The sequence below is a fragment of the Chiloscyllium plagiosum genome, unplaced genomic scaffold, assembly GCF_037043375.1.
Source record: "Chiloscyllium plagiosum isolate Xiang-an unplaced genomic scaffold, Cpla_swu_hap1 HiC_scaffold_35, whole genome shotgun sequence".
Lineage (NCBI taxonomy): Eukaryota > Metazoa > Chordata > Chondrichthyes > Orectolobiformes > Hemiscylliidae > Chiloscyllium > Chiloscyllium plagiosum.
The window spans coordinates 7,372,661-7,444,749 of record NW_028270173.1 but is presented as its reverse complement, the minus strand read 5'-3'; the positions used below and the strand labels follow the sequence as shown (position 1 = coordinate 7,444,749).

Below are 72,089 nucleotides of genomic sequence, written 5' to 3'. Positions count from 1 at the left end.
CTCAGGTTTTGCTAGCCCTGAGCCAACCTGTGCTGGACCCATCAACGTTGGAGTCACTACTCTTCAAGTGTCATCTCTTCGATGCAGAATGGTGCCTTTAATGCAGGGTTGCATTCTCGCACCTGCTGAATTTAATGTGGAAGTCCTGCCTTCTCAATTATACCTCTCGCCTGAGGTGTCATGACCCTCAGCTTAAATTCACCATTAGCTTTGCCTGGTCCAGCCCAACACTCCTCTGACAATATGGAGATTTCACTGTCTTTGCACTATTATTTATTTCTGCCATGAAGGACTGTTGCACTGTCCCAGAGTCCGTGCTGAGAGAGTGCTGCACTGTTGAAGTGTGAGTGCTGTGGTAGTGCTGTGTCTTCAGTGGGTCAGTACAGAGGGACTGCTGCTGCACTGTTGGAGGGTCAGTCTTAAGGAAATGCTGCACCTTCAGAGGGTCAGTACATGGGGACTGCTGCGCTGACAGAGATGTAGGTTTTCAAATGGGATATTAATCTAAGGCGCCATGTTCCTGCTGTGCTGGATGTAATAGATTCCTTGTCACACTTTTGAAGAAGAGCAGGGAACTAATCTCAATGTTCTGGCCTGTATTTATCCCACAGTCAACATCACAATCACAAACATACTCTCTAGTCAGACTGCTGTTTATCGGGGCTTCCTCTGCACAATTGGCTCTATGTTTCCCACATTCAAACTATGGCAACCTTTCAAGTTGGCTGTAAAGTGCTTTGAGATATTTGGTGATGGTGAAAGGCAGCAAATAAAATGCACATCTTTCTTTCCAATCACTTGACTCAATCCAATGACAGCCCCACAGACCCTATGTGATCAGACATCAATCCTCAACACTTTCAATCTCATCCATTGCCTGCCGCATGAGATCTCCATTTTTACCCTCCTGAGCCCAGTTATTTCATTTTCCAGCAGTCAAAACATTCCTTGAGGGCCCAGACATCCTCACACCCCTGGCCTCTGACCATGGATCCCCTGAAATATCAGAATCGTCTGGCCTCTGAAATTATTTACCGACCTCCAATGCCTTCAACTTCTACCTGTCACCAACCTTCTACCCCGTGGTTACTCTGATCCCTCCGGCTTTTCATTGCACACAAATCTACTCGAATTCCAGTCCCCAATTCTCAGCACTCACCCATCCCCAACAGTGAGTCTCTAACCCATTCACTCCTTCCAGTCTCCTCTTCCCCTCCCCCTCAATCCCAGCTTCTGATCCCTTAGGCTTCTGATCTGTCACTCCTTTGATCTAATTTCTGATCTCTCCCACCCTGCTATCCCCTGCCCAGCTATAAGCTGCTGCTGAAACTCTCTCTGCCCCACAGCCTCCCAGTGTGACTGGCAGTGCCCAGAAACAGAGAAATAAACTGATGAAGGAGCTGATGAAGGAGCGTCACTCCGAAAGCTAGTGTGCTTCCAATTAAACCTGTTGGACTATAACCTGGTGTTGTGTGAGTTTTAGCTTTGTACACCCCAGTCCAACACCGGCATCTCCAAATCTTGTCTGTCACTGGGATTGATAGGAATATCCAGGATCTGACAAATGATCAGATATTTCAGTCTTTCCAGATGATCCCATCCAGTCAGTCTGGAATTATTCTTGCACAATAAAGCACTGTATCTTTCTAGATATGTGTGACAATAAATAACATATTACCAACGACTCATTAGTGTTGCACTATCTGCAGTCTTTATTTTAGTAACAATATCTGTCTCCCTGTGTATTGGTGGCAGGGAGAATGGGGCATTCTCAGCAGCTTGCAACAGTTTGTATTATTGTTGCTGTTTGAATATAGACAGTCTCTCAACTCGGATTTGTGTCTGATTTATTACAGGAGGAAGCATCTAGGAAGAGGAGGTAGGACGAGCTTTTTACTGAAACTCTGCACAGTGAATTAAAGTAAATTAGAGATGCCTTCAAGTCAATTTATAATCCAATGTTTGATATTCACAGGATTAGTGATGAAAGTCATAAACTGTCATTAGCAGATGGTACTCTGATGATCGGAAAGTTCACTGGCCCTTTACAGTACACAGCATGGAGAGAAATGATTGATGTCATTAAACCTGGTAAACCACAAATTTGTCCTGATTTATGATTTATTATTCATGTATTTGATGAGTGAATTAGATTATATCTGAAATAGTATCTTGTTGGGCTTAGTAGTTTCCCAGGATCCCAGTTAAAAGTTACTGAATGGATTTATTAAACCCGGTAAATCTCAGTTTTATTTTCCTGATTTATAATTAGGGTATTTGATGACTGAATCATGTTATATCTGGCAGAGTATCTTGTTGGACTGAACTATTACCGAGGAGCCCAGCTAAAAGTGACCCTGACTGGAATTAAAGTGTTGCTCAGACACCAGATCCCCTTCTAAAAAGCATCACCAAAAAAACCTTCACCTCATAAGCTCCCTGGACCTGAGCTGCACACAGAGCCCTGAGTGAAGCTCTGCCTCTGAAAACCTGCAATACTTTGCAGCATTCAGCAAGAGACATTCTGTCCCCTTCCCGTCCCCCCACATCAACCCATCACCTTTCCTTCCCAATGGGACCTTTCCTCTTCCACAATACAGCATTCCCCTGATGGAGCTCCGCCTTGTGTGTCCCACTCATGACCATGAATAAGGTGGGGACAGGAGGCCTGGGAATGAAGCTTTGTCTGTCCCTGCTGAGGGAGGGGAGGTGCTGGGGAATATGGAGTCAGCTGGTGCTCACTGTGGACATGAGGAGAAAGCTCTGGATTGTAACTCAATTTCTGAAAGTGTCCCCAAGGATTATTCTCAATCGTCCTGAGGAAATATTCCACTCTCCAAGACAAGTGTTTTTTTTTTGCCTAAGTGACAAGGATGTTCAATGAGGATAGAGCAATAGATGTTACTTTCATAGATTTTAGTAAAGTTTTCCACAACTTCCCTCATGGTAAGTTCATTGAGAAGATTAAGATGCATGGAATCCATGGTGCCTTGGCCTTTTGGATTCAGAATTACATTGCCCATAGAAGACAGTTTAATGGTGGAAGAGTGCTTTTTGGGCTGGAGGTCTCTGCCTTGCGCTGGGACCTCTGCTGTTTATGATTTATATAAATGGCTTGAATAAAAACATAAATCGGTGCTTTAGAAAGTTTGCAGATGACACAAAGGTCAGTGGAATTGTGAATAGTATAGAAGGTTTTTAAAGGATAAAGCAGGATGTAGATCAGTTGCAGATATGGGTGGATAACTATCAGATGGAGTTTAAACGGAGGTATTGCACATTGGGAGATCAAATGTAAAGGAAAGTGTGATGTGGAGGTGCTAGTGTTGGACTGGGGTGGGCAATGTCAGAAGTCACACGGCACTTGTTATTGTCCAACAGGTTTATTTGAAAGCACAAGCTTTCAGAGCGTAGCCTCTTCATCAGGTGAAGTGAGATAGATGCACACAGACACAGAATTTATAGGCAGAGAGATCAAAGGCAGAGAGAGGAAATGATCATATAAATGGTGTGCGTGGAGTGTCAAATAATAGGTCTCTGCAGATGATCAAAAGTGTCAGATGATGGGAGTAAAGTGTCAACAGCTGAATAACAAGTGAAGGGATGACCTATAATCCAGCGAAATGAGGTAGAGAGATAATTACAAATAATTCAAAACAAGCTAGTGCTGGAGACAAACCAAATGATTGGAATAACATGATAGAAATGAGTTGCATGCTGAAGGTCTAACCAAAGTAATAAGTAATCCAAAACTGTACAAACTAATTAAGGTAGATAGATCATAACAATTTATCAAAGTGGTGGTATCAACGCAGGACAGTAAGGAATAATTGGCAGATACCGAACGGTATGGTGGGGTTAGATGTAGTGCGACATACACCCAAGATCATGGTTGAGGCTCTCTTTATGGGTATGGAACTTGGCTATCAGTTTCTACTCAGTGACTCTACATTGCTGTGTATCTCATGGTTGCAGTGGAAAGTATGCAGAGTAAGTATACAGTTAATGGTAGGACCCTTAACAATGTTGAAGTACAGAGGGATCTTGGGTTTTGTCCATAGCTCCCTGATAGTATTCAAACAAGTAGTATATGGTCTGGAGCTCACTCTACAATCATTGAGAAGCCCAAGGCTCTGAGGGACACAGGATTCCTTGTATTGGGTCAGGATTGAAGCAGGAGACAGGGGACTGAGGAAAGGTAAAAATAAAACATAGTGTGTTCCCAATCCCTGCTCAGCTCTGACCGGGTTGAACAGGCAGAGTGATCCCAGGATGGTAAACCCTGATTCCAATAACACAACCTGGAGTCATTTAATACACCAGAATTTCTGGGAATCCCTCGAGTTACCTCATTAGAAAGGAAAGAGTTAGAATAAAACTTAGTAAGATGCTCAGTTACTGACTGTTGTTTGTATCTCCCAGTTCCAGCCTCTCTGACCCTGGATCCAAACACAGCCCATCCTGATTTTGTCATGAATGAGGAGCGGACCAGTGTGAGACTCAGAGACAATGACAGCTTTCTCGTTCGAACCCTATACAAATTGAAGAGGTTTGATCCCTCCCTCAGTGTCAGGGGCTCAGACGGATTCACCGCAGGAAAACATTACTGGGAGGTCCAGGTGGGAGATGGAATTTGTTGGGCTGTGGGAGTGACCGAAGAGTCTACGCAGAGACAACAGAGATACATCCCGGACTCTGAGGCTGGATTCTGGTACCTGTGGGGTGATCGCTTCGGTCGTTATTTTGTCGTTAGCTCCCCGTCACAGACCCCACTCCCCCTGACAGTAAGACCCTGGAAGATTGGCGTGTTCCTGGACTGTGAGGGTGGACAGGTGTCATTTTACAATGCGGACAACATGTCCCTTCTGCACATTTTCACCCAGACTTTCACTAAGAGAATCTTTCCCTTCTACCGACCAGGGCTTGACAAAAAACCTCTGAGAATCTGTGGGATGAAAAGTCACTGATAGATCCATCCCATAATGTCACACTGGGTCTGAGCTTCCAGTCTTCAGAGTCAGAGACAGGACTTACCCAGAAAGTTATACGTGACCCATGATCCCTGACCCTCTAACCCTTGAACCCCTGACTACATCCCTGACCCAACTTCAATTCCTGACATTGGCTTCACCCTCAACCCTGGCTTCACCCTCTGACCACTGATGAGGAGATGAAGTGTTAGTGAGCTTTCCTGCTCCACCTTCAATCTGAAGGCGGCGACTGCCTGATAAGGACTGCCCCCTGTCTCCAAGCTCCCGTTAATGGGCTTTATTTCCAGGGTCTGGGAGGTCACCCTATGTCAGCATCACATGATGGCACCTTCTCCCCAGTGAATACAGGACAGCTACCTCAGATGTCAGGGTGGTCACCTCTCCCCTTGCCATCATTTCAGCTTGAGCTCACCTCTTAGCTTACCTAAAGCTGAGGGTCATTTGTTAGTCCCTACCAGATGCTCGTATTGATGAGAGGGGACAAGGTACTGTGCTACTAGTTTAGGGATGGAAATCTGAATCAGGGAACCTGGACATTTCTAGGTAGGGTGAGTTTTCTAGAGAGAGAAAGGAAATAGTTTTTCTGCCGAGGTGGCCTCAAGCTATGTCCCATAATTCCATAAGGATTGTATATTCATTCTGGAAATGTATTATTTATTAAAGGATCCATTTCTTACACAGGGACTAGCTTCACGTAAATGCTTATTAATATACAAATATTCTTGTCAATGTCTCAGAGACAAAATCAGGGATATGATGTATTTTCTCTGTTTTTATCTTATCAGAAAAAGAAGTATAACTATCACTTTGCACAGAGTAATGTCATTGAATAATGTCAGGAAGATGATTTCTGCCAATTATTATGTCATCTCAGTTATATGAATATACATACCATTCATAATTTTAGTATTGCTAAGCAGAATCTTAGACACTACGTTAGCAATAACGTAGTGTTATGAGAAAATTATGTTTTCTTCTGCTTTCAAGGAGCATATTTTTAGTTTTGAAAAAGTGAATCCCACTCACTGTAGCAAGGTTACATTTTTAAAGTTGTTTGGGATCTTGAACAGCCAGGTTTAAATATTCAGTGAGAAGTCAGAACATGTGACATGTAGCTAGAGTGTGGTTCTGGATAAGCACAGCAGGTCAGGCAGCATCTGAGGAGCAGGAGAGTCAACAATTTGGGCAGGACCCTTCATCAGGTTTGGGGAGGGGGAAGGGGGCTGAAAAATACATTGGGGGTTGGGGCTAGGGGATAGGTAGATGGGATAGTGATGGCGGTGTAGGTAGGAGGTAATTGTGATAGGTCAGTGGGTGATAGGTCAGTGGGAAGGGTGGAGTGGTTAGGTAGAAAGGAAAACGAACAGGTAGGTCAGGTCAAGACAGAGGTGTTGAGTCGGATGGTTGGATATGCAATGAGTGGGGGGTGGGGTGGGGGGGGAGATTTGGAAATGGTGAATTCAATGTTGAGACCACGTGGTTCTAGGCTCCCAAGGTGGAAGATGAGGTGTTCCTCCTCCAGTTTGCAGGTGGCCTTGTTTAGACAGTGGAAAAGGCCCAGAATGCCATGCCATGGGGGCAGTGGACGGAGGGAGGTGAAATGGATGGCCACCAGAAGGTGGGGTTGGTTGGTGCTTACGGACCAGAAGCGTTCCGTGAATCATTCCGCAAGTTTACGCTCGGTCTCTCCGATGTAGAGAGCAACAGATTTCATAAGCGAGGTTCGAGGATGTGCAAGTAAATCTCTGCCAGATTTGGAATGATCCTTTGGGGCCTTAGATGGAGGTGAGGGGGAAGGTGTGGCACAGGCTTTGCACATCTTGCAATGGCAGGGTAAGGTGCCAGGTGTGGAGTGGGGTTTGATGGGGAGTGTGGACCTAACAAGGCAGTGACAGAGAGAATAGTCCTTACGGAACGCAGATAGGAGTGAGGAGGGAATGTAAGTGGTGAAAATGGCAGAAGATGATGCACTGGATTTGGAGATTGGTGGGGTGCAATATGAGGATCGGGGGATTCTATCTTCCTTTGGGATGGGAGGGAAGGGTTCAAGGGCCGAAATGCAGAAAATGGAGCAGATGCGATTGAGGGCGTCATTGAGGGGAGGGGAATTTACAGTTCATGAAGTAGGAGGAGGTGTGCTGTCCTAGACTGGAATTATTACTGCTGAGATCAGATACAGCAGAGTTGAAGGAAGTGGGAGTAAGGGATCACATTTTTACTGGGGGAAGGAGGGGGGTAGCTGGGAGGAAGTTTAGCCAAGGTAGCAATGAGAGTCAGTGGGTTTGAAGTAGATGTCAGTTTTGAGTTGGTCGTTGGAGACGGAGAGGTCTAGGAAGGGGAGGTAGGATCAAAGATTGTTCAGGTAAATTTGAGATCAGAGTGGAAGGTGTCAGTCTATTTGATGAATTGTTCGACCTCCTTGTGGGAGCATGAGGCAGCGCCGATACATCATCGATGTAACAGAAGAAAATGTGGCAGATGCTGCAGGTGTTGCTGTGGAAGAGAGACTATTCTGTGTATCCTACTAAGAGGCAGGCATTGCTAAGACTCATGAGGGTACCCACAGCCAACCCTCTGGTCTGTAGGAAGTGGGAGGATTCAAAGGAGATTTTTAGTGACAGATAAATTAACCTTCTGGAAGAGGTGTGCAACTGTATGTTGTAGAACATAGAAAATAGAACATAGAAATGTATAGCACACAACAGGGCCTTTGGCCCACAATGTTGTGCCAAGGATTAATCCTAATCTAAAATAAAATAACCTAACCTATGCACCCCTCAATTCACTGCTGTCCATGTTCATGTCCAGCAGGCGTTTAAATGACCCTAATGACTCTGCTTCCACCACCACCACCACTGGCAATGCATTCCATGCGTTCACAACTCTCTGCATAAAGAACCTACCTCTGACATCTCCCCTATACCTTTCTCCAAACATCTTAAAACCATGACCCCTCATGGCAGTCAATCCTCCTGGGGAAAAGTCTCTGGCTATCGACTGTATCCATGCCTCCCATTACCTTGTACACCTTGATCAGGTCACCTCTCTTCCTCCTTCTCTCCAGAGAGAAAAGTCTGACCTCAGTCAACCTCTTTTCATAACGCAAGCCCTCCAGTTCAGGCAGCATACTGGTAAACCTTCTTTGCACCCTCTCCAAAGTCTCTGTAACTTTCCTATAATAGTGCGACCAGAACTGGACACAATGTTCCAAGTGTGGTCTCACCAGGATTTTGTGGAGCTGCAGCAAAACCTTGCAGCTCTTAAACTCAACCCCCCTGCTACTGAAAGCCAAAGCATCATATGTTTTCTTAACAACGCTATCCACTTGGGTGGCAACTTTGAGGGATCTATGGATATGAATGTTGTCCCTCCACACTGCCAAGAATCCTATCTTTAACACTATATTCAGCGTTCAAGTTCGACCTTCCAAAATGAATCACTTTGCATTTATCCCGTTTGATCTCCATCTGCTATTTCTCAGCCCTGAATCTTGTCAATGTTGCGCTGCAACCTGCAACAGCCCTCCATACCATCAACAGCATGTACAACCTTTGTGTCACCGGCAAATCTACTAATGTACCCCTTTGTGTGACTGTACATTGTATATAAAAGCCATGATTACTTGTAATTCAGTGGAGGGCTATTGAGCTGCTCCCTACATTCATATGAATAAACCATTTATATCTTGGACTCGAATTGCTTGGTGTCATTTAACACTGTCCACTTGGCCTTTCGCATGTCGTCCTGAATAGGATCTAAAGGACACAGAGACAGAAGTTGGACAAGTCACTGTTTGTGTACTGTTTTCTTGACATGGAATTTGACTCTGTCTCATCCCAGGCTCTTGGGAATCAAAGGACCAAAGTCCGCACAAGAGTGTCAGGGGTGACAGGTATGGGTTAGGGTGAAACAGTGGTATTGATGTGATTGGTGTAATAATATAATTGGTATCAGTCACAAGTAATGGGTTCAGTCTTGGGAGAGACCAAAGTAAGAAATACACCATGGACAACAAATAATCTGAACAGACCTGTGCAGGTCGCTGAGAAAAGAGAATTCAAGTGGGGATCAGATGGTGACTAATTCCATATCAAGGGACCATCAATTCCACAAGTGCTACGTGAATCAAGGGCAGGACTCCTTAAGATCCCCAACTTCCCTGGGATAGTTCCAAAGATAAAATAAAAGAAAGAACTGCAGATGCTGGAGATCTGAATCAAAAAATTGAAACTGCTGAGGAAGAAAACAATCTCAGCAGGTCAGGCAGCAACTGGAGAGAGAAGCAGAGATAACCTTTTAAGTCCAGTCACCCTTCTTCAGAATTGATAGCAGCCGGGAAATGGTGGTACTTATACTGATAACAAAGGGTGGGGGAGTGAGCGGATAGGTACAGACAGAGCCCAGAAATAGAGAGAGTGTTACAACACAGCAGTGAAACCCTCTGTTAATTAGACCAAACACACAGAAAAGCTCAGCTCGTTTCATAGTCTGTTAACATATGAGTGACAAAGAACTCCAAAATTCCACTATTTAAAGAAAATAACATCAATTTATTTTTTAGCTCTAAAAGTGAACATTAAATATAACTATTCACAACTCTAAGCCCCCCTTTCTCTTAACTGTTTATTATCTGCCTCCAACTCTATAACAATATGCTGTTCCAATAAGACACTTATTAAAATTAGGAGAAGGTGAGGACTACGGATGCTGGAGATCAGACTCAAAAAGAGTGGTGCTGGAAAAGCACAACAGGTCAGGCAGCATCCAAGGAGCAGGAGAGTCGACGTTTTGGGCATTATGCCTGAAACACCATCTCTCCTGCTGCTTGGATGCTGCCTGACCTGCTGTGCTTTTCCAGCACCACATGTTTTAATACTGATGAAAATTACATCAACTCAATTTCAAAATCACACAACTGCTGTTGTCTTCGGTGTCTGTCTTCTTCCAGCTGAATTTCTCCTTGTGTTGACTTCTTTTTACTGCAAATATGTTTCATATGAAAAGGGTACCTTTGATAAAGAGTGTTTCCTAATTTCTTGGGTTTCTCTCTTGATGGCAGTTGCTTTCTCTCCAATATTCAAACTGTCTACACTTTTATATCTCCAATGAATCGTCTTATTGGTTCGATGTTGGCAAACAATAAATTCAAACTCTATTGGGCTTTAGTATCCTGTGGCATAATTTAAACTGATTGGTTTATTTTGAATTGTTGTCAAAACAGCAATAAAAACTCAGGTATCCATTTCATAGCCAAATGTCACATATTTTCAATTTTCCACTCTGAGACTGCTAGTTAGTTATATACACAGGTGCTTGCAATCTCTCAGTTCAGAACAGCATTTACTCTCACATAAAGGTACAGTACACTCCTTCAACTTTCTAACGAGAGAGAGAAAAAAAGTTTAGCAGACAAAAGGATGTTTGACAGCAAGCTAGGGAAGAAGAAAAGCTGATAATGGGACAGTGAGTGGGTGAAAGTGGACTGGCTGACATAGTAGAGCCTGGGCTCTGGAAGTTGGTAAAGGACATGGAAGGAAGGGTTCAGGCTCTAAAAAATTATTGAACTCAATAGGGGCCTGAGGCTGTAATGTCCCCAAGCGGAAGGTGACATGCTGTTTCTTCAGTTTACACTGAGCTTTGCTGAAGCACTGCAGCAGGTATGAGATAGAAATGTTGCACAGGGAATGTGGGTGAAATAGCTCTACTGAGGTGTGTATTCTGTCCCCTAGTCACATGGGAAGACCTTGACATTGACCAGCTCTCTCAGAGCCAGCTCTCAGAGTGAACAGGATGTGTGACACTCTTGTTATAGAATAGAATTCCGACAGCGTGGGAACAGGCCCTTCAGAACAAAGAGACCTTGGAGTGTAGGTTCATAACTTCTTGAAAGTAGGAGTCACAGGTAGATAGGATAGTGAAGAAGGCGTTTGGTATGCTTTCCTTTATTGGTCAGAGTATTAAGTACAGGAGTTAGGAGGTTATGTTGCGGCTGTATGGGGCGTTGGTTAGGCCACTTTTGGACTATTTCATGCAATTCTGGTCTCCTTCCTATCAGAAGGATGTTGTGAAACTTGAAATGGTTCAGAAAAGATTTACAGGGATGTTGCCAGGGTTGGAGGATTTGAGCTGTAGGGAGAAGTTGAATAGTCTGAGGCTATTTTCTCTGAAGCATCAGAAGCTGAGGGTTGGCCTTTCAGAAGTTTATAAAATCATGAGGGGCATGGATAGGATAAATAGACAAAGTCTTTTCCCTGGGGTGAGGGAGTCCAGAACTAGAAGGCATAGGTTTAGGGTGAGAGGGTACAGGTATAAAAGAGACCTAAGGGCAACCTTTTCAAGCAGAGGGTGGTACATGTTTGGAATGAGTTATGAGAGGAAGTGGGTGGAGGCTAGTACAGTTGCAACATTTAAAAGGCATCTGGATGTGTATATGAATAGGAAGGGTTTGGACGTATATGGGCTTGGTGCTGACAGGTGGGACTAAATTGGGTTGCGATATCTGATCAGCATGAACAAGTTGGACCAAAGGGTCTGTTTCGGTGCTGTACATCTCCATGACTCTTTGACTTTAAGTCCACACGGACCCTCTGAAGAGTAACCCATCTCTTCCCTTCTCCTACCCTATATTTACCCCTGACTATCGCATTTAACCTATCATCCCCAAACACTATGGGCAATTTAGCAAGGCCAGTTCAACTTACCTGCACATCTTTGGACTGTGGGAGGAAACTGGAGCATTGAGCCACTGTGCTATCTGTCTTTTTATTCTAAGTTACACAAAATACAATACATATCAACATTTACAATACACCGGAGAGTAGGGACGCAAAAACAAAATGCCCCAAATCTCATCGAAATCAACAACAATACACAAAGCCATACAAAGTCTTCACACAGGCCACTGTCCCCTCAAAAAAGTATCAAAATGACCTAAGCACGTAACAGTCTGTTATAGCACTGTCGTGCAAATTAAATCGACTCAACTCAAATGCTAGCAAGAGCAAAGAAAAAGTTTATTTTAACCTCTGCAGAGGACCCAATACATTTGCAAAATGCCTCATGTAAGGGGCCCTGAATAGCTTTCACATATTCTCTTTATACGATCCTTCGCTTAGCTTTATCACACCATTCAAGAACAAGAGCTGGGAACATTCAAGCTCCTTTCCACATATGGAGTTGTTTTTCTCATTCCTTTGCTGTTGATATAATTGCTTACTGCCCTTGTGTTTTCCCTGACTCTGCTGAATCGAGTGCTTGCAAGACTTTGCAAGGCCAGGCTGTCTGCCTGCAAAATTCAGCAAAGTTAGGCTGTCTACCTACAAGATTTAGCAAAGTATTAGATTTAGCAAAGTATTCTTTTTCAGATTTCACAATAAGTGTTAATTTTGTTAATTTTCCATTACATTTCCCCCTTTTTGTCATTTTATGACAACAATGACAAAAACAACAAAAAAAAGTCCAGAGCTAGATAGCTATACATCAAATTGCTTAGGGAGCACCAGGCCTTTCCTCAGACACCATGTACTATAGCACAGCTTTGTGGTGGTATCGTCACTTCCTCTGGTGTGCCCTGTACACAGCCCATTTTCACACATCACATTTGTCAACATCATGGTAGGTTGGAGTCCACGCAATCGGAATTTCCTGCTGTGGAGTCACTGATCGTTTTACCATTTGGTATCCCACTGCACTCATAAGCAAACGGCATAGATAGGCACACAAGCAGGATCCTATACAAAGCACTATGAGTAAGACCAATCCTACAACTAGTAGAATGTGTCGGATCCAATACTCCCATCCTCCCCAAAGGGAGGTGTGCCATCGGAACCAGGAGTCATCTGCTGGGGGAGGCAGTTGTATCGCTGCCTTCATATGATTTATTACACTCGTGATATTTTGGGACTCATCAAGAATATTGAAACAGCATGAGGTACCTAACATTTTGCAGACACCCCCTCTCTCAGCTGTCTGTATGTCTGGTACTAGTCAATTTTATATCACTGCTTCCCTTACTGCCGTTAATTCAGTGTTATTGAGTGGTAGACCCTCCTCCGTCTCATTTGCTAACTAATATGTGAGGCCATTAATCTTGTTTATTGCCAGCATTGTCCCTGCTCCCAAGAGAATAGACCACCCAATGTTCGCTTGTGGTGTAGTCCAGGGATCTGCAAGTGTGTACCCATTCCAATGCCGTGGGATGTCCCTTCGGGTTTGCGTTACTGGCCTTTGGTACAAACACTGTTGTGCAAGTGGACAGTATCATGGGGTAGCAGCACCCCTTCCATCCCAGGGGGAGTTGGTGGTACTCTCTCTCTGCACAGGCCCATATTATACTCGCCATCATGGTCTGATTATTGATAAAGGAACACAAAATGTTGATGATCGTACCATTCACGTAGGTTGCTAAGCCAGAGTCATTGTTCAAGTACAGCGTCATAGTACACTGGGAGATCCCCAAATGGAGTCTCCCCTGATTTGTGCAAATACACATTTCTCCCTGCCTTCCACTATATGGAAGGCTGTGATTGGAAGTGTGTCAGCCTTGGGACAGCAGTTAGCCTTGAGTTCGGGTGGTGGCGTGAGATTTTCCCGAATTGCTCCCCTTATCAGGGTCAGAGTAGTCGCCACCCACGGAAGCAGGCAGCTAGCATTTCTCACCAGGCTCTCTGTGATTGGTTCGGCAGTCCACCGTTGGGCTGTGTGCAAACATATCCAACAAGGGTAATCTAATCTCCGGTGTTGTATTCGGGCCAAAGCACATGCTCTGTTCCGTTCACATCTAGAGATGGCCCTTCGCACCTCCCAACCTACTGGCATCGCATTTACACCATTTATCTCCTGCAGGGCCAATTCCACTACTGAGTTAGACTCGCTCTCGAGACCCAGCCGACTCCCTTCAGGTTTGGGCATGACATTAATGCCCTCTGCCCTGCTTGGGGTTAGGTCCATGATCTGGTTTAGTTGGTTGCCGTGCCTGAGTGCTACTATCTTCTGTAGGACCTTCTGCACTGCATCTCAAGGGGGCGACTGTACCACTATATTCACCTGCCTATAGATGCTGGAGAAGGATCTATCTATTCCACCAGCAGACTCCGTCAGTGCTCTTCTGAGTCCTGGATATTATCACCCGTGCCCTGGCACCTCCTACCTTGATCATAGAATATCTATTTCCCATGTCAGGTGTCCCTGTAGCCGGAGTGCTACTACTAAGTGCCAGTCACTGGGACCACAAGGATCTCTGCATAAATATTTATTATCCCATTTACAGTTGTTCTTGTTACTAAATGGCCATGGGTCACATGTAAAGGTCCCCTTTGCACTCTCAGTTAAGATTACCATCTGTTGTTGTATCCCAGACACCCCTGCCCTTACGAATAGTCCTGCCAGGGTGTTTGCTAATAGTGTGAACTGGGGCAGCTAGATATTTATATGAGGCATCTGGCAACTTTACAATTCCTCTGTATATAAATCCAATCTGGTTTTCAGAGTTTCACTACTTGCATTTATTTGGTTCCAGTGTCATCCGATGTCTCATCAAGTCCAGCTACACATTTGCATGTATCCATGTGGCTCTTTCGGTGATCTTAACAGCTGTCTGTGTTGTAAGGACCACTTGAAATGGCCCCAACCACCTTTTCACCTTCCAGCTTTTCCTCCTGAGGTCTTTCACCACTATCCAGTCTCCAGGTTTTGGATCGTGCAGCCTCACTTCTGCTGCTTGGGGTAGTGCTGCCTTCACTTGATTCTGTATTTGAGACAAAAGTGTAGAGAGTTTTATACAGTAGCACAACATCTCATCCTCACAGTGGTCTGTTATCTGTCTTACCTTGGATCTTGGGCCAATTCCTATGCTGGGCAGCCTACCAAACAAAATCCCAAATGGGCTAAGATTGCCCCTTCCTCTCCTTCTGGATCTCATATACATTAGCACAATTGGATGTGGGGTCAAGATTAGAGTGGTGCTGGAAAAGCACAGCAGGTCAGGCAGCATCCGAGGAGCAGGAAAATCGACATTTCGGGCAAAAGCCCTTCATCAGGAATGGCAGGAATTCCTGATGAAGGGCTTTTGCCCGAAACGTCGATTTTCCTGCTCCTCGGATGCAGCCTGACCTGCTGTGCTTTTCCAGCACCACTCAAATCTAGACTCTGGTTTCCAGCATCTGCAGTCCTTGTTTTTACACAATTGGAAGTGCCTTTGTCCCTGACACCCCTAATTCCTCACAACATTTTGTCAATTTATTTTTTAGGATAACATTCCCTCTTTTCACTGCCCCACCGCTCACTGGGTGGTAGGCACAGTGTTGTCTCATGTTTATTCCCAAATAATCACTGATCTGCTGGAGGGCATTATTGACAAATGGTGTCCCATTGTCGCTACTAAGCCTTTCAGGCATGCCCCATCTCGGAATTATTTCAGGTAGCAGAGCCTTGGCTACTGCACAGGCATCCTGTTTAGATGTGGGGAACGCTTCAACCCATTTGGAAAACATATCAACTATTACCAGACAATACCTTTTCCCTTTGCCGGGTGTTAGTTCAATAAAATCCATCTGTAAATGTTCAAAACGTCTTTGGGGTTGGGGGTGTGCTACCTGACTCATCTGTATTCCCCTTCCCACATTATTAGTGCCACAGATCACACATCGTTCACTATATTTCTGGGAGTAATGAGTGAATCCCTTAGTGTAGCAGTGTGCCGAAATACTGTCGTACATTCCCCCCTTTTGACACATGGTTTTACCTTGTGTCAGTTTGGCATAGAGTGGGAATAACGATCGCGGTAGACAGCGTTTACCATTGGGGCCACACCACACCCCTTCCCTCATCCTGCACTCTGCCCTTGTCCACTCATGCTTCTCCTCTGGCGTGGCCTGTGACTGTAACTCCCATATGTCTGCTGTTGGGGTACAAATTTTTGTCATACACATGTCAAATTGATCACTTTGTGGCTGCTGGGCTGCCGTCCTTGCCGCTGCGTCCGCCTTTGCATTGCCTTGAGAAACGGAATCGTTATTTTACACACAGCGATTGATTTAGGCAATAGGACCACTTCCAGGAGGTCAGACATCAGGCCACGGTGTGTGGTGGGCTTTCCGGTGGAGGTCAAGAAGCCCCTGTGTTTCCACAGGGTTCCAAAATCATGTACAACCCCAAATGCGTATCTGCTATTGGTGTAAATATTCAGTGTCCTTCCCTTAGCCAATTTACATGCCTCAGTTAAGGCAATCAGCTCTGCTGCTTGTGCTGACAGATGAGAAGGGAGTGATCCCGTTTTGAGTACTTCGTGGGTAGTTACTACATAATACCAACATACTTCTGGCCTGCCTCCTTGCTCCTGAATGCTGACCCAACCACAAAAAACTCCATATCTGGATTCTGAAGTGGTAAATCCTACAAGTCCGGTCTGGGGCTGCAAATTCCAGGATACTGCATGTGGGACCAGTAGAGTTAATTCACCATGGATGCTACAACAGCCTTTTCAGCTGCAGCAACAGCTCACAGGCATTTAGGCAATCCTGCCGCTGCAGGGTCTAGTTTTGCCGAAGCATAAGCTACCAGCCTCAATTTTCTCCCATGATCTTGCAACAGCACAGATGTCATGCAGCCGCAATTCTCATCTACCATTTGTACAAAAGGCTTGTTTGGATTCGGAATCCCCAGTGTTGGTGTAGTTGTGCTGCTATTAAGCAATCATCTACATACTTCAGAAGCACTGACCCCGAGGTTAAAACAAGAGTCTCCAGACTCCTGCATAGATCTTCATTATATATGGTGGGGAACTCACAGTAACCTTGACAAAGTTAAGGTATACGATTCCCCTTTGAATAAAAAAGTGAACCAGAATTGACTATCTGGGTGTACCGGTACACTAAAGAAGGCGTTTGCTAAATCCACATCAGAGAACCATTCTGGTGGAATTTGAACCAATATAGGAGAGGGATTGGGAACATTTGGGACGCGTGGGACAACAGTGTTATCGACTGCCTGCAAGTCTTGAATAAACTTCCTGTTCACCGGGAATGTTTGCCTTTTTGACTGGAAAAATGGGGGTTCTCACCGGCGAGTTTTCACAGGGGATTATCACGTCAGCCTTGAGGAGGGATTCAAAAACTGGAGTAATTCCTTCTATAGCCTTGGGTTTTAATGGGTATTGTGTTCTGCAAGGATGATACTTAGACTTCAGGATTATTCTTGTGGGTTCACAGCCTCGTATGAGCCCCACATCATGTTTGCCTTTTGCCCACAACTCAGTAGGGGCCGTTTTTAATCTTTAATCCGAGACCTCTATCTTAGGAAAACACCAGTCTATTCTCCTAGGCTCTTCAGGGCTAGCAGGGGTTATCTGGACTGTCCTATCTGCCTGAGTTAGCCAATTTAGTTTCTTCTTATATGTCCGCATATCTGCATTGAACCAGATACCCACATCGTCCCTGAAGATCCAATCTTTTGTTTTTTGTGTCTTTAGTACCCCTGGTCCCAAATCCTGCCACCTGACACTGGACGCCTTCACCAGTGACACGTGAGTAAAAGAGCCTTGCACATCAAAAAGATAGGATCTACTTCCCGTCACAGAGACTTTAGATAAGTTCACACTGACTGCACATCTGTGATTATTCCAATAAAATTCGCACAATAACAACTGATCTGGTTTAACCAATCTCCTGAACCAATCCTTCTCATATGATTCATCAGGGCCATCGTGGTGTATGTGTGCTGAGCAGTGCAGCATGACTCCAGCAACAAAATTGGTGTTAATAGGATTAACATGGTTACTCGCTTCCAGGGCGAGTGAATCGCTCACTGAACTTATCGCTCTCTGGCTTAATCGCCACTCATAGACATACATCAGGGGTTGTGGGTCGTATTTTACAGCCTGCACGGATAAATCTTCTTTTTGTATTAACTGCAAGCCAATCGGTATACTGAGCAAATCCAACCCCAGTCTCACTATGAGATCCCGAGCCATCAGATTTAAAGGACAGAATTCCGATAACAAAAATCAGAATTGGAATATTTCCCCATTGCTGGTTTCGCACAATAGGGGCGCAGTAAATTTCTCTCGTATCACAACTCCTGATGCACCCATTGAGTGCAGGAACCTTCCACTCATCTTTATTTGTGTCGACTCTCTAAACTGGTTTGATTAAGGACTGAATATGTTGCCCCTGTATCTACCAAAAAGATAACTGGTTTACCTTCCACGTATAACATAGAGGTAGGCATTGACTTATACACATCATTGTTATACTGAACATATAGTCCACACTTCTCAATCTCAGCACTCAATTTGGGGGTGGGACAGGTTTCAGTGCCGTTAAGGTTAGTAGCAGAGGTTAGCATAAGCAAGTCTTCATTGCCAAGCATAAAGGAAAGAGGCTTACCTATACCTTGTGGGCTGCCCACCTCAACCTCAGCTTTTCCCCACCAATGATCCTGCTGTCCAGCCTCCAGGGCTGATTGAAGCTGTCTGTGTGGGCACTGTCTCGCCCAGTGGTCCATTGCTCCGCAAACAAAGCACCTGCCAGATCTACCTCTGCCAGCCCCTCTTCCTCTTCCTTTTTCTGCTGCACCTCCCTCCAACGGCTGGGCGACCATCTGCATCAGAGTAAGCTGAGCTCTATGTGCTTGCTGTTCCATCTTCAGTTTCCGCTTATCCTTCTCTTGGGCCAGTGATTTTTCAGCACGTATCGCGTGTTGTTCTATCAAATTCAGCTTTCCCGTGTCCCAGGTAACACATGTGTCTTTTACCATTCTTGCTGTTTCGTCCTTCGTTCCATTGATGAACCTGTTCCTCAGTTATGCCTCATACGGTGGAATCTCTGCCGTCGTTATGTCCTTGGATGGTATTAGTTCAGGCATTATGGACTTCAGTGAGGTGCGTAAGGTACTGGGACAATGTCTCACCTTCTTGTAGTTTACACATTGCAATTTTGGTCATGTCCATTCACACTGGGAATGCCTCCCTACAGGTGGTACGGTTCCATTCTGCTCCACTTGCTGGTTGGCTACTCTGGCATGGATGCTTGCGGCTGGCCATATATACTTGATTTTGGTGACATTGGCACCCACTTTTTGTCTCAGGAGACGTCTCATCTCATGTGACGTGGGATGGAACTCTCTACAGAACTTTGTTACTTCTTTGGCGAACGTATTACCTCCAACCTCGTGAGGGACAGGCAACTGCCAATAGGCACTTTCCAAATCTTTCATGGTCCATGGCCAGTGGACCAACACTGGGTACTCTTCTGGACCTGCAACTTGAACCATTGGTGCTTGCAGAACCACCTGGTTAGGTGATTGTATGCCAGTATCCTCACTGTCTGACTCATCGTCCGTCATGGGGCGATCGCGAACAGGCCCTGGATGCCTTTCTGTCTTGGAGTGGCTGTCCTCCTTTTGGGCTTCTTGCTTCAATTGGTTGCGGGTACGATATGTTATCGGTGATTCAGCAGACCCTGGGATGGTGGCCACTGACGTGGGGTCTTCACCAGGCGGATCTCGTTGGGGAGCTTTAGGTCTTGGAGGGCAGTCATCAAGATCAGGATCTGAAACAGACTTATGACACTGTACAGCTTCATTGGGTTGTTTTCCGTGCACCTCTGCTTGTGCTCTGGTGTTTTTGATCTATCTTAAACTTGAGATTTCCTTTCTCTAATATCAGGATAATAATTTCAAGAAGAAATATGTTTCTTTTCTTACACATAACATTGTCTTTTGGTCTCGACAGCCTTTTATGGCAGAGGTTCAATACCCTTTGAGCAAATAAAATATTCTCCCACTCTGTTTGAAATGGTGTGCCCTGTACCCTGAGACCATGACCCCTTGTTCTCAACACCCAGCAAGGGGATGCATCATTGTCCCCATCCTAACTGTTCAGCACTGCCACAATTTTATGTTTCAATGAGATCCCCTCTCATTCTTCTTAACCCCAGTGAATGCAGGTCCAGGTTAACCAATCTATCTTTGTATGACATTCCAGGAACCAGTCCAGTGAGACTTTGCTGCTGTACAGGGGGTTCAAGTACATCTTTTCTTTGATAAAGAAACCAAAATTGCACACAGTACTCCTGGTGTCATTTCACCTGCACAGATGTTATTTTACAAAGTGGATAACATGTCCCATCTTTACACTTATATCCAGACTTTCACTGGGAGAATCTTTCCCGTCGCTTTTACAAGATTTGGTGAAAATCTGCTGACAATCACAGGTTGCAAGGGATCCTTTCATTTTAAGAGGTATCCATTTGGATAGCATTATTTTATTGGGTTCAGTCATAGATAGTAAAGCTGGCTGCTGTTTTGGGATTTTTGGTTGCAAACAGCTGAATTGACTGCATATAGAGTCTAACATCAAATCCTGTTTACTGTGGTTTCAAGGATATCTGATGATCAAATGTTGAAAAATTATATATGGACGGAAGACAAATACTTCCTCAAAACCTGTGAAATCAGCAGTATCTTCTGACCTTATGGAGTCGCCGGGTAAAGGGGTTGAAAGTGGAGCCTCTCCACATGGCTCCCAACAGTAAAGTGCGTTGACTGCTGGGGAAGCTTTGTCCAAGTTTCTGTGCTGTGAACTCGACTCTGCAAGTCTTTGTTTGGGGGGAAGGGAGTGGCTTGGACTGTGGCACCATGTGGTTCACTGCAAGGGCTTTCTCCTTTTCTAAGTGCAATTTCAGCGAGCGGATGTGAAAAAATAAACAAGAAACACTGAATTTAAGGTTGTCCTCACACTTGGGTTGGAAAAAGAAGTTTCTATGTAAATTGTGCCATGCTGAGAGTGTTAGATATTTAAATAGTTTGATTTGTTAAAATACTGGTTCCGAAAATTCTTAAGTAACTGTTCTGCCTTGTTTGAATCAGGATCTCAGTTCAATGTGTTTTGTGGATTATGTAATGGAGCAGCTTTTGTTTTTACAATGAAATTGTTCAACATTATGTCCTCTTTAAAACTGGTCAAACTTGTAACTGTAAAACAAATTGATTGAGTGCCTTCAGCCCCTGAGTTGTTTGAAATTCTACAGTGCCTGTTTAAAAAAAATGATTGGGTCAGAGGTCATGCTTTAGCCAGATGACAGTCTTGTACTAAAGTATCTTTGCTGCTGTGTTTTTAATGCAGAGTGTTCACAAACAGAAGAGTGCATTTTGAGTTAGATGCTTTGTTCAGATTTAAGAGAATATTAGAACTTGAGGCTGAGTTGTTTCACATCTGTTAATTATTGTTAAGATGTCATTGGTTCCCTTCATATTACAAATTCAAAAAATGTTGATCTCTGCCAAAGTCGCCACTGTAATTCCAACTGTTTTATTTGGGAAGTTTCATTTGGAGAACGTATTTTCAAATATTCTGCATTTGTTTCCCACAAATATTTGAGATTTAAATCTGAACTGATACTGTCTCTTCAATTGTTAAAGCACAGGAAGCATTATGTGGTTTTCTTACTGTCCCAGACTTTTGAAATACTTTTCCTGACAGCTTTCACATTAGCCTAGTCTCAATTTGTCCAAGGAAAATAATTTTTGAATAACCTGAATGGGGTTTGATTTTTGGGCCATTGATTGTTGTTTATAATTGAATGAATTGTTGAGGTTGTACAATTTAAAAGTTGATGGATAGTATAAAACTTGACAATGTCATAAGTAGTGAACAGAGTAACAGACTTCAAGAATTCAAAGAACGTGGAAATATGCAGACACAATTTAGTGTGGTTAAGTGTGTGACTGTCTTCATACTGAAAACCACCTTGGCAAGGAAGGAATGAGAGAGGAAATACAGAGATACTTTCAGCAGCTAACATCATTTCTCAGGTTTCTCCATTCACAGGTAAAGCATGTCTTCGACCACCACCAGTCCCTCCACAGCCTGCTCCAACAGATTCAATCAGCTCCCCAGTCATGAAGATGAAAAGTGAACATGTTGCAGTTGTATAAGACTCTGGTGCAGCCGCATCTGGAGTATTGTGTGCAGTTTTGGTCGCCATACTATAGGAAGGATGTGGAGGCACTGGAACGGGTGCAGAGGAGGTTTACCAGGATGTTGCCTGGTATGGTAGGAAGATCGTATGAGGAAAGGCTGAGGCACTTGGGGTTGTTTTCATTGGAGAAAAGAAGGTTTAGGGGTGACTTGATAGAGGTGTACAAGATGATTAGGGGTTTAGATAGGGTTGACCATGAGAATATTTTTCCACATATGGAGTCAGCTATTATGAGGGGGCATAGCTTTAAATTAAGGGGTGGTAGGTATAGGACAGATGTTAGGGGTAGATTCTTTACTCAGCGAGTCGTGAGTTCATGGAATGCCCTGCCAGTAGCAGTGGTGGACTCTCCCTCTTTATGGGCATTTGAACGGGCATTGGATAGGCATATGAAGGATAGTGGGCTAGTGTAGGTTAGGTGGGCTTGGATCGGCACAACATCGAGGGCCAAACGGCCTGTACTGCGCTGTATTCTTCTATGTTCTATGTTTTATGAAGAAGCTGACAAGAGTGAAGAGGAGGTCGGTACGCATTTTGTCAGTGGCCTTCCTATGGACACTAAACCACGTGAGCTTTACCTTGCCCTTTGATCATTTAAGGGATATGAAGGTTCACTGATTAAGCTAACAACACAATAGCCAGTTGGCTTTGTTCCATTTAACAGCAGAGCTGGAGCAGAAGCAGCACAGAATGCTATGCTCACTGAGCCTGCTGCTGCAGCTGCAGCTGCTGCACGCTCGAATGCTGCTGGTATCCTCCGTCTGAAGCATCTCCAGAAGGATGGAAGTCACGTCAGTTTTGTTAAGTATTTAACTGCCCTTAGCCAAGAATTCAGATTTCTCCATGGAGAGGATCCTAAAAATTTTATTTACTGCTCGGACTAGTAATTTTTGTGTCATCCAAGTGGTTATCATGGAATGATAAAAGGGAGGAATGTAATGTTAAAAAGATTAAATTGTACTATCTCTCTGGACATTCATGTCATATTAAAGGGTTAAACTGCACTGTCTTTGGATGGGGATGACAACGATGAAAGAATGTGGATGACTATCCATTGTAATTTGTACTTTATTCAGACAGTCATTTGCTATTACTCCCCTGCTATTGTCAAATTAAATTATCAATTCAATCTCTTCCATTCAGGAATGCTTTCTGGTCAGAGGTATGTCGCACCTGCTTGTAATGTAGTGTGCTTAATAAATTTGGTTGTTTTTTTACAGAAGTTGGTGTGTTGTAGTTGTAGCAAGTGTGTAAGAACCTCAGGGAAAAGAATCTAACAATAGATTTAAGGTAAAACGGGGTAAATTGAAAGGAAATCTGACAGGCAAAGTTTTTACACAGAGGGTGATAAGTGCCTGGAATGCACTGCCAGGGAAGGTGGTGGAGGTGGATACAATTATAATATTGAAGAGGCATTAACAGATGTATGAATTGACTGGGAATAGATGGTTATGGATCGAGTAGAGCTCACCCACCTTGCACTCCAGCATTAATTGCCCATCCCGAATTCTCCTTGAAAAGGTGGGGGTGAGCCGCCTTCTTGAACTGCTGCAGTCCATGTGCTATGGGTAGACCCACAATGTCCCTTAGGGAGGGAATTCCAGGATTTTGACCCAACGATACTAAAGGAGGGGCTGATATATTTCCAAGTCAGGATGGCAAGTGGCTTGGAGGGGAACGTGCAGGGGAGATGGTTTTTCCAATGTATCTGCTGCCCTTGTCCTTCCCGTTGGAAGTGGTCGTGTGTTTGGAAAGTGCTGTCTCAGTAGCGTTGGTGAATTTCTGCAGTCCATCTTGTAGTTAGAACACACTGCTGCTACTGAGCATTGGTGGTTGAAGGAGTGAATGTGGTGCCATTCAAGTGGGCTGCTTTGGCCTGAAATGTGTCAAAAGCTTCTTGAGTGATTTTGGAACTGCAACCATCCAGGCAAGTGGGGACTATTCTGTCACCCTGCTGACGTTTGCCCTGTGGATAATGGACAGGCTTTGGAGAGACATGAAGTGAGTTCCTTACCACAGTATTTCTTCCTGCACTCACCTTGATGTACCTCAGGATACTGGTGGTTATGATCGTAGGCTTGGAAAGACAGATATCCCAAGAGATCACTGCATTCACTCTGGATCATACTGTACACGCACACAACAGCTTTAAGGTGGATGAACCCTCAGGCTTATCACTACTGTCACTTCTATTTATTCTGATTACTGAAAGTTACCAAGCACCATGATACTGTATGGATTATCGCGTTGAGAGTTTTCCTCTTTTGTACATATAATTATATGGTGGGCTTGACCAATGTGGACAATAGCTTTCACATGAACACATAGGCTCCCCAATAACAAACGTAACCAACTGATACAATTAGGTTTGAACTTCATTCACATAAACCTTTTTCCATTCAAAAGGGGAGAGAGGTAAAACCTTCCTGGCTGCTAAAAACTGATAGATTGTGAGCTTGGCCAAACAGCAAGGGATGCTGGGTACATTGACCAAGAAAAATCACAAAACCCACACACTAGAAACAGTGCAAACACAGCAGTCAAGTCCTAATAACATTAACAAAAGACAACAGTTATCCTGGAAAGACATACCCCCAACAAGTTACCCACCAAACATAGGGGCCCTATCAGAAAGGCACTGGGTCCTGCTACACAAAGAAACAAACAGAAACAAGTGATTCCTTCTGTTTCAAACTATTAAGTGGCTCTCCCTGATTGGACAGAAAAAAAAAGAGGACTCCAGAAAACCATGTAAAAGGTATAAAAACAGGGTTCACCAGGAGACTGCTTTCTTTGAATCTTGTGAGGCCTTCCAAGGGGACCAGCATGGCAAGGGACAGAGACTGGCTGCCCCATCCAGAGGGAGAGGGAGAGGAAGAAAGCAGCTTTACAGATCCAGAGACAGCCAAAGAGAGAACAACTGTGAAAATAAATATACAGGAGACTCAGGGAGTGTAATAACCTTAAGGGGCCATATAGAATTAGAGGTAGTATGTTCAGTATTAACGGTTATTGTCACTTTGTTCGGAATGAAGTTGGGACTGTTTTGCATTGGTACCAGCTTGTGTTTTCATGGATCTGACCACTGCAGTATTGTGGGACACCTGGGCAAATTCATTCATAATATTCTGGTCGGAGTGGTCCAACTTGTTTAAAGAGGAACCAGACAACAATTGAATTCAAAATCCACCGGGTTTCAAACCTTTGTCCCCAGAGCATTAGCTCATTTTCTGGAGAAATAGTCTCATGATAATATCACTAGACCATCACCTCCTGTTCAATACATACTACTTCCCTTCCTCACTACCTTCAATCAAATGGCCATACCAAATGCACTATTTACACGGTAAAATTCATGATTGTGATGTGTAAAGTGACTTGTCAAGGTTTTTGGGCAATTATTCTAAATGGATAACGATGCTAAATCTACCTGTTTGATTTGGTTGGATTTAATTATTGTCATGTGCCAAAGTACAGGGAAAAGCTTTGTTTATGAGCAGTACAGGCAAACCATAGTGCGCAAGAACATACAGAGCATAGGGTAAAAATAAAACATAGGCAGAGGCATACAAGTTACATTGCACAGGGCATGTGCTAGGCAAGATCAACGTTATCACAAATAGCATTATTTGAAGTTGGAGAATTCATTCATCAGTCTAATAACAGCTGGGAAAAAGCTGCTCCTGAACCTGTTGGTGCGTATGTTCAGGCTTCTGTATCTTCTGCCTGATGAAGAGGTTGTAGGAGACCATTACCGGGTTCCGATGGCTCTTCGATGATGTTGGCAGCCTTTCTGCAGCAGCGAGCCGAGTAAATGGAGTCCATGGATGGAAGGTTGACTTCTGTGATGGTCTGGGCTGTGCACATCACCTTCTGTAGTTACTTATGATCCTGTGTAGAGCAGTTGCTGTACCAGGCCTTTGTGCACCTGGACAGTATGCTTTCAATTTAGTGGGTGGCACGGTGGCACAGTGCTTAGCACTGCTGCCTCACAGCGCCAGAGACCTGGGTTCAATTCCTGCCTCAGGCGACTCTCTGTGTGGAGTTTGCACATTCTCTGTGTCTGCGAAGGTTTCCTCCGAGTGCTCCGGTTTCCTCCCACAATCCAAAAAATGTGCAGGTTCGATGAATTGGCCATGCTAAAGTGCCCGTAGTGTTAGATGAAGGGGTAAATGTAGGGGAATGGGTCTGGGTGAGTTGCGCTTCGGCGGGTCGGTGTGGATTTGTTGGGCTGAAGGGCCTGTTTCCACACTGTAAGTAATCTAATCTAATCGAATTGGGCGTCTGTCGAAGTTGGTGAGGGGCCTTATGCTGAATTTCCTGAGCTGCCTGAGGAAGAAAAGACATTATTGTGCCTTCTTGACCATCTCATCCATGTGGGAAATCCAGGACAGGTTGTTGGTTATTGTCACTCTTGGAACCTAATGTTGTCCACCCTCTGAACCTCAGCTGCATTAATGTAGATGGGGGAGTGTTCTAGTCCTTTCAGCCTGAAGTCAATGATACTGCTTTACTTTTGCCAACGTTGAGAGAGAGGTTGTTCCCATTTCACCACATCACCAAGTTCTCTATCTCCTTTTTGCATTGACTCATTGTTGTTAGATATCTGTCCTACCACGGTGGTATCGGCAGCAAACTTGGAGATGGTATTTGTTTGAAATTTGGCAGCACAGTTATGGGTGTACAGGGAGTACAGTAGGGGGCTAGGGATGGATCCTTGGGGGACTGTAGTGTTGACTGTTATTGTAGAGCTGGTGCAGTTGTCTATCTTCACTGATTGCAGTCTGTGGGTCAGAAAGCTGATGATCCAGTTGTAGAGAGCAGAATCGAGACCAAGGTCCCAGAGTTTTGAGATCAGTCTGGAGGGGATAATGGTTTTGAAGGCATAGATGTAGTCAATGAGCAGGAGTCTGATGTAGGTGTCCTTGTGTCCAGATGTTCCAGGGATAAATGCGAGGTGAGGGAAATGTCGTCCACTATGGACCTGTTAAATCTGGAAGCAAATTGTAGGCGATTGAGGCAGGCCAAGAGACTGGAGTTGATGTGGGCCATGACCAGCCTCTCGAAGCACTTCATGATTATTGAGGTCAGAGCCATTGGATGGTAATCATTAAAGCACATAGCATGTGCTTTCACAGATTCTGGGATGTTAGTGGTCATCTTGAAGCGGGTGGAGACTTCAGTTTGTTGGAGGGAGAGGTTGAGGATGTCGGTCAATACCTTCTCCAGTTGGTCTGCACAGGATCTGAGTGCTCTACTGGGGACTCTGTCTGGGCCTGTCACCTTCTTTGGGTTGGCTCCCAGGAAGACCGATCTGACATCTTCAGCAGTGACCGAGGGAACACGTGTGTCCGGGGCTGTTGGAGCAGGCGTCACTGCACCACTAGCATTCTGCTCAAACCAAGCAGAGAAAGCACTGAGTGCTCAGGGAGGGATGTGACTTTGACTGCTGTCTTGCTCTGCTTCACTTTGTATCCCATGATGTTGTGTAGGCTTTGCCACAGGTAGCGGAAGTCTGTTTGTCAGGTTTGGGCCTCTACTTGGTCTGGCACTGCCTCTTGACATCTCTGGTGGCTTTACGCAGGTCATACCTGGATCTCTTGTATAGGTCTGTGTCGTCTGACTTGAATGTTGCATGTTTGGTTGTCAGTAGGGAGTGGTTTTCCTGGTTCATTCAAGGTTTCCAGTTCAGGAACACTTGGTTTGACTTCTTTGGAACACAGTCCTCCACACATTTGCTAACAAGTCTGTGACAGGTGTGGACATGCTCATTCAGATTTTCCGCTGAGTATTTGAATACGGTCCAGTCTGCTGATTCCAAGCAATCCCCGGGATGGTCTTCTACAGCCTCGGACCAGCATCTTATTTTTGTGAGGGATCCTCCCATTTCAGCTTCTCCTTGTAAGCCGTGAGGACAAACACAGCGCTGTGATCTGATTTTCTGAAGTTTGGGCAGGGATAGGCATCTTTGATGGTGGTGTAGCAGTGGTCCAGGATGTTTGGTCTTCTAGTGGGACAGATGTATTGGTGGTGGTTGGGCAGCACCCTGTTGAGGTTGCCCTGGTTGAAGTCACTGGCCACAATGAGTAAGGCCTCAGGGAAGTTTGTCTCTGGAGTGTTTGTGGTGGTTTAAATCACATCTAAGGCATTCTTCACATCCACATGGGGTGGTATGTAAACTGCTGTCAGGATGGCGGAGGTAAACTCTCACAGTGGTAGGAGGGACAGCAAGGTACTGTAAGGTATTCTTGGTCTGGGAAGCAATGGCCTGCCAGGGTTGCTATGTCTGAGCACCAGGAGATGTTGATCAGGAAGCAAACCCCACCACCCTTCACCTCAGCCGAGGACAGGGTGTGGTCCATGAGATGTATGGATTGGAGGGCAAAGTTGAGAATGGCAGGGGTGACCCAAGTTTCTGTGAAACAGAGAACACAACAGTCTCGCAGTTTCCTCTGGATGGTAAGTCTAGATCTGAGTTTGTCCATTTTCCATTTTGTTTTTGATAGCCTGAACATTTGGTAGGAGTATGCTGGGGGGGCAGAGGGGTTTATCTTGAAACCACTTTACACCTCAAGGTAATGGTTTTTCCTAACCAGAAGTTCCCATGTTTGGGGGACAGATCTGCCCAGTTCTCCCCTCCCACCCTCTCACTATCTAACCACATGTTGGAAAGAAGTGAGAGAATGGTCCAAGGAGCACAACCAATGAGCATGCAGACAATCATCCCAACCCCAACCAGGTCAAAGCACAAAGCAGTTCAATGTTCAAAGGGCATCATTTGGTTTTATGAGGTTCAGTTACATTTGTCGTATTTACATTATGGACTTCAATAACATTAAAATTCACATTCCCTTAACCACACCAACTGAGTGTTGGAAAATTAAAAATATAATAAAGGGCTGAGGTTATTCAGCTCCTCCAGTCTGTTTGTCAGATCATGACTGAACTGTGCCTTAATCCCAATTACCTACAATCTCACAAATCCCCCCCAAAACAACTGTCAGTGTCATCCTTGAAACTTTCAACTCATCCACCATCCCCTCCCCAGATCTCTCCTGCTCTCTCTGAAAAACAGCTTCTTGATCTCTCTCCCAAATGGTTTAGTGCTAATTGAAGTTTACCACCACCACACCCCCATTCTGGACCCCTTCCCACTCCACCAATGAAGTCATTCTCTCTGTATTCATCTGAATGAATCCTTTGAACAGTTAAACCACATCGATTAGATCAACCCTCCAATATTAAGCCATGTTTATGCACTTTATCCTCATAATTTAACTCTGCTTCCTTGGACCATGCTGATGACTTTGCCCCACAACCCTTCCTTCCTGATGAACTGTGCCCAGAACTGAACCTCATATTCCAGATTGGCTCTAACGGAAGCATGGCATCCTCATCTGGTGCCAATGTGGGTGAAGGGCCACCGAATGTCACCACAACAGACTCACTGCAGCATTAACTCACCCAGAGTCTGAGTGAACTCGGTTGAGAGGCAGCTGCAGTGTGCTCAGTCACTGACCACTTCCTGCAAAACCAGCATTCGTCACTTTCAGAGAGCTCAGGATCCTGCTGTGAGGATATACACAGCACACCAGAATCAGATCCGTGATTACAGTATTAAAATTATTGAGTAGTTTGTAAACTTCCTTGTTGATTATATGAAGCATGTTTGATGAGACAGTCCATGTTAGTTACATTCAGTAAAAGCATGGATAGTCCTTTCTGTTGAAGTTGACTCCCCTGGAAGTATTGTCAACACAATTGGGTGGAGACATTCAGCGGTGCTGAATCTGATTGTCTCGGCCTTGAGTATGCTGAATGCGAAGCCTCTACAGCCTTCTGTGGTAAAGACTTCACAAATAAACACACAGAAAAAAGGAACGAGAGTCCTGAAAGCCTTCTCTACCATTCAATGTGATGCTGGCTAGTCAGATTTTGACCTTAATGCTACATTTCTGTATAACCCTGATATCAAGAACCCATCTACCTCTGACCTAAAAATATTTAAAGATTCTGCAGCCTCTGGCTTCTGAGAGAAGGAAATCCAAAATTTCAATCTTCTGAGAGGAAAAAAAAACAATGTTTTCTTGTCTCTGTTTTAAATGATAAACCCCTTATTTTTAAACTATCACCCCTCATTCTTGATTCCCCGACAAGAAGAAACATCCTTTCAGCATCCACCTGGTCACATCCCGACTGGATCTTAGAGGAACTGAAGCATAACATCCCCAATTTTTTATTCATTTCCTCTCACAGTGAATGATAATATTCCATTCGATTTCCTAATTGCTTGTTGTACTTTGTTACACAGGCTTCAACTAAATATCTCTGAGCATTTGAGTTTGGAAGGATTGTGGAAAAATGGTTTTATTTGAATCATGTAGCAACAGTTAGATTTTGTTAAATGTATCTCTGTGGAATACATTCGTTTTATAATAAATCAATAATTTTCTATTTGATAAAATAACCTGGTTGATTGAACTTTTTATGTTAAATCTAACATGAACAGAGCATTTGAGCAACATATTGGGAATTGGTTTCACAATTACATTGATTTTGTGACCTATGGAACAGAGTGATAAAGGATGGTCGGTGGCACTCCCCAACTTGAGTCACAGTAATCAACAGACTCATGCACAAGGCTACACAATTCCCTTTGCATCCCAGAGCTCTGCAATCTCTTATCATTTAGATCATATGCTTGTTTTTCCAATAGAGGAACAGTGGTATCATGGAAAAGTCACTGGACTTGTAATCAAGAACCCCCAGCCAATGTTTCGGGACATAGCTTTGAATCCTGCCATGACAGCTCGTGGATTTTCATATATTTTTTTTAAAAAACATCTGGTCTTAGATAAAGCCCGTCTTCTGGTGACCATGAAAGCATTGTGGATTGCTGTTAAAGCCCATCTGATTAATTTGGAGATCTGCTGTCTTTACATGGTTTGGCTTACATGTAACACCAGATCACAGCAATGTGGTTGATTCTTAACCGCTGTCTGGGCAATTGGGGAGAGAATGAAAATACAGGACTCACTCGTTATGCCACATCCCATGAAAATATTTTAACAGTGGAAATTCCATTCACTAGATCTTTAGCCACTCACTTTGTATTTTTTACGCCCACACTCCTGCCTAACTGCGGTAGTGCTTATTTTTCCCCCAGCACCCATGTTGCGTGTGTACAGGTGTGAGACACAGTGAGAGACACAAGGTGCACAAATCTTCATTCAAATTTCCACCACCAGGAAGAAAGGAAACACCCGAGTGGCCAGTGACAAGCAGTGTCCTTCACATCAAATGGCAATGCTGTGTGATCAAACAGTGAAGGGAAGAGCAGGAATCAAATCAAAATAGAGTTGGAGGTGGAAATAATACATTCCACTCCTGCGGCGCCCACCTCTCTCTAAACAACTCCAGGGTGTCGGTGGACACCGCGTGCTCCTTTTCCACAGACACCGGGCAGAGTAACCGCGGAAGAGGGCAGGTAGTCGGCTCTAACGACCCCTCCATGGCCCGCTGTTTGGACCTGTTTATGGTCAGTTTGGCCAGAGCCACTCACTTTAACCTGTCTGCATTAGTTTGCAGCCTCCTGTGTCCTCTTCACAACTTACTTTCTGATCTAATTTTGTGTAATTAGTAACCACATCTCTTGTCTTTTCATCTAATTAATTATATTAATTGCAAACAGTTGACATCCAAACCCTGATCCCTGTTGCCCACCACTTCTTATACATTGCCAGCAGAAAAAAGGCCTATTTATGCCTACACCCTGCTTTCTGATCATGAGTTAATCTTTGATCAATGCGTATATAAACCCTCTACACCAGGTAATAACCTGCAATAACTTTGACGAGGCCCCTTACCAAATATCTTCTAAAGCTAAATATGCTTGATCCATCATCCCTCTTTAATTAAAGCACATGTCACCTCTTCAACGATCTCCAACAACTTGAATAATTAGGATTTATCTTTAAGAAAACACTGTGCCCGGACGGAATTTCACATTGGCCCCAAGGTCTCGTACATCCGCGGGAGCCTGTGCCCCACAACCTGAGCCGCCTCCGAAATTTTAACTTTGTTTCGTTTAGTGAGATAAAAAGAAGAGCCCTGTACAGACTGCTGCTGCACACCATCCACCTCTTCTCCCTCATCCACCGTCCGGACACGCCTTGGCGTGCCCATTTGCCACCGGGCGGTGGGGATCCCCAGTGGAGGGCTCTCTACGCGGGAGTCCTCCCCCTTTCTCTCGGGGATCTGGGGTGGAGGGTGCTGCACGCAGCAGTCCCCTGCAACCGCAGATTGCGGTGGTTCACGGACTCCCAGCCCAACTGCTTGTTCTGTGGCGCTGTGGAGTCCGTGGACCATGTATATATTGGGTGTGGGCGTTTGCACTCCCTTTTTGATTTCCTGAAAAACCTTCTCCTCTGTTTTTGGCTGCACTTCAGTCCCACGCTCCTGATCTTTGGGCACCCGGTACGGAGGAAGGAGGGCAGGTCTGAAGATCTCCTCGTGGGTCTGCTCCTGGGCCTGGCCAAACTGGCCATCAACAGGTCCAGGCAGCGGGCCGTGGAGGGGGTCGTTAGGGCCGACTGCCTGCCCCTCTTCCGCGGTTACGTCAGAGCCCGGGTGTCCTTGGAGAAGGAGCACGCGGTGTCCACCAACACCCTGGAGTTGTTCAGGGAGAGGTGGGCGCCGCAGGGAGTGGAGTGCATCATTTCTCCCTCCAACTCTATTTTGATTTAGTCCCTACCCTCCCCTTCACTGTTTTGATCACACAGCACTGCCCTTTGATGCGAAGGGCAGTGCTTGTCACTGGCCACCCGGGTGTTTTCCTATCTTCCTGGTGGTGGAAATTGAATAAAAGATTGGTGCACTTTGTGTCTTTCACTGTGTCTCACACCTGCACACACACACCATGGGTGCTGGGGAAAAAATAAGCACTACCGCACTTAGGTGGTAGTGTGGGGGTTAAAAGAAAAAAAAAAAAAAATAAATACGAAAAAAAAAGAGAAAAAAAAAAAATAAAAAAAAATAAACACAGTTCAAAAAAAAAAGAAAAAAAAAGAAAACACTGTGCCCGGACGGAATTTCACATTGGCCCCAAGGTCCCGTACATCCGCGGGAGCCTGTGCCCCACAACCTGAGCCGCCTCCGAAATTTTAATTTTGTTTTGTTTAAGGAAATAGAAAGAAGAGCCCTGTACAGACTGCTGCTGCACACCATCCACCTCTTCTCCCTCATCCACCGTCCGGACACGCCTTGGCGTGCCCATTTGCCACCGGGCGGTGGGGATCCCCAGTGGAGGGCTCTCTACGCGGGAGTCCTCCCCCTTTCTCTCGGGGATCTGGGGTGGAGGGTGCTGCACGCAGCAGTCCCCTGCAACCGCAGATTGCGGTGGTTCACGGACTCCCAGCCCAACTGCTTGTTCTGTGGCGCTGTGGAGTCCGTGGACCACGTGTATATTGGGTGTGGGCATTTGCACTCCCTTTTTGATTTCCTGAAAAACCTTCTCCTCTGTTTTTGGCTGCACTTCAGTCCCACGCTCCTGATCTTTGGGCACCCGGTACGGAGGAAGGAGGGCAGGTCTGAAGATCTCCTCGTGGGTCTGCTCCTGGGCCTGGCCAAACTGGCCATCAACAGGTCCAGGCAGCGGGCCGTGGAGGGGGTCGTTAGGGCCGACTGCCTGCCCCTCTTCCGCGGTTATGTTAGAGCCCGGGTGTCCTTGGAGAAGGAGCACGCGGTGTCGACCAACACTCTGGAGTTGTACAGGGAGAGGTGGGCGCCGCAGGGAGTGGAGTGCATCATTTCTCCCTCCAATTCTATTTTGATTTAGTCCCTACCCTCCCCTTCACTGTTTTGATCACACAGCACTGCCCTTTGATGTGAGGGGCAGTGCTTGTCACTGGCCACCCGGGTGTTTTCCTATCTTCCTGGTGGTGGAAATTGAATAAAGATTCGTGCACTTTGTGTCTTTCACTGTGTCTCACACCTGCACACACACACCATGGGTGCTGGGGGAAAAAATAAGCACTACTGCACTTAGGTGGTAGTGTGGGGGTTAAAATAAAAGAAAAAAAAGAAAAAAAATAAAAAAAAAATAAATAAAAAAGAAATAAATAGGGGTTCACACAGCATTGTCCTTTGATAAAAAAAAAGAAGAAAACACTGTGCCCGGACGGAATTTCACATTGGCCCCAAGGTCCCGTACATCCGCGGGAGCCTGTGCCCCACAACCTGAGCCGCCTCCGAAATTTTAATTTTGTTTTGTTTAAGGAAATAGAAAGAAGAGCCCTGTACAGACTGCTGCTGCACACCATCCACCTCTTCTCCCTCATCCACCGTCCGGACACGCCTTGGCGTGCCCATTTGCCACCGGGCGGTGGGGATCCCCAGTGGAGGGCTCTCTACGCGGGAGTCCTCCCCCTTTCTCTCGGGGATCTGGGGTGGAGGGTGCTGCACGCAGCAGTCCCCTGCAACCGCAGATTGAGGTGGTTCACGGACTCCCAGCCCAACTGCTTGTTCTGTGGCGCTGTGGAGTCCGTGGACCACGTGTATATTGGGTGTGGGCGTTTGCACTCCCTTTTTGATTTCCTGAAAAACCTTCTCCTCTGTTTTTGGCTGCACTTCAGTCCCACGCTCCTGATCTTTGGGCACCCGGTACGGAGGAAGGAGGGCAGGTCTGAAGACCTCCTCGTGGGTCTGCTCCTGGGCCTGGCCAAGCTGGCCATCAACAGGTCCAGGCAGCGGGCCGTGGAGGGGGTCGTTAGGGCCGACTGCCTGCCCCTCTTCCGCGGTTATGTTAGAGCCCGGGTGTCCTTGGAGAAGGAGCACGCGGTGTCCACCAACACCCTGGAGTTGTTCAGGGAGAGGTGGGCGCCGCAGGGAGTGGAGTGCATCATTTCTCCCTCCAACTCTATTTTGATTTAGTCCCTACCCTCCCCTTCACTGTTTTGATCACACAGCACTGCCCTTTGATGTGAAGGGCAGTGCTTGTCACTGGCCACCCGGGTGTTTTCCTATCTTCCTGGTGGTGGAAATTGAATAAAGATTCGTGCACTTTGTGTCTTTCACTGTGTCTCACACCTGCACACACACACCATGGGTGCTGGGGATAAAATAAGCACTACCGCACTTAGGTGGTAGTGTGGGGGATAAAATTAAAAAAAAAAAGTAAAAAAAAGACAAAAGAGGAAAAAAAAAGAAAAAGACAAAAAAAAAAGAAAACACTGTGCCCGGACGGAATTTCACATTGGCCCCAAGGTCCCGTACATCCGCGGGAGCCTGTGCCCCACAACCTGAGCCGCCTCCGAAATTTTAATTTTGTTTTGGTTAAGGAAATAGAAAGAAGAGCCCTGTACAGACTGCTGCTGCACACCATCCACCTCTTCTCCCTCATCCACCGTCCGGACACGCCTTGGCGTGCCCATTTGCCACCGGGCAGTGGGGATCCCCAGTGGAGGGCTCTCTACGCGGGAGTCCTCCCCCTTTCTCTCGGGGATCTGGGGTGGAGGGTGCTGCACGCAGCAGTCCCCTGCAACCGCAGATTGCGATGGTTCACGGACTCCCAGCCCAACTGCTTGTTCTGTGGCGCTGTGGAGTCCGTGGACCACGTGTATATTGGGTGTGGGCATTTGCACTCCCTTTTTGATTTCCTGAAAAACCTTCTCCTCTGTTTTTGGCTGCACTTCAGTCCCACGCTCCTGATCTTTGGGCACCCGGTACGGAGGAAGGAGGGCAGGTCTGAAGATCTCCTCGTGGGTCTGCTCCTGGGCCTGGCCAAACTGGCCATCAACAGGTCCAGGCAGCGGGCCGTGGAGGGGGTCGTTAGGGCCGACTGCCTGCCCCTCTTCCGCGGTTATGTTAGAGCCCGGGTGTCCTTGGAGAAGGAGCACGCGGTGTCGACCAACACTCTGGAGTTGTACAGGGAGAGGTGGGTGCCGCAGGGAGTGGAGTGCATCATTTCTCCCTCCAATTCTATTTTGATTTAGTCCCTACCCTCCCCTTCACTGTTTTGATCACACAGCACTGCCCTTTGATGTGAAGGGCAGTGTTTGTCACTGGCCACCCGGGTGTTTTCCTATCTTCCTGGTGAATAAAGATTCGTGCACTTTGTGTCTTCCACTGTGTCTCACACCTGCACACACACACCATGGGTGCTGGGGATAAAATAAAAAAAAATAAATAAAAAAAGATAAAAAAATAAAAAAATAAATAAACAGGAGAAAAAAAAAGAAAACACTGTGCCCGGACGGAATTTCACATTGGCCCCAAGGTCCCGTACATCCGCGGGAGCCTGTGCCCCACAACCTGAGCCGCCTCCGAAATTTTAATTTTGTTTCGTTTAGGGAAATAAAAAGAAGAGCCCTGTACAGACTGCTGCTGCACACCATCCACCTCTTCTCCCTCATCCACCGTCCGGACACGCCTTGGCGTGCCCATTTGCCACCGGGCGGTGGGGATCCCCAGTGGAGGGCTCTCTACGCGGGAGTCCTCCCCCTTTCTCTCGGGGATCTGGGGTGGAGGGTGCTGCACGCAGCAGTCCCCTGCAACCGCAGATTGCGGTGGTTCACGGACTCCCAGCCCAACTGCTTGTTCTGTGGCGCTGTGGAGTCCGTGGACCATGTATATATTGGGTGTGGGCGTTTGCACTCCCTTTTTGATTTCCTGAAAAACCTTCTCCTCTGTTTTTGGCTGCACTTCAGTCCCACGCTCCTGATCTTTGGGCACCCGGTACGGAGGAGGGAGGGCAGGTCTGAAGATCTCCTCGTGGGTCTGCTCCTGGGCCTGGCCAAACTGGCCATTAACAGGTCCAGGCAGCGGGCCGTGGAGGGGGTCGTTAGGGCCGACTGCCTGCCCCTCTTCCGCGGTTATGTTAGAGCCCGGGTGTCCTTGGAGAAGGAGCACGCGGTGTCGACCAACACCCTGGAGTTGTTCAGGGAGAGGTGGGCGCCGCAGGGAGTGGAGTGCATCATTTCTCCCTCCAATTCTATTTTGATTTAGTCCCTACCCTCCCCTTCACTGTTTTTGATCACACAGCACTGCCCTTTGATGTGAAGGGCAGTGTTTGTCACTGGCCACCCGGGTGTTTTCCTATCTTCCTGGTGGTGGAATTTGAATAAAGATTCATGAACTGTGTCTTACACCTGCATGGGTGCTGGGGGAAAAAATAAGCACTACCGCACTTAGGTGGTAGTGTGGGGGTTAAAAGAGGAAAATAAATAAAAAAAAAAAGAAAACACTGTGCCCTTCACTGTTTGATCACACAGCATTGCCCTTTGATGTGAAGGGCACTGTTTGTCACAGGCGTGTGTTTCTTTTCTTCCTGGTGGTGGAAATTTGAATGAAGATTTGTGCACCTTGTGCCTCTTGAGCCTGCTCCACCATTTAATAAGATCATGGCTGATCTGTTTGTGTTTTAATGTCACCTTCCCATCGTCCCCAACCAGCCTTGAATCCCTATTTAACAAGAATCTATCCACCTCTGTCTTTGAGATATTTAATAACCCCACCTCCACAGCATTCTGAGGCAGAGAGTTCTGAAGTATAGAACCCTAAGACAAAAACATCCCCTTCATCTCTGTCCTCAGAGGGTGAGCCCTAATGTTAATGCAGTGCCCTCTGGTTCTGGTTGGCCGAGAAGGGGAAACGTCCTTGTCACCTTCACCTTGTCAAGATCATTCAGAGTCTGATATGCTTCAACTAATTCAATCTTCACTCTTCCTATCTCGAGTGGAAACGAGCTCCGTCTGTCTGACCTATTCTCAAAACTCACTCATTCCAGGTTTCAATCCAGTAAACCCTCTGTACTGTTTCTAACACATTTAAATTTTCCTTAAACAAGGACACCAAGGTTACACACAAAGGCTAAATCTCATCATATTTTGGCAAAGTGTTATTCTCAGTGGGTTTTCTTGGAGGGATTCTCTCTCTGTGAGCTCCAGCAGGTTTTCTCACACTACTGTCCCAAATGTGCCTCATTAACTCCCTGCCCTGTCCATGGGGCACTGCACTTGTCTGGTGTAAACTGGGCTCTGACACTCACTGTGGCCGGAAGAACTGGTCATTGCCGTTGTGTCCCGGGATACACTGGCATCACTGTCAGCAGTACCATCTTGAGACCCCCAAAGTGACCCCCAAAAGGATGCCATTTTGTGATCCACAAAGTCCCCAGATGTGTCATTCCCTGGCTCTCCTTGTCAGAATGCATGATGGATGTGACAGTTGAGAGTTCCTCTTCACTGTCTATGTCATGGCACAGCAGCTATAACCCAGAGCTTCCCACAGCACAGAGGTGACGTGGTTAAAGCTGCCTGGCACCAACTGCGTATCCCCCTCCCAATCACTGTTTCAGCATCAGGCCACACACCTCAATGGCCCATACTCACAGCTTACAGGTTCCCCCACTGGAAGCCACAATCATTATTGGTCACTTTGGGAATCAATTAAGTATATCACTGATTATTTATGAATATTTTAATATGTTAAATTCATTGATGGAAAGGAACCTCTCCTATTGATGAACTCTGCAGTGTTGTGATACAGCCGTCTCAGTTTGAGGTGTGTGCAGTTGATGGTGCCCACACTTGGGCAATGCCAGCTGTGTTGTTGAACCCTCCTGCTCAGGCTGCAGCACTGACCTTGTCACGGGGAAAGGAGGTGAAGTGGTGTAATCTGTTAGAGACTTTTGTGGGTGGACAATTGGGAAACCCCACACAAGACCATGTGGATCCCTGGATGGGGCCAGTCACATGACTAGCCATGATGTTACCATGATGGTTCCTGGGAGGTCCCAGGTCTCAGTCCAGCTGCTGGGTATAGTCCCGGGACATCCCCATCCAGCTCTGATACTGTATCTCACTCATCCGGAGGAGATGGCATTGAGGATGAAGACTCTGGCCCTCCTCAGTCTGTGATATACTCCGAGGAGCCCTTCAGCAGTGACCTCTTCATCTGGTGGAGACTGTTCAGCTTCTGCTGTAGGTTGCTGCTGGCCCAGGGTTTCCTGGTGCATCTGTCCCCCCTGTAACTCCCTGCCCCGTTGTTATATGTCAGCAACTGCAGGAATGATACCGGCTGTAGCTGGCTCCATCGGTCACACTGGCAATGACCCTGTGTCAGGAACATAGGAACAGAAGAGGTTCTTAGCAATGGGAACAGTCTACAGTCCCATCTCAGAGAAATTGCGGCTGAACATGTTCCTCTATCGAGTGAGACAATGTTGTGTCTGACAAGGAGGGCCATGGAATGACACATCTTGCCACTTTCACATGGGACCTTATTTCGAGGAGTGTTCCCCTGGTCAGACTGAAGAGAGGCAGCAGCTGCATGAGCCTGGTACCCTTCTCCCCCAGACCCACATCACCCACACAAACCATCATTGTATCTCAGAGAGTCTTCCATTATCCTGACAGTTCAGGTGGAGAAGGAATCAGCTCTGTGCCCCTTTGCACCCTCCCCTACCCCATTGAGGCCATGTTGGCAGTGACTGATCATCAACCCCCTCCCACAGCATCCCAGGGCCTCCCATGCCTGACCAACTCCTGCCTTGGTGTGAGAAACGAAGCTCACTCACTTCAATAATTTCAGTCCGAGACAAGATCTGAAGCAATCAGTATGTTTATTATACGCTTGCAAGCGTGGTGCCTGGAATAGGGCACACAGAGTTTAGCAAGTACCTATCTTATATAGGATTCACTACTCCAAACCCGGTGTCCATTACTATTGTTTATCTCCTGCCTTACCCGGCCTTGTGCATAACAAAGTACAAGTTTTACTTGGCCATTTCACCACATCCTGCTGTGGTCCATTGTTAGGTATATCCTCCTTCACTGCCATGTTTCCCCCACTTGTGACATTTCCTCCCATTCCTCAACCATATTGATCCTTAGGACATTTTAATTGTGGTTTGTTTACTTTATTTTTTCAGAAATGGGAAACAGATGCTTATAGCTACTGTTTGTACAAGCATATCTGGCTTAACCTACATCCTCACAGCACCTTATCTATTTGTCTGTAACATCTACCATTGTTTCAGGCATGTTTCATTCTTGTATGCACATTTTAGCTAATACAAAAACAATTATATATTTCTTCACATAGTTTTCATTCTTATTGACTCAGCTCTTGATTGAAACAATGAAACACTGGTGTGAGTTCACTTACCTTGCATAAGTAATTACAATTGCAGAAGTAACACTACTTTACCTATATCCCACACTTGGCATATCATCAACCACCACCCCACCACCCCCCCCCCCCCACCCCCAAACAACGTCCTTGTCCCATCTGCATCCCAGGGTGCAGCCTACAATTCCCAGCATTTATCCCTCCAGCTCCATTCACTCACAGGACTCCATGATAAGGACCTCCCGCTCCCCAATTGCCATTCCCCCTGTGTGCAGGATTGACCATGGCCCACTCCTCAGGCTCCACTGAGTCTGACCCCTGACCATGACAGTTCAAAGTGGCTGACTGACCATGGCCAAGTCCCTGGACTGTGATTGGACACTGTCCATGACTGACTGCACTGGGACAACCTGGTTGACAGCAGCCTCACTGGACTCGACTGAGGACCACGCCCCTTGAACTTGAGGATGTGGCCAATTGCCTGAGGCACATGCAGTCTGTCTGCTGTCCCGGCAGATGGGCCGTGCTCTCGGTGGGAGATTGATGCTGCACTGTGCCGCACAGCAAGATGTCCAGCCCCTTGACTGACTCCTGCTGACAAGCTGCCTGGCTCTGTACCTGCACCAGACTGTAAGGCAAGGCAGTAGGACTGGGAGCTTTAAAGTGGAACCGAGGGGGACAGAGTGCTAAAAGGGCAGGGAGAGGCTGGGATGCTGTGAGCATCCAGGGAGGTGCAGAGTGAGTGTGCACTGAGAGAGCTGGGAAACAGCCCTGAGGGAGCCTGGTCCAATCCGTGAGCTGGGTGCCTGTCCCTGTGAGCAAAGTATCCTGGCAGCAGCATTCCAATGATAGTTACAGACCAGAAACAAAGTCAGACCAGCAAAGCAGACTGATTCTCTAGTTAAAAATTAATGAACAAATCTTATTTATCTTTTCTGTTTATCTTCCTACCTTGCCCTGCCTTTTTCTGGAATCTGTTTATAATGTTGCTGCTGGGATCAGGAAAGGAAACTGAAAGTATTTCACTGAACACTGATCACCATTTCACTTTGAGCACAAAGCACAGAGATTAATCCTTCACGATGGAAGCTGATCTTTCCTGTGCTGTCTGCCATGATCTGTATAAAGATCCTGTCTTACTCAACTGTGATCACAGCTTCTGTCGATCCTGTGTGACCCAGTACTGGGAGAAAGCTGACACTGCCTGCTGTCCTGTCTGTAGAAAGGAGACTTCCTCCATGAGCCTGAGACCCAACCGCACTCTCTCCAACATCGTGGAATCATTTGTAAAAGGCGGTAGAGGTGGTGAAATGCAGCAGGAATGCAGCCGACACAAGGAGAAACTGAAATTATTCTGTAAAACTGATAATCAATTCATCTGTCTTGTTTGCCAGTCTTCAAAAAGTCATCAAAACCACGAGGTGCTGCCAGTGGAAGAAGCTGCTGAAGAGTTTAAGGTGAGGGGACACCGGGTAAATTACAATACAGAATCCTGCAGGGATCATTCAAAGACTCAGGTTTGAGTGTCTCACACCGGTTATTATTCAAATAATTAGCGAATCTTTTTCCTTCCAATAAATCACAGAGTGTGGCAGATTCCCTTTAATCTAAACTTCCTGTTTACAATGACAAAAAAAAACTTATAATTATCCAGTTCCGTGCTTTTAATCTAATAAAACATCCTACGGCTTTTCACAGGAGTGTTCTCAAATTACATTAGACACTAAGTCACATCAAGTGATGTTAGAACAATGATCAGAAGCTTGGTCAAAGAGGAGAGGTTTATCTTCCTGAGAGAGAACGAGAGAAAAGGAGGAGACATTTAAATTCGAGAAGCTCAGGGCCTGGAATGCGAAAGGTGGCGACACCGATGGGGGAGTGATTAAAATGGGGGTGTTCAAGAGGCCAGAATTGGATTAGAGGAGGTGATGAAAACAGAGAATGGAATCCTGAACAGGGAACATTCAGAGATTCAGGTTTGATCATCTTTCACTAATTATCCTTCAATTACTTCGCAGTTAGATGAAATTGTTCACTTGAGAACAACAATGAAAACATATATCTAATCAGTGCTTTAAGGTCATAAAACTTGCAAAGGCCCATATCGGGAATGTTATGAAGTGAACTTAGACACCAAACCACATCAGGTGACATGAGGGCCATGGACAGAACTTGGTCAAACAGGGAGAGGTTTATCCTCCTGAGACAGAGAGAGAGAGAGAGAGAGAGAGAGACAGAGAGACAAAGAGATTTTGGGAGGACATTCCAGAAGCTCAGGTCCTGGATGCTAAAGGTGTGGCCACCAATGTGGGGAGTGATGAAAATCGGGAATGCTCAGAATTTGACGAGATTGTGAGGCTGAAGGAGATTCCAGAGAAATGGGGAAGACAAGGCCAGGAAGAGATTTTAAAACAAGGATGTGGAAGGTTTAACATTCAGGTCTCTGGCACGGAGCCTGTCCCCGTTACTCAGAAGGGAAGGGTGAAGAAGAGCAGAGCAGTAGTAATTGGGGACTCGATAGTTCGGGGCACAGATAGGCGGTTTTGTGGGAACGAGAGAGACTCACGTTTGGTATGTTGCCTCCCAGGTGCAAGGGTACGTGATGTCTCTGATCGTGTTTTCCGGGTCCTGGAGGGGGAGGGGGAGCAGCCCGAAGTCGTGGTCCATATTGGCACCAACGACATAGGTAGGAGGAGTGCCGAGGATGTTAGACAGGCTTTCAGGGAGCTAGGTTGGAAGCTCAGAGTTAGAACGAACAGAGTTGTTGTCTCTGGTTTGTTACCCGTGCCACGTGATAGAGATTCGAGGAATAGGGAAAGAGAACACTTAAATGCGTGGCTACAGGGATGGTGCAGGAGGAAGGGATTCCGGTTTTTGGATAACTGGGGTTCTTTCTGGGGACGGTGGGACCTCTATAAACAGGATGGTCTACACCTGAACCTGAGGGGCACCAGTATCCTTGGGGGGAGGTTTGCTAGTGCTCTTGGGGGGGGTTTAAACTAACTCTGCAGGGGCATGGGAACCCAGATTGTAGCTTCAGGGTGCAGGGCCTGGAGTGTAGGGAGGTTAGGAACATGGCCTCAATTTCCAAGGAGGGTGCCTGTAAACAGGAAAGTGGCTTGAAGTGTGTATACTTCAATGCAAGAAGTATACGAAATAAGGTAGGTGAACTTGCAGCGTGGGTTGGTACCTGGGACTTCGATGTTGTGGCTATTACGGAGACATGGCTAGAACAGGGACAGGATTGGCTGTTGCAGGTTCCAGGATTTAAATGTTTTAGTAGGGTCAGAGGTGGGGGTAAAAGAGGGGGAGGTGTGGCATTGCTTGTCAAAGATAGTATTACAGTGGTGGAAAGGACGATGGATGAGGACTTGCCATCTGAGGTAGTTTGGGCTGAGGTTAGGAATAGGAAAGGTGAGGTCACCCTGTTAGGAGTCTTTTACAGGCCTCCTAATAGTCCTAGACTCATTGAAGAAAGGATAGGGAAGGTGATTCAGGAGATGAGTGACAGTAATAGGGTGGTTGTTATGGGGGACTTTAACTTTCCTGATATTGATTGGGAAAGCTATAGCTCAAGTTCGTTAGATGGGTCAGTGTTTGTTCAATGTGTGCAGGAGAGTTTCCTGACACAATATGTAGACAGGCCAACAAGAGGTGAGGCCACACTGGATTTGGTTCTGGGTAACGAACCAGGCCAGGTGTTAGAATTAGAGGTAGGTGAGCACTTTGGGGATAGTGACCATAATTCAGTGATTTTTACTCTCGTGATGGAGAGGGATAAGTGTGTACTACAGGGCAAGAGTTATAGCTGGGGTCAGGGAAATTATGATGCGGTGAGGCATGACTTAGGATGTGTGGCTTGGAAAAGTAGACTCCAAGGCAAGAGTGTAAATGATATGTGGAGCTTGTTCAAGGAGCAACTATTGAGTGTCCTTGATAATTATGTACCTGTCAGGCAGGGAGGAAAGGGTCGTGCGAGGGAGCCGTGGTTTAATAAGGAATTGGAATCCCTTGTTAAATGGAAGAGGGCGGCCTATCTCAAGATGATACGTGAAGGTTCAATTGTGGCAATTGAGAGGTATAGGGTAGCCAGGAAGGACCTGAAGAGAGAGCTAAGAGCAGCAAGGAGGGGACATGAAAGGTCCTTAGTCGGTAGGATTAGGGAAAACCCTAAGGCTTTCTATAGGTATGTTAGGAATAAAAGAATGACTAGGGTAGGAATAGGTCCAGTCAAGGATAGTAGTGGGAAGTTGCGTGTGGAGGCGGAAGAGATTGGGGAGACACTGAATGAATACTTTTCTTCAGTATTTACTCAGGAACAGGGCATTGTCGTCGATGTGAATACTGAGTCACAAATAAGTAGAATGGATGGCTTTGAGGTATGTAGAGAAGAGGTGTTGGAAATCCTGGAAAAGGTGAAAATAGATAAGTCCCCTGGGCCTGATGGCATTTATCCTAGGATTCTCTGGGAAGCAAGGGAGGAGATTGCAGAGCCATTGGCCTTGATTTTTATGTCCTCTTTGTCTACAGGAGTAGTGCCAGAAGACTGGAGGATAGCAAATGTGGTTCCCTTGTTCAAAAAGGGGAGTAGGGATAACCCTAGTAACTATAGGCCGGTGAGTCTCACTTCTATTGTGGGCAAAGTCTTAGAGAGAATTGTAAGGGATAGGATTTATGCACATCTGGATAGGAATAATGTGATCAAGGATAGTCAGCATGGTTTTGTGAAGGGCAGGTCGTGCCTCACAAACCTTATTGAATTCTTTGAAAAGGTGACGAAGGAGGTTGATGAGGGGAAAGCGGTAGATGTGGTATATATGGATTTTAGTAAGGCGTTTGATAAGGTTCCCCATGGTAGGCTACTGCAGAAAATACGGAGATATGGCATTGAGGGTGAGTTGGAGGTTTGGATTAGGAATTGGCTGGATGGAAGAAGACAGAGGGTAGTAGTTGATGGCAAAGTTTCTTCATGGAGTGCCGTCACTAGCGGTGTTCCGCAAGGATCTGTTTTGGGACCATTGCTGTTTGTCATTTTTATAAATGACCTGGAAGATGGGTTAGAAGGTTGGGTGAGCAAGTTTGCGGATGATACGAAAGTCGGAGGAGTTGTTGACAGTGAGGAAGGATGTGGCAGGTCACAGCAGGATATAGAGAAGCTGCAGAGCTGGGCAGAAAGGTGGCAAATGGAATTCAATGTAGCTAAGTGTGAGGTGATTCACTTTGGGAAAAATAACAAAAAGATGGGGTACTGGGCTAATGGTCGGATACTTGGTAGTGTGGATGAGCAGAGGGATCTTGGTGTCCATGTACACAGATCTCTGAAAGTTGCCACCCAGGTAAATAGTGCGGTGAGGAAGGCATATGGCGTACTGGCTTTTATTGGTAGAGGAATTGAGTTCCGGAGTCCTGAGGTCATGATGCAGTTGTATAAGACTCTGGTGCGGCCGCATCTGGAATATTGTGTGCAGTTTTGGTCGCCATACTATAGGAAGGATGTGGAGGCACTGGAACGGGTGCAGAGGAGGTTTACCAGAATGTTGCCTGGTATGGAAGGAAGATCGTATGAGGAAAGACTGAGACACTTAGGGCTGTTTTCATTAGAGAAAAGAAGGTTTAGGGGTGACTTGATTGAGGTGTACAAGATGATTAGGGGGTTAGATAGGGTTGACAGTGTGAACCTTTTCCCGCATATGGAGTCGGGTATTACAAGGGGGCATAGCTTTAAATTAAGGGGGGGTAGATATAGGACTGAAGTTAGGGGTAGGTTCTTCACTCAGCGAGTTGTAAGTTCATGGAATGCCCTGCCAGTAGCAGTGGTGGACTCTCCCTCTTTAAGGGCATTTAAGCGGGCATTGGATAGGTATATGGAGGATAGTGGGTTAGTATAGGTTAGGTGGGCTTGGATCGGCGCAACATCGAGGGCCAAAGGGCCTGTACTGCGCTGTATTGTTCTATGTTCTATGTTCTATTCAGGAGACTCCAATTATCCAAAGGAAGTGGTTCAGAACTCACCAAGATAGGTTTATGACATTTACTAAGAAACAACCATTCAGATATTCCACATGAAATCAATAGGCAGATAGGCCAAGTGCCATATACCAGGTGAGAACAGTTTCCTGGTCCCAGATCAGACAGACGGATGGGGGAAGCAGGAGGAAGCTGGTCTCCATGGCTGACAGTGCAGTCTCCTCAGGACAGTTGACCTCAGCACCCTAACCTTTGGGACATTCTCAGGCTGCTCACATGGTGAGTGAGAGCCCGCCCTCCCCCCTCCTCAACACGGAGCGGCCCATCCTGCACACCCCATGACTGCTTCTCCTCTTCCTCACTCTGCCATGTGAAAGGAGGTTGTAACCTTGACCATGAGAGTGCATTCCATGTATGTGGCACGTAGCTCACTCTGACTCTCACTGTCCCAGTGACCCAGCCCTGTCACCTCGGAAAGAGTAACATGTATAAGGGATCCATCTCCATCTCCTCCTTATTCAGAGTCCCAGAGCAGTGTAGGCTCCTGCATGGCTTCATATGCAAGCACTGCCAAGCCTCCTCCTCCCTCCCTCCATCCACCCAAAGCTGCTGCATGGGAGTTACTGTATCGAGTGACCTGGCTGGGAGTTCAGGGTTCTGACAGTCTATCGCATGGCAGTGTTTAGTGAGCACTTCATGTGAGCCTTCAGTCCATAACTTATTGCTGACACAATGTCCAGTTTACAGTCAGTTTGGGATATTGTAGCTGTACATTAACTGAGTCTCCAGGGCTCAGGCCTCTCCTCTTCGCCCCATGCATTCTCTGTGAAGGACATTATCTTGAAGGTACTGAGAAGATGGTGAATCTTCAATTCTCACTGTAATCCTTCAACATGAATCCTCCCCCTCTAACTTCCCCAACAATACTTGATGATCTGATCCTTTCCTCTGTTCCCCACCCTCTGCTATGCTCCTCTCCCCCCGGTCTCTGTGTCTATTTCAGAATTTTCATTGACCTCCGAGCCCAGACCCATCCAGCTCCCTACTCCAGCCTAACCCTGACACTGCCCCTTGTCCAACTCCCCTCCTCCCTCACCCTCACCAACACCCTCATTGTCACATTCAGTTCCTCACTCTGAACATGTAACTCCCACCCTTCCTTGCCCCTCCCCCCATGTCCCCATCACTTTCACTCTCCTTTCTGCATCTTCCAACCACATCCTTTAAGTTTTCTTCCCTGTCCCTGCCTTTCCCCCTTCCCACCATTATCTGGCCCTTTTCATTTCACACCCCTATTGTGTTAACCCCCTCCTGTCTGTCTCAGACCACATCTGTGCTTTTAACCAGCCTGGCTGCCTCACTTGGACAGGCTATTAGCCCTGGACCTGCTGCCTCCCTTTACTGCTCCATAACCCATTGGAGACGTCTGTTGTGACAGTGACTACTCCCAGGCTGGAGTCCCACTGTCCTCCTGGGTGGCTGCTGCTGTGACCGAGTTGTGAGCAGAGCTGTTAGTGCGGGAGCTTGGTGTCAGGCAGACGAGGGACATATGGGAATGAAATTAAGCAGAAACCCATGAACCAGGGACAGAAGACACCATCAACAACCATAGAAACATAAATATTTACAGCACAGAGGGAGACTATTCATATGGTGGTGAAGTTTGAGAATTCTTGAACCCAGAGACCTGTGCCAGGTCAGTCACTGAGTATGTTCAAGACAGAGATCCAGCAATTTCTAGATAGTGATGGGATCAAGGGGATATGGGGATAGTGCAGGAAAAGGCACTGATGTAGATGATCAGCCCTGATCTAGAATGGCACAGCCCGGCCTGAGGGGCTGAATGGCCTACTCCTGCTCCAATGTGTCTGCTCAGCCTATTGTATCTGTGCTGGCAGATAAAGAGCCATCAGTCCTCCATCTGTCTCTTTAATAACCTTACCTTGCTGTGTTGCTACCTTCAGGAATCAGTGGACATGTTCTTCAAAGTCCTTCTGTGCCTCTACACCTCTCAGTATCTGACCAGTCATTGAGTATTCTCTCCAAATGCATCACCTTACACTTCTCCAGAATGAATTTCATTGACCACTTCTCTGGCTCTGTTTGTTACACTGAACACCATGAAGCAACATTTGTACTTTTATGGCCTTCATTTGATAAAACCAGAGAAAGTTCTGGAGCCTTGGAATATGTTTTAAATGTTGTTGTGGGCCAGACCAGACCCCCTCCAAACATTTTAAGAATATAGCCCAGACTCAAACTTTTTCAAAATTTCAAGGCAATTACACAGTGTCTGTCCCAGATCTGATGCAACTGATCAAACGACTTGACATTCAGCAAAACACAACTTATTGAAACACTGTCGTTAAAATACAACCAATGAAAGAGTCATTTAGAATAACTTAACTGTTGGAAAACTTAACCAAATAATCGATGCAGCAACTATTACTAATTAACTGCTCCAGTATAGGACCATCCCTAAACACATCCCTTGGAACAAAGGAAAATTCAGACACAGATTCTCTCATGTGGTTCTCTAATTCAGGAGGAAAAAACATCAAGAGAAGATTCAGAGGGAGTAGCAGCAAAGAGACATTCACAAGGTCTTCAGTAGCTAGTTCATTATCTCTGCCTTACAACCTCTCTTCAAAAAAACCAGAACAAAATAACTCTTGAAGTGACAGCATCATCACACTGTGACAAGTGTTTCTGTCTCTCTCACACTTTCAGGCAGTGAACTCCAAACCCTGTGAAAAGGTTTCTTGGTTCCCCTCAAATGTTTTAGCAATTCCACAAACTCGATCAACGAAATCATTACTTCGGAAGTTATGTCCTTCCTATCTAATTTCTCAGGGCCCTCATAATTTCGTACAGCCCCATCCCGAAGGAAACAGGCCTGGTTTATTTCATCTTTCCTTCTGTGTACAATTCTCCATGGTAACTCATTGCTGTGGTGTGGGCCCATCCATCCTGTAATGTGACCTCATTAATGATTTCCACGATTCAAATGTACACATCCTGTTCTTCCAGTTTATACACTGGTCATAAAATAAAGACTCCATCTGTCTCTTTAATAACCTTACCTTGCTGTGTTGCTACCTTCAGGAATCAGTGGACATGTTCTTCAAAGTCCTTCTGTGCCTCTACACCTCAGAATCTGACCAGTCATTGTGTATTCTCTCCAAATGCATCACCTAACACTTCTCCAGAATGAATTTCATTGGCGACTTCTCTGTCTCTGTTTGTTATACTGAACACCATGAAGCAACATTTGTACTTTTATGGCCTTCATTTGATAAAACCAGAGAAAGTTATTGCAGGAAGAGGCTATTCAGCTGGTCATTTCTGAATCAGTGTAAATACAAATTTAACACTAGCCACCCATACTGATCCCATCTTCCAGGCCCTGACCTTGCAGGTTACAACATCTCTCATGCCTCCACAATCAAACTAGGCCGCAAATTCCAGACAAATGTCACTAATTGACTGAATGTTTTTCTCACACTTGATTTAATCATTCCCCCAATCATCCTAAAGCTATGCCCACTATGAATTTCAATTTGATGATGTTTCATTTTTGGGGAATGTATTTCTGAAAACGTGCTAATTAATTGATGGTTTTGTTCAGGGGGAACTGGAAACCTCCCTGAATCCAATTCAGGAGAAGAAGAAGGAATGTGAAAGTGTCAAAAGTGATTATGAGAAAACACTGTCCCACATTCAGGTAGTTATGATCTTACTTTGTTCTATATTTTGTACAGAATTGTAACCATTCAGAATTGCACTGTGCGGAATTCCAGTCTCCATATTATAAATAGATAGTGCATGAACTAACCTGGATATTTTCATGAGGGAGAAGAAGGTTGAGAGGTGACTTAATTGAGACATGTAAGATAATCAGAGGGTTAGATAGGCTGGACGGTGAGAGCCTTTTTCCTCAGATGGTGATGGCTAACACAAAGAGACATAGCTTTAAAGTGAGGGGTGATAAATATAGGACAGATTTCAGAGGTTGTTTCTTTACTCAGAGAATAGTTGGGGCATGGAATGGACTGCCTACAGCTGTAGTAGACTCGCCAACTTTAAGGACATTTAAATTGGATACACATATGGATGAAAATGGAATAGTGTAGGTTAGAAGGGCTTCAGATTGGTTTCACAGGTCAGTGCAATATCGAGGGCCGAAGGGTCTGTACTGCGCTGTAATGTTCTATGTTCTATCAGAATTTAGCACTTTTTTGGAATGATTGAACAGGTTGTGAGTCATTTCTTTGGAAAAGAGAAGACTGAGGCTAACCTGTTTGAATTTTTTAAAATTCTAATAGGATTTGAAAATGTGGATCCAGAGAAGATGTTTCTACACATCACAGATTTGACCAGATTGGGAAAGATTTAATCATTTACTGATATGAGTCGGACATGAACAGTGCATTGGGTACAGGAGTTAGGGGATCATGTTGTGACTGTACAGAACATTAGTTATACCACTTCTGGAATACTGCTGGAATTCAATTCTGGTCTCCCTGTTGGGGGAACTGAGTTATAGGAAGAGGCTGAATAGGCTGGGGCTGTTTTCCCTGGAGCATTGGAGGCTGAGGCATGACCTTATAGAAGTTTATAAAATCATGAGGGGCAGAGATTGGATGAATAGCCCAGGTCTTTTCTCTAGGGTCGTGAAGGCTAAAACTGCAGACCATAGGTTTAAGGTGAGATGAGAAAGATTTTAAAGGGACCTGTGAAGAGGGTGGTGCATGTATGGAATGAACTGCCAGAGGAAGTGGTGGAGGCTGGTACAAGAATAACATTTAAATGACATTGGGATGGGTGTATGAATCAGAAGGGTTTGGAGGGATATGGGCCAAGTGCTGGCAAACGGGACGAGATTAATTTTGCATATCTGGTCAGCATGGATGGGTCTCACTGAAGGGTCTGTTTCTGTGCTCTACATCTTTATGACTCTATGACTGCTCAGGCTGAACAGTATTTTAAAACTCTTCATTTGTTTTTGTTCAATCTGATTATTATTTCCCAAAGGACCAAGGTGTAAAAACAGAGAAACAAATTAAAATTAAATTTGAAAAACTTCACCAGTTACTCCGTGAGGAAGAGAGGATTGTGTTGGAAGATCTGAAACTGGAAAAAGAGAAACGCAGTCAGGAGATGAAGGAGAGGATTGCAAAGATAACAGAGGAAATCTCATCCCTTTCAATCACTGTTCAGGATATTGAACAAGAGCTGAGGGAACAGGACAGCATCACATTTTTAACAGTAACTATTTATTTTTCTTCCCTTTGCCTCTTTTCTTTGAGATTGTGATGATGAATTGCAGATTCTGTCCTTAAAATGTAGAGGGTAAACCTCACTGAGTAACAGCACGCCAATCACCTTGGACATTGGGCTTTCTCTGTCTCACACCCAAGAGCACTAACTGCTGTCTTCAACATGGAAATGACACAATCTGGAGTGTGTCCACTACAGGGAAATATTACAGGGGAACATTGTAATGAGCTGAAACCATGATGAAAATCAGCTTCATAAAGAGTGAGAAACCCTCAGGATGGTCAGACCATTCTCCCCTGCGGGTACATTTCCAGTCCAGCTGCTGATCAGACACTGGGACCTTCAGTGCAGGGTCCAGCCAGGCTGGAACATGTTTACAGTGTCCCTGGCTGGAACAGGAATGATTCTGTCCAGGAGTGAGAACTCTCCACAGGGTCAGATACACAGACAGATCGAGCTTTCTCTCAGCAGTTAAATAGGGACATGTTCAGACAATGGGAGGGGTGTCTCCCCACATGACAACCATTTATATGAGAATCAATATGATTTTCTGTAATTTCTACTGTGTTACTGAACCCCTGAGAACTTAATGTTGGTAATTCTCTGTTGTGTATTGAAATGCTGAAGGGGGCGGTTTGTGAAGCAGTGTGATACCAACAGCAAGGGTTCAATTCCCATCACTGTCTGAGGTTACCATGACGGACCCTCCTTCCCAACCTCTCCCCTTGTCTGAGGTATGGTGGCCCGCAGGGTAATCACCACCAGTCATCTCTCACCAATGAGAGAGCAGCCCTATGGTCTGGTAAGACTATGGCAACACCACCGTCTGTGGTGCCAGTGTGGGCTGAGGGATAAATGTTGACCAGGACACAGGGAGAGCTCCAGTGTTCCTCTTGGGATCTACTCAGTTCACCTGTTATTTTAATTTCAAAAATATACTTTATTCATAAAGCTATCTTTATATACACAGGCAGTAAAGCAGTTTGGTTCTGTACAGTCACATATGGAGAAACAACAAACATTGGAGCTTGACTCTATCCACCAAACAAACCAAAGGCAGTTGTGACTTGTCCAAGACTAGATTTACATATATTTGAGGCTCCAGGAAGGACTGATAACTGAACGGAATCACTTCAATAGAAAGCCCTCAGACAGTGGTCTTTCCCCTCTGTGCCTGGGCGGCAGCTGCCCCAAAGTTTAATGTATCCCACAGCATGTAGTCCTGGGCCTTGGAATGTCCCAATCTGCAACAGTCGGTCGAGGTCAACTCTCTGTTTGGAAGACCAACAAGTTTTGTGAAGACCAAAGAGCATCTTTCACTGAGTTGATGGTCCTCCAGGCGCAGTCACTGTTTGTCTCGGTGTGTCCCTCGGGGAACAGACCATAGAGCACAGAGTCCCGCATCATGGAGCTGCTCTGGATGGACCTCGACACAAACCACTGCATCTTCTTCCAGCCTTCCTTTACAAAGGCCCTTTCCAGAAGGAGATGGGTGACAGTCTCTACTCCCTGCAGCCACTTTGAGGGCAGCGTGTGGTGACACAGACTGACCGGGTGTACATGAAGGATCTCACAGGTAGTGCCCTCTCTCACCCCGACAGGATCCAGCCTCTCCTTTTCCCTCAGGGTATCAAGGATGCTACGTGCTGACCACTTCCTGATGGATTGTGGTGAAAGTTGTTTCCCTTTGTAAATGTCTCCATGAAGGACGGTGATGGGGAACAGTCCAACTACTTGGAGCATTCCACAGCAGCGAGGCCAGGCCCATCCTTCCCAACACCGGGGACAGGTAGAACCTCAGTATGTAGTGACACTATTCAATGTGGAGAGAGCGTGGAACCTCAGTTTAACAGCTCAGCTGAAACCCAGTCCCTCTGACAATGGAGTTGCCATTCAGCTGGTTGGTCATTGAGCTCAGAGTGACTCACAGTGAGTGTCCCTGACATTATATTTCAGTCTGTATGCTTCAGGGTTTCAGGTTACACAGAGTGACCTGACTGCAGACAAAGATTCGGAGACAGTCTGATGAGTCCTGGTGCTGAACATAAAACTAAAATTGCAGCTTCCCCCTCTTTCCAGGAGGGTCAGTGAATTCTATTGGACAATCCTGGTGTAGATTCCCAGAAACATTTGTCTTCAGGACACATACACATTATAACAGGGAAGTAAACATGAAAGTGACTCTGCAAACAATAAACTAATTCCAGCAATTTAACATCCATGAAGATATTCCAATTCGGTTGTATCTCTGTGAGTTGTTCTGTGCAATAAGATCCAGTAATTAGTAATATTGTGGAGTAACTCAGTCTAGTGAGAACAGGAAGACACTGCCTAATAACTTCCTGAATTTAAAATGTTCATGTTTTGGGGAATCCAGTCTGGAAATTTACTTTTTGTCATAAAATGTTCTCGAAACACTAACTGTAAAAATGATTTTGTTCCACAGAAATTTCTGGATACAAAGCAAAGGTAAATCTTACATCCTTGATTTGATTTTTATTTCTAACATATCCCTCTCCCATCCTGGAATGACCCAACACTGACCTTTATCTCCTGTTTCAGAGTGAAGCAAACTCTCCCAGAGCCACAGAAGGTTTACCCTTTAATAAATGTGGGCAAGTACATTGGCTCCCTGCAGTACAGAGTGTGGAAAAAGATGCTGACAGTGATTAATACAGGTGGGTGTGAGCTTCCTGACACCAGCTCTTCAACAACTCTCATATTTATGAGTAGAAGCATGTTGTGTATTCACAAATAAATATTTAATTGTCTTTGTAACTGATAAGATTTCACTTCAGAGCTGAAAATGTGTTGCTGGAAAAGCACAGCAGGTCAGGCAGCATCCAAGGAGCAGAAGAGTCGACGGTTCGGGCATGAGCCCTTCCGAAACGTCGACTCTCCTGCTCCTTGGATGCTGCCTGACCTGCTGCGCTTTTCCAGCAATACATTTTCAGCTCTGATCTCCAGCACCTGCAGTCCTCACTTTCTCCTCGAAAATTTCACTTCGGTCAGTTTTCTCTGAAAATACAGAATTGACTGATCACAGAGTCACAGTGATCTGCTCCACCTGCTGGACACTCCTAGTATTGCGAAGGGACATTGCTTCTTCAACCTCCGTTTGTGGATCATTGACCCAACATTCTGTTTATCTTTATCCATCTTCCACAAAACTCCAGCATAAGATCCTGTTCCTTCTTTGATTATTCTGTCTAACAGCAGTCAGACTGGATTGCGATGGTCAATAGCTAAAGGCCACAAGTGACTGTTTGTTTCCAACTGAAGGACTTCCCTTAAACTGATGTCAGTGGCTGCAGCTTCCAGATAAAAGGCCTTGTTGGGGTGGACAGCTCCCAGAGCTGGGCCAGTCTGCAAGTCCCTCTCTCTGTCACACACACCGTCTTAGTCTGCACCTCGTCAAGAGGCAGCACTCCGAAAGCTTCTGATTCAAAATAAACCTGTTGGACAACAACTTGGTATTGTGTGACCTTCTGACCATGTCTGCCTGTCTGTCTGTCTGTCTGTCTCTCTCTTTTTGTCTCTCACTCCCTCTATCTCTCTATGATAAGCACTGTCTCTCCCTGTCACATGCACTGTCAGTCTCTCTCTCTCTCTCTCACACTGTAATACACACTGTCTCTCTCTCCCTCTGTCACACTCACCATCTCTCAATCACACATACCATCTCTGTCTCTGTCATACATACCATCTCCTTCTCTCTGTTTCACACTCACTGTCTTCCTCTCTCTCTCACTCTGTCGCAGTCTCTATCTTTCTCTCTCCCACTCTGTCATAGTCACTATCTCTCCCTCTCTCACTCTGTCGCAGTCACTATCTCTCTCTCTCTCTCACTCTGTCACAGTCATTGTCTCTCCCACTGTCAAACACATGATCCCTCTCCCCCTCTCGCTCTCTGTCACATAAACCATCTCTTTTTCTCTTTCGCTGCCTTTCACACACACTGCATCACTCTCTCTCTCTCTCTGTAATACACAACCCCTGTCTGTCGCACTTGCCATTACCCTCTCTCCCTATCTCTCTCTCTCTGACACACACAGTCTCTCTGTCTCTCTCTATGTTACACACACCAACTCTTTCTGTCTGTCTGTGTCTCTGTCACACGCACCGTCACTTGCTCTCTCTGTCTCTGTTACATGCACCATCTCTCTCCCTCTCAGTCACACAGACTGTCGTTGTCTCTCTGTCATACACACATCCCTCTCTCTCAGTCACACTTGCCATCTCACTCTCACTCTTTCTCTGTGTCACACACTGTCTCTCCCTCTCTCTCTCTCTCTCTCAGTCACACACATCATCCCACTCTCTCTCTGTCACATACACCACCTCTAATGTGCACAACATCTCTCTCCCTCCCTCTCCCACTCCCTCACTCTCTCATATTCACTCTCTCCCTATCTCTCACTCTGTCATGCAAACAGTCTCTCTCTCACTCTCTGCCCACTGTCAGACACGCCACTTATCTCTCTCTCTCTATTATCACACTTTCCATCTCCCTCCCTCTCTCTCTGTCATACTCACTGTCTCTCCCTTTCAAATGCATCCATCTCTCTCTTTCTCGCTATCACACACCATCTCACTCACTCTATCTCTCTCTGTCACACTCACTATCCCCCTCTCTCTCATAAACCATCTCTCTCTCTCCGTCATACACTCTCTCTTTCTCTCTGTCTGACTTGCCGTGTCTCTGTGTCTTTCTCACTCTGACACACACCTTAAGCTCTGTCTATATCACACACACCCTCTCTCTTTCTCTCCCTCTCTCTCACACTCACTATCTCCATCCCTGTCTCGCCCACTCCCTCTCTCTGCCACACTCTCCATCTCTCTGTCTCTTGCTCTGTCGCATCTTGCCTCTCACTCTCTTTGTCATACACACCATCTCTCTCTCTCTCGCTCTGTCAAAAACATCACCCTTCTCTCTCCCACTGTCACATTTACTGTCTCCATCCTTCTCTTTCTGTCACACTCACTGTCACTCTCTTTCACACGCACCAATCTCTCTTTGGCGCTGTCACAGACACAGTCTCTCTCTCTCTCTCTCTCTCGATGTCACATACGCAATCTTGCTCTCCCTCTGTCACTCTCACTGTCTGTCACACCCACTGTCCCTCTCTCTTCATGAAGAAACTGTCTCTCACCCTCTGTCACCCAAAATGACTCACTCTCTCTCTCCCTGTCATTCATAACTTCAGTCTTGCTGTCATATTTGCCATCTCCCTCTCTCTCTTTCTCTCTGTGTTACACACCATCTCTCTATCTGTCTGTCACAACACCATCTCTCCCTCTCTCTATCTCTCTATTTCTGTCTCTATCACACTTAAAATCTCTCTCTCTCTCACTGCCACATACAGTGTCTCTCTCTCTCTCGCTGTCACAGACAGTGTCTGTCCTGCCTCTGTCCCACAAACAGTCACTTTTTCTCCCTCACCCTCTGTCGTACACATCGCCTCACTCTCTCACCCTCTGTCACACACACCGCCTCACTCTCTCACCCTCTGTCACACACACTGCCTTACTCTCTCACCCTCTGTCACTGATACACTGCCGCTCTCTCTCTCATCCTCTGTTACTCACACACTGCCACTCTCTCTCACCCACTGTAACTGACACACCGCCTCACTCTCTCACCCTCTGTCACTCACACACTGCCTCTCTCTTGCTCACCCTCTGTCACTCACACCGCCTCACTCTCCCACCCTCTGTCACACACACACACCGCCTCACTCTCTCACCCTCTGTCACTCACACCACCTCACTCTCTCACCTTCTGTCACTCACACACTGCCTCACTCTCTCAACCTCTGTCACACACACCGCCTCACTTTCTCACCCTCCGTGACACACACCACCTCACTCTCTCACCCTCTGTCACTCACACACCGCCTCACTCTCCCACCCTCTGTCACACACACACACCGCCTCACTCTCTCACCCTCTGTCACTCACACCGCCTCACTCTCTCACCTTCTGTCACTCACACACCGCCTCACTCTCTCACCCTCTGTCACACACACACCGCCTCACTCTCTCACCCTCCGTCACACACACCACCTCACTCTCTCACCCTCTGTCACTCACACACTGCCTCTCTCTTGCTCACCCTCTGTCACTCACACCGCCTCACTCTCTCACCCTTTGTCACACAAACCATCTCACTCTCTCACCCTCTGTCATACCCACCGCCTCACTCTCACACCCTCTGTCACACACACACCGCCTCACTCTCTCATTCTCTGTGACACACACTGTCTCATTCTCTCACCCTCTGTCACACACACCGCCTCACTCTCTCACCCTCTGTCACACACACCGCCTCACTCTCTCACCCTCTGTCACACACAGCACCTCACTCTCTCACCCTCCGTCACACACACCTCCTCACTCTCTCACCCTCTGTCACACACACACACTGCCTCACTCTCTCACCCTCCGTCACACACACCTCCTCACTCTCTCACCCTCCGTCATACACACATCCTCACTCTCACACCATCTGTCACTCACACACCGCCTCACTCTCTCACCCTCCGTGACACACCGCCTCACTCTCTCACCCTCCGTGACACACCGCCTCACTCTCTCACCCTCCGTGACACACCACCTCACTCTCTCATCCTCTGTGACACACACACCGCCTCACTCTCTCACCCTCCATCACACACACCACCTCACTCTCTCACCCTCCGTCACACACACCATCTTACTCTCTTACCCTCCGTGACACACAATACCTCACTCTCTCATCCTCTGTCACACTTACCACCTCACTCTCTCATCCTTCATGACACACAACACCTCACTCTCTCACCTTCTGTCACACACACCGTCTCACTCTCTCTCTGTTACAAATAACCTCTCTCTTTTCATCATATTTGCCATCTCTGATTTTCTTTATTTCTCTCTGTCACACACCACCTCTTTCTCTCTCTCGCTCTCTCCCTGTCACATGCACTATCTCTCTCTCTCTTCCTCTCTGTCACACACACCGTCACTGTCTCTGTTATGCACACCATCTTGTTCTCTCTCTCTCTGTCACATAAATTGTCTCTTTCTCTTTTTCACCCTCTTTCACACACACACCATCTCACTCTCTTTCTATCTGTCATACACAACCTCTCTCTGTCACACTTGCCATCACCCTCTCTCTCTATCTGTGTCACACAGAGTATCACTTTCTCTCTCTCTCATCATCTCTGTCAGACACACCTTCTCTCTTGCTTTCTCTCTCTCTGTCACACAAACCTTCTCTCTCATCCTCTTTCAACACACATCCTCTCTCTCTCTGTCATATACAACCTCTCTCTCTATGTCACACTTGCTGTGACCCTCTGTCTATGTCTCTCTGTAACACACACCGCCTCTCTCTATCGCTTCCTCTGTCACACACACCGCTTCTCTCTCTCTGTCATCTACACTAACTCTCTCTCTCTCTCTGTCTCACACACACTATCTCTGTCGCTGTCATGTACACCACCTCTCTCTATTTCTGCCTCTGTCACGCACACCATTTCTCTTTCTCTCTCTCTTTGTCATATGCACTGTCCGTCTCATTGTCATACAAATAGTCTTTCTCTTTTTTACCCTCTTTCACACACACGGCCCCACTCTTTCTCTCTGTCACACGCAACCTCTCTCTGTCACACTTGCCATCACCCTCTCTCTATCTCTATGTCACACACAACGTCCCTTTCTCTCTCTGTCTCATCGTCTCTGTGAAACACACCGTCTCTCTTGCTTTCTCTCTCTCTGTCACACAAACCTTCTCTCTCTCTGTCACACATGTCATCTCTCTCTCTCTCTCTCTCTCTCTCTCAGTTACACACGCCATCTCTCCCTCTCTCTCCCTCTCAGTCACACACACCATCTCTCTATATCTGTCTTTATGTGAAAAACACAATTTTCTCTCTCTCTCTCTCTCTATCCCTCTCTGTCTCTGTCATATGCACCATTTCTCTCTCTGTCACACAGTCTCTTTCTCTCTCTCTATGTCACACACATCCTCTCTACTGACACACGCACTGTCACTTTCTCTCTCTCTCGCTGTCTCTCTGTTCATGCACCATCTCTCTCTCTCTGTCACATACACTGACAATGTATTGCTCTAACACCAGCAATGAACAAATTAACAGAATTACTAACTATTCCCTAATTGAATTAAATTCTACTGGAATGAATGCTGTTTCAATAACACAGTTCCCACTTATAAATCCAGTTAATAAGAGCAATAAATTAAACTTAGTCTCTCAACATTACACAGTCTATGTCTTCCCCGCTGTCTCCGATCTTCCTTCTGCTGACCTCACATCACAAACACCTTTCTTTTGATGATTCTTCGGTGAGGATTTGGAGCTGGAAATGGTGCATTTGATGGGTCCTTGTTAGAGAGCTTCATCATATTGTGTCAACGTCAGGTTTGTCTCTCTATGACATTTGGCTTGTCTCAATTTTCAAAAAACCCTGCCTTCAATATTCCTGATGATGCACCAAATTCTCACAACGTGATTGGTTTCAGGCTGTAAACACCATCAGTTTTTAAATTCAGTGGATTTTGAATGGCAGAGGGTTTGGTTTAAATTAATTGGTCACATTCGACTTGTCGTCAAAACAGCAGCAAACCTCAGGTGCCCGTGAACAAAGCCAACAGTAACATGTTTCCATTTTAGAGCAGTCTGTCTCCCACAGCTGCACACAGACCTCCTTCTCTGCTGAACTCCAAGCTTAAAGAGCACTTTTCCTCCGAAAGGGCCCACACACTGCTTTTCAATTCACTTACAATTTTACTATTTTTACACACCAACTTTGTGACACTCTGTCACACTCACCATCACTCTGCCTCTCTCTCCGACTCTCTCTGTCACATACTCATCCTCTCCCACTCTCTCTGTCACAATCACCGTGTCTCTCTCCCTGTATCCCTGTCCCTCTGTCATAATCATTGTCTCCCTCGCTCGCTCTCTCTCCGTCTGTCTCTTTGTCATACACACCACGTCTTTTTGTTACACTCACCGTCTCCCTCGCTGTCACTTTGGCATTCACTGTCTATCTCTGTCACACATATACATCTCTCTCTCTATCACATATACCATCTCTCTCTCTATCACACATTTTATCTCTCTCTCTCTCTCACACACACTCACTGTCCGTGACACACTCTGTCTCGCTCTCTCTCTCACTCTATCACAGTCATTGTCTTTCACTCTGTCACAGACACCGTCTCTCTCTCTCTTCCTTTCTATCTGTCAAATGGACCATCTCTCTCTCTCTCTTGCTCGCTCACTCATAGAATCATAGAGAGGTACAGCACAGAAACAGACCCTTCGGTCCAACTCATCCATGCCGACCAGTTATCCTCACCTAATCTAGTCCCATTTACCAGCACTTGGCCCATATCCCTTGAAAACCTTCCTAACCATATACCCATCCATCTGCCTTTTAAATGTTGTAATTGTACCAGCCTCCACCACTTCCTCTGGCAGCTCATTCCATACATGCATCACCTTCTTGTGAATCTAAGGTTGCCCCTTAGATTCCCCACCCCAGGGAAAAGACTTTGTCTCTTTAACCCTATCTATGCCCCTCATGATTTTATAAACGTGTATAAAGTCACCCTCAGCCTCTGATGCTCCAGAGATAACAGCCCCAACCGACTCAGCCTCTCCCTATTGCTCAAACCTTCCAACCTGGCAACATCCTTGTAAACCTTTTCTGCATCCAATCAAGTTTCACAACATCCTTCCGATAGGAGTGAGACCAGAATTGCACATAATATTCTCAAAGTGGCCTAACCAATGTCCTGAACAGCCACAATATGACCTCCCAACTCTGATACTCAATGCTCTGACCGATAAAGGAAATCATACTAAATACCTTCTTCACTATCCTATCTACCTGCAACTCTACTTTCAAGGAGCTATGAACCTGCACTCCAAGGTCTCTGTGTTCAGCAACACTCCCCAGAACATTACCATTAAGTGGAAAAGTCCTGCTCATTCTATCACTCATCATCTCTCTCTCTTTGTCTCTCTCACTGTCACACTCTCTGCCTCTCTCTCTATCTGTCACAAACGCTGTGCCTCCCCCTCTGTCACACAAACCATCTCTTTCTCTCTCTGATACTCTCGCCATCTCACTCTCTCACTCTATCACACTCACTGTCTCTGTTTACATCACACACACCATCTCTCTCTCCCTGAAACCACACACTGTGTGTCTCTCTCTGCCACACTGACTGTCTCTTTCTCTCTCTCTGTCACACTCACAGTCTCTCTCTCTCTCTCTCTCTCTCTCTCCCTGTCAGAGATACCATCTCTTTCCATCTCTGTTTCTGTCACACTCAGCATCTCTCTGTCAAATTCACCGTCTCTCTCCTCCGTATTTAGCCCAGACATAGTTCCCCTCTCACTGTCACACACATCCTCTCTCACTCGCTCTCTGTCACACACACTGTTTCTCCCTCTCTCCCTCTGTCTTTCTGTCACACACAGCGTCTCTCTCCCTCTCCCTTTCTCTCTCTGTCGCACACTGCCTCTCTCTGTCTCCCCCCTCTCTCTCTGTGACACACTGTCTTTCTCCCCCTCTCTCTCTCTCTCTGTGACACACTCTTTCTCACTCTCTCTGTCCCACCCTCTCTCTGTAACGGGGTTTCCTCAGCCTCATTGCAGGATCTATCCCAAGTGCTGTTTAACTCCTTCCCTGGGGATGAATTTCTAATCCTGGATCGTTGCTGATGTTCCCAGTCACTAAGCGGCTGTGAGAGTTACAGTGAGTGTGACTAACATTTTATTGTTGTCCCTCTGTTCCCAGCTCCAGTCACCTTGGACCCTAATACAGCCCATCCTGCCCTTCTCCTGTCTGAGGACCTGAGCACCGTGAGATACACCGGGAATCGGGAGCAACTTCCCGACAATCCGGAGAGATTTGATTCCTGTGGCTGTGTCCTGGGATCAGAGGGATTCACATCAGGGAAACATTCCTGGGAGGTGGAGGTGGGGAATGAGACTGCGTGGGATGTGGGTGTGGCCAAGGAGTCCACCAACAGGAAGGGGACAATCTTCCTGACTCCAGGTAGTGGATACTGGGCCCTGGTGCTGAGAGAGGGGAATAAATACAAGGCTTGTGAGGAACCATGGAAATGGTTAGAGCTGAGTGTGAGTCCGAGGAAGGTCCGAGTCTGTCTGGATTATGAGGGAGGGAAGGTGTCCTTTTATAACTCAGAGAACAAGAGCCATATCTACACTTTCACTGGGACATTCACTGAGAAACTCTATCCTTACTTCTGCCCATGTAACACTAATGAAGGTAAAAACACAGAGCCTCTGAAAATCTGTCCCCGGAGAGTAACAATCCAGGAGGATGAGGGATTCATCGCTTCATCCAAATAACGACCCTCTCTGTGGGAGAAAGGGGAAGATCCCACACCCTGGGTCACTGGGTCGGGGGGAAGGGAAGGTCCCACACACTGGGTCACTGGGTGGGGGATGGGAAGATCCCACACACTGGGTCACTGGGTGGGGGAAGGGAAGGTCCCACACATTGGGTCACTGGGTGGGGGAGGGGAAGATCCCACACTCTGGGTCACTGGGTGGGGGAGGGGAAGATCCCACACACTGGGTCACTGGGTGGGGGGGAAGGGAAGGTCCCACACACTGGGTCACTGGGTGGGGGATGGGAAGATCCCACACACTGGGTCACTTGGTGGGTGTTATAAACGAAAATCGCTTCTCAATAATCGCTCTAGACAAATTCAGGAAAACAAAGTTTTATTAGCAAGTCTGCAGAGTTGGGCACTCTTCTGAGAAAAGCGCGCCGAGGCTGACAATGTCTTCTGATTAAATACAGGACAAGTCCCTCCCCTCTGTGGCTCTAAAGAGTCACGAGGTTCACATTCTAAACCGTTCAGCAATTTTCCATTCTATATCCTTATCTTAAAGTCTATAGCAGATGTCTCCCGAGTTGTTTTTTTCTTCTTACCCTGTAGTCTTATCAGTCAAGGACTTATTCTTCTCTGTCAGAGTTAGTGGTCCTATTAATCAAGGACTTGTTTTTCTATTCTGTGTGAGTGGTCTTATCAATCAAGGACTTGATTTTCTACTCTGTCAATGTGAGTGGTCTTATCAACCCGTAGCAGCAGATGTCTCGTCTTTTATTACAGAGAAGCATGTTTTACCCTACCCCTATGGCTCTATTCCCCTTAGACTCTGGGGTCATGCACATCTCAGTTTTTTGTACCGAAATCGTCTCTCACAATTCCACCCTTTTTTTTTATGTGCATGACAAAGATAAGCCTCCTCTCATCAAGAGTCCGGGAAATCCTTGGTCTTTCGCAGCAACAGCACCTTAAGTTCCTGCGTTCCATGTTGGGGTATCGCCACTGCCTGAAGTTGGGAAATATTTTTCTGGATTAAAGATTGAACACAGGGGGTCAGGCAGGGTAAGATGAGTAAAAGCATTACGCCCCCCCCCAGCCACCAGTAACGCCATGTGCCACCAACTACCACCTAAGAGACCATCCCACCATCCGATGCCACCAAGAGGACGCCAGGATTGAACCGGCACATGGGCCAGTTTCCGAATTTTATCGGAAATCTTCAAAACCGCTTTACCATTATCGTCAATTTTCAGACAGCAGTTAGTCAGGTTAAACTTCCCGCACACGCCCCCTTCCGAGGCTAACAGATAATCCAAGGCAAGCCGGTTTTGGTAATAGCAGCCCTCATCTGATTCTGCTGCTTAGCCAGCAACTCCAGGGCCAGGGCGGTCTGATTAGTAATGACCTCTACGACTGCTTGGAGCCTGATAATTCGGTTTAACATATAGATAGGAGTACGGTATCCCCATGATCCGTCCTGTGCCCATGTAGCAGGCCCGTAGTATTCAATAATACGGGCCGGTGGCCATTCATCCCCCCAATCACCAACTTGGATATCCCTTGTTGGCCTCCGCAGGGAGTCAAATAGTTTAACCCCCAAGTCATGGCCCTCCTCCCGGGGTAATAAGAAGAACTCTGGTCTAATTAGACCCAGGAAGCATACCCCAGCCCATCCTATGGGCAACTTGGCATATGCCTGATTACCGCATATCCAGAATAGGCCATCTGGGGCAGGGCCCCCCTGTTTCGCAACTTCGTTCCACACCTCTTTTATCCCAGGGATGCCCTCATAAGGGCCGGTGCCGCTACAATTCCAAAACCGAGAGTCATCACCCAGCCTCACACAATTGCGGTTCTCCTGTTTCGCAATGTACCATGTGATATCCTCAGGCCACCAGACTTGTGTGGTTGCATTCAACACACTCTGACAGGGGCTGATACCCACCTCAACCTTCCCTTTCCCTTCAACACAGAACTGGCCTTCCGGGCTGTTAGTCAGTCTCCACACCTGCCCTTTCCTTTCGTTGAATTATACTGAAGCAACTCCCATATATCTAAGCTTTGACCAGACCACGGCCATTGTTCAGTCATATGTGGCCCCCCACAAACCCAGCAATTGCTAATATTTAACACGGTGGCTATCCTCGACGTAAGATCAATAAACAGGTTCTGTGTTACATCGGGGAGTTTGATCTTTTCTTCTACCTCCTTGTATATAGACGGCACCTTGGAGACAACGACCGTCCTTTGACGGTCGCGCTCTTTTTCTAACTTCCGTTTAATGTTCTGTACTAATGTCTCCCTGACTCTGTCCACATGTTCTTTGAGCAACACAGAGGGTAGCCCCCACTGCCCAGCTTTGTTAGCACACACCCAGCGTGTGTTAGGGCATCCATGGGCTTTGCCACCGTACCCTTTATTATACACCTGATAATAGGGTTTTCCACCCTCCCAACATTCTTGCCGTGCATTCACATCGTAACACCGATCGTTCAAATGGGAGTGAGACACAAATGACCCCGAGTAGATCTGACTCCCAAGTCTCACTGTAGTCCGACATTTGTCACATCTCCCCTCGCCCTCCCCCACATACAGGAGTAAACTGATCAATATCCCCATCAATACAGTCCAGGTAGAGTTCATTGTCGCTGTCTTTTCAGCTTTACCACCAATGGCTTGTCCCCTGGCCCGCATGTCCAATTACTCTCTCCTTCTGGCAGAATAGGCCCCTTTATCCTCGATGCGTGGGCCCACCCTTTTTCTTTTGTCCGAACAGCGGCTTCAGTTGTTAACAGGACCAGGAACGGTCCTTCCCACTGTGGCTGGAGCTTTTGGGCCTTCCAGGTCTTTACAAGTACCCAATCTCCGGGCTCCACCTTATGCAAGAGGAAGTCGAGCGGCGGAGTCTGAGCCAGGAGACCCTTCCTCCGGAGTTCTGCAAAAGAACGGGATAAGGCCAGTAAATAGTCTCTAACAAATACATCTCCCCCTTGTAGAGTGGGACACCCATCAACCTTACTCCAATATGGTAATCCGAACAGCATCTCATAGGGGGAGACCCCTATATCCCGGCGAGGTGCTGTACGTATCCTCAATAGGGCAATGGGAAGGCACTTTGGCCATGGTAGCTTAGTTTCTAACATCAGCTTAGTCAATTGGGTCTTGAGTGTGCCATTCATTCTCTCAACTCGACCCGAGCTCTGGGGATGCCAGGGTGCATGGAATTTCCATTGGATACCCAGGGCAGTACAGATCAAATGGTGTAGCCTAGAAACAAAATGTGTCCCGCAGTCTGAGTCGATAGATTCCATTATGCCATATCTCGGGATTATGTTCTCTAACAATAGTTGGGCCACGGTTGGTGCATCGGCTTTGGCGGTTGGGAAAGCCTCTACCCAGTGAGTGAAATGGTCTACTATTACTAGCAGATATTTCCATCTCTGTACTGGGGGTAATTCTGTAAAGTCGACTTGGATCCTCTGAAATGGCCTAATCGCTAGGGGCTGACCACCAGCTGGCATAGAACGCATGGCTTTCTGATTAATTCGCTGGCAAGTGGGGCATCCGACTACCTCTTGTTGGGCTAATGTGTATATCCCCCTGCATACATAGTCTCTCAGGATTGTGTCACACATGGCTTGCACCCCCCAGTGGGTCTGATGGTGTAATCGGTGCAGAATACCCCGGGTGATCTGTTTGTTTAGTACTTGTCTCCCATCAGGAACCGTCCACTTCCCGTTAGTTTCTAGCCGGGCACCCAATTGATCCATTTTATCAATCTCCCCCTGGGTGAAGACGGGTTGTTTAGCGAGCCCTTCCCTCAACGGTATTAATGTTAATAATTGGACGGGTTTTTCGACCGCTGCCCGCTTGGCTTCCTCATCTGCCAGCCGGTTTCCCACCGCTTCCGGTGTCGACCCCTTCTGGTGACCGGGTACATGGACTACTGCGAGTTCTGTAGGCAACGCCAGGGCTTCCAACGTTAGGCTGATCATTTGTTCGTGAGCTAATTCTTTTCCCTGGGAAGTTATCAATCCTCGCTCTTTCCAGATTTTCCCGAAAGTATGAACGATTCCGTATGCATACTTTGAGTCAGTATATATGGTCCCCACTTTCCCTTCCAACAACTTCAGGGCCCTCTGGAGGGCGTATAACTCACAGGATTGGGCTGACCACTTCCCGGGCAGTCGTCCGGACTCGATCGTCCGTTTCGTTGCGCCATCTACGACAGCATAGCCACTGTATCGTACTCCACTGATGCACCGGGAGGACCCGTCGATGTACAGTTCCTGTCCTTCACCCAGCGGGGCCTCTTGCAGGTCCTCTCGGCTTTTGGTCTGTAAGTCTACAAATTCCACACAATCATGCTCCTGTTCCCCATCTGCAGGACGTCCGTATAGAAACTGGGCAGGGTTGCAACTGAAATCTTTTGCAAAATTGAGATCGTCTCCGGTCATCAAAATTGTCTCATACTTCAGGATGCGAGAGTCTGTTAACCAGCAGTGAGCCTTTTGAGCCAGTATGGTACTAACCGAATGTGGGGAGTATACTGTGATTCTTCCTCCAAAGGTAAGTTTCCGGGCCTCTTCTACTAACATTGCCGTAGCTGCCACTGCCTGGATACAGGTCGGCCATCCACGTGACACGGGGTCTAACATTTTTGACAAAAATGCAACCGGCTGACGTTTCCCTGCCCGCAGCTGGGTAAGCACACCTTGGGCAATTCCGCCGGCGCTATTAACATATAACTGGAACGGTTCCTTCAGGGTGGGTAAAGCCAATACAGGAGCTCGGATCAGTTTATTTTTAAGAATATTAAATCGCTGCTCCTCCTCATCTGACCAGTCCAGCTTTTGTTCTTCTTGTCCCAGTTTGTCGGACAAAAACTTTACTAGAGTGGTGTAACTTTCAATCCATATCCGGCAATACCCTACTAGCCCCAGGAATTGTCTGATTTCCTTCTTCGTCCTGGGTATTGGCATACCCGTAATCCCCGATATTCGTTCTGGTGTGATACGGCGATGCCCCTTACTGACCTAATGGCCCAGATATCTTACTTCTTGCTCCACAAACTGGAGTTTTGACCTGGAGACGCGTAGGCCCTGTTTCCCCAGGAAGTTCAGCAGGGCAACGGTGTCTGCTCGTACCTCCTCTTCTCTTGGTCCTGAGAGTAAGAGATCATCGACATATTGGAGCAATTGATTCTCCGCGTTACACTGAAATCCTCCTAAGATCTGCTCCAGTACTTGTCCAAACAAGTTGGGTGACTCCGTGAATCCCTGCGGCAAGACCGTCCATCTTAACTGTCGCTTTCGTCCTGTGAAGGGATTCTCCCATTCAAATGCAAAAAGGTTCCGACTTTCTTCATCAAGGGGGCAACTCCAGAAGGCATCCTTCAAATCTATTACGCTGAACCATTCATGTTCGGGGGGAATTTTACTCATTAACGTGTAGGGATTGGGCACCACCGGGTATCTGGCCTGGACTACTTCATTCAACCCCCGCAAGTCTTGCACCAGCCTATACGTCCCATCCGGCTTTCTCACAGGGAGGATTGGAGTATTGAAAGGGGACATGCATTCCTCCAGTAGTCCATCTGTGATTAATCTTTCTATTACAGGTTGTAACCCTTCCCGTTCTTCCATAGCAATCGGGTACTGTTTCCTTCTTACTGGGCCTCTTCCTGGTAACATGGTGATTTGGAGAGGTTTGATGTTTAGACCCCCTCTGTTCCCCTCTCGGTACCAAACTCCCGGGTCTATCTGTTGATCGTCTTATTTGGTGAGGGCGAACAACCTTACCACCATTTCCCCGTTACTTGGTACCGTTCCGATCCCTAGTTTGACCTGCAAGTCTCTTCCTAACGAATTAAACCCCGCCGATGGCAGTAGAAGGAGGTCTCGTTTAGTTGTTCTGTGTTCATACCCAATTTCCACGTCCTCCACTACTGGGACTTGCAATGTCTTTCCTCCAATGCCAGATACCCCCATAACTGTTCTTCCTGCTCGGGCGCCGGGGGGTATTTGGATTATACTTGATCTTTCGGCTCCCGAGTCCACCATAAATGTGATCTCCGACCCTTGGGGCCCTAATTTCAAGTTTACCAGGGGTTCCTGTCGATAGTCCTTTTGCCCCAAGGGTAGGAACCCCCGACCTCCCTAATCTTCCTCCATCAGGGCGTACGACCGCACTTCCCGCTTGTAGCGGGGGCACTCTCGCTTAAAATGTCCCTCTTCATTACAGTAGTAACATCTGAGTATCCTCCTCGTTTCCCTGTCGCGGTCTCGCGTTCCTCCACTCTTCCTTTGTTCCGGCCATGGTTCTCTTTTCCTCTGCTCTTGCCACGACTCTCCCCTTTCCTGTTCCTGCCACGGCTCCCCCTTTTCCCTCCTTCCAGCTGTCACTTGTTGCACCGTCTGCATCATTATCTTTGTCGCCTTCTTTTGCTTCTCATCGTCCCTTCTCACAAACACCTTTTGCGCCTCCCGTAGTAGTTCACTCAGAGGTTTACTATCCCAATCATCCATTTTCTCTAACTTCTTTCATATGTCTGGCCAGGCTTTTGATACAAACTCTACCCGTATGAGTTGCTGTCCCACTGCCGTCTCAGGGTCCACCCCAGCGAACTGCTGCAAGTTCTTCCTAATCCTGTCTAGGAAGTCTGTAGGGGTTTCTTCCGGGTTTTGATGATTCCCAAAGGCCTTGGTAAAATTGTGCCTCTTCGGGGCTGCCTGCCTTATTCCTTTTATCCAATATTCCCGCATGTCCCTCATGTTGCGTCTTCCTTCTTCCGTTTGCTTATCCCACTCGGGGTCGGTGAGGGGAAATTTCTGCTCCCCTCCTGCTCCTCCCTCTCTCTCCCAGACCAACAGCGCAGCTTGTCGTATCATCTGCCGCTTCTGGCTAGAGAACAATGTTCCCATGATGGAATACATCTCATCCCACGTGTAAGTATTTGGCCCCAGGAACTGATCTAATTGTTCAGCCAGGCCCATGGGGTCCTCCAGGAGGCCCTTCATCTCCCTCTTGTAATTCCGTACTTCAGTACTCGTTAAGGGGACGTTCACATATCCCGTTCCTCCTTCCGCGCCTCCCATGGGCACTTCCCGGAGTGGATTCATTCTTGCAATCGGGACAGAGTTTCGTCTGTGACTCTTTTCAGCTTGAGATCTAGTCTGTACTCCTGAGGCACCGGGTGGTTCCTCCCCGCTTTCTTCCCCTTCCCCTGAATCATCGCCACCCGAAGGACTATTTTGCGGGGCAGACGGGGTCACGTAGGGCGGCGGTAAGTGATCTAAAGGTTCCCAATCTTTCTGCCCTTTCGAGTCTTCATTGGCTACCTTCATTTTGCAAGATAGTGCGACTGGTAGCCAACAAAGGGCGTAATCACTTCCCTCCCGAGTAACATTAGGTTTCGAATTGACATATAAAATTAGAGCTTGCCGGACCCAGTCTTCATCAGTGCCGAATTTAGGCCACCACACTGAGTCTCCCTGAATAGGTTTTTGGGACCACGTTCGACAGTATTTCACCATCTTCTGTCTAGATTTTCCTTTTCTCCTACCCTGACCCCAATTATTTAACATTATACCTAACGGACTATCGGCAGGTACCCCGGGGTATTTTTCATTGTCTACGCTCAAGCCTACCTCTCCCTTATCCGCCTTGGATCCCTTATTTCCCATTGCCGAGGACTTTGTAAAATCGGAGATTCCTGTATTATCCCGTGATAATCTATCACTATTTAGCCAATTCCCGGACCTTCAGTCCCGTGATTGCCCAGGTCCCTTTGCAGGCACCCCCGGTCTTTGGATTCCTGTGTCCCACGTCTCTGTAGAAAAATCTACAGGCACCCCGTAGGTCCACGTTCCTCAGCAAACACGGTCTCTGCAAAGTCTCGCACAGACGAGCCCCAGTCTCTAGATTCCTGAGTCCCACGTCTCTGTAGAAAAATCTACAGGCACTCCGCAGGTCCCTAGACCTCCGGAAAGACGGTTCCCGCAAGTCTTTACTTACCTGGGTTCGGTGCACCGAAATTACTCGACCGTTAACCGTCCCCACTGCCTCGGCCACACCCCACCTTTGTTCTCCTGAGCCTTCCGGATATCACTCGCTCAAGCCGCGCGGGGCGGCAAGCAAGGAATCAGGGACTGCCGAACTCGGCAGGGTGCACCTTCTCCGATGTCCTACCTCAGCCCCCCTCGCGGCCGGAGTGTTGATCGGACGAGCCCCCAAGTTTGTTAGAAACGAAAATTGCTTCTCAATAATCGCTCTAGACAAATTCAGGAAAACAAAGTTTTATTAGCAAGTCTGCAGAGTTGGGCACCCTTCTGAGAAAAGCGCGCCGAGGCTGACAATGTCTTCTGATTAAATACAGGACAAGTCCCTCCCCTCTGTGGCTCTAAAGAGTCACGAGATTCACATTCTAAACCGTTCAGCAATTTTCCATTCTATATCCTTATCTTAAAGTCTATAGCAGATGTCTCCCGAGTTGTATTTTTCTTCTTACCCTGTAGTCTTATCAGTCAAGGACTTATTCTTCTCTGTCAGAGTTAGTGGTCCTATTAATCAAGGACTTGTTTTTCTATTCTGTGTGAGTGGTCTTATCAATCAAGGACTTGTTTTTCTACTCTGTCAATGTGAGTGGTCTTATCAACCCGTAGCAGCAGATGTCTCGTCTTTTATTACAGAGAAGCATGTTTTACCCTACCCCTATGGCTCTATTCCCCTTAGACTCTGAGGTCATGCACATCTGAGTTTTTTGTACCGAAATCGTCTCTCACAGTGGGGGAATGGGAAGATCCCACACACTGGGTCACTGGGTGGGGGGACAGGGAGACCCCACACACTGGGTCACTGGGTGGGGGGAGAGGGAGACCCCACACACTGGGTCACTGGGTGGGGGAGGCCCCCATTCTTGGTGCAGAGGGGCTTTCCTGGGTTTGCTCCTCCTCTTCCATGATGTGAAGGGGCTGCTGCTCCATTTCTGGATCCACTTTAGCCCTATGTTCCTGACCTTTGACCACCAGGTGCAGAGGTGACCAGGCAGATCGGGAGACCTCCTCATGGACCTTGTCCTGGACCTGGCCAAAGTGACCCTCAACAGGGTGCAGGCAGTGGGCAGTCAAGGGGGCTGTTTGTCCTGACTGTCTAACCCTCTTCCTCAGCTAGGTCAGTGCCCGGGTGTCCCTGGGGATCGGGCACATGGTGTCCATGGGTACACTTCAGGTCTTCAGTGGCTGGTGGGCACAGGGGGCACTGGACTGTGTCATTAATCCTGGAAACGCCTTATTCCTGAGATTTAAATTTCCTTTAAAGTCCTCTTTCTTTTGGTCACAGTGAGTCAGTACTGTCCCTTTT

At 46.6% G+C, this 72,089-nt stretch overlaps 1 protein-coding gene across 2 annotated transcripts; it reads left to right on the top strand.

Moving 5' to 3' along the window:
- The first annotated feature begins 41,137 nt into the window (after positions 1 to 41,137).
- LOC122544923 (zinc-binding protein A33-like) lies at positions 41,138 to 63,732 on the top strand. 2 transcript variants are annotated; one of them, XM_087979185.1, is made up of 7 exons: positions 41,138 to 41,553; positions 49,692 to 49,787; positions 51,098 to 51,331; positions 53,790 to 53,812; positions 53,906 to 54,021; positions 62,165 to 62,425; positions 63,640 to 63,732. In XM_087979185.1, exons 1-7 carry the CDS (start codon positions 41,179 to 41,181, stop codon positions 63,699 to 63,701), a joined length of 1,167 nt encoding a protein of 388 aa, XP_087835311.1. In that variant the 5' UTR covers positions 41,138 to 41,178; the 3' UTR covers positions 63,702 to 63,732. The 2 variants fall into 2 exon arrangements, with proteins under 2 accessions (XP_087835311.1, XP_087835310.1); XM_087979184.1 differs by lacking the exon at positions 63,640 to 63,732 and having other exon boundaries at positions 62,165 to 62,818.
- The last annotated feature ends 8,357 nt before the right edge of the window (positions 63,733 to 72,089 follow it).

Excerpts from the sequence above, each read along its gene's own strand:
- LOC122544923 (XM_087979184.1), top strand. The coding sequence starts at position 41,179 with ATGGAAGCTGATCTTTCCTGTGCTGTCTGCCATGATCTGTATAAAGAT. Across the intron at positions 51,332-53,789 it reads ACAGCATCACATTTTTAACA|AAATTTCTGGATACAAAGCA; the intron begins GTAACTATTTAT and ends TTTGTTCCACAG. Across the intron at positions 54,022-62,164 it reads GCTGACAGTGATTAATACAG|CTCCAGTCACCTTGGACCCT; the intron begins GTGGGTGTGAGC and ends CTCTGTTCCCAG.